We start from the raw sequence: 72089 nt of genomic DNA on the forward strand, positions 1-72089 counted from the left end.
ATAAAGATAAGTACCGACTTTTATTTAATCAGAGTGTTTGGGTTTCATCTTTCTGTTCACTGTTCCAGCGGACCGGTCGGCCCGCTATTAAAAGTGTGGCGGTGACTTCGTAAGCCGTTTCTACAGCGAATTGCTTGTCGCTACGAACACCGCCACAAAACTGGCGAAGAGGACATCCGAACTCGTATGCAGGGCTGGTTCAACTTGTTTCTGGTTATACTAATTATAGCGATAAAATTTTGGGGCTGGTTTAATTTGTGTTCACTATGTCTGCCGAATTACAACAGTTGATCTTGTTACATAGTCAGCAAATCCAAAGTCTGGTGGAAGCAATCGCCAAACAAGCGGCTAATCCACCAACACAAAAGGAACAAGCACAGGCAGCATCACGTTTCCGTGCTTTTGATGCATCACGAGAAGAATGGTGAGAATATTTCGTGCAGTTGCAGGCGCACATGACAGTCTACAAAATCACAGGTACTGAGCGGCAGCTTTATTTAATTTCCACTGCAGGCGTGGAAGTCTATCGACTCCTTTGTAAGTTGTTCCCGGAATCCCAGCCAGAAGCTATAGACTATGACGTTGTTGTTAACAAGCTTGCTGAGTATTTCGAGTCGCGAGTTCATGTGGCAGCAGCAAGATTCAAGTTCTTCAGATTAAAGAAACTGCCACATCAATCTAATAAACAGTGGTTAACAGATTTACAGGGCCTCACCCGTCAGTGCCGATTTAATTCTGTGTGTGGAGCTTCCTACAGTGATGTCATGTTACGAAACGCTATTACTCAAAACATTGCAGATTCTCGTATTCGTGCTGCTATCTTAAAGTTGCCTGACCCGTCATTAGAGACTGTGATGAACATCATTGAAGCACAAGATACTTTTGACTATGCTGAGTGTGAGTTAGATCAGCCATGTATTTCTCAAATTGCTTGTGCTAAGCAAGTTATGTCACGCCCGCGGCCCCACCGGCAGAGTCAGACTGTAAACACTAGCCGGCCGCGTCATGTTAAACACATTCGTCAGCCGCGTGTGCAAAATGATAGAGTTAAGTCTTGTCCTAAGTGTGTTCTTGCTCATCCTCGTGAACGTTGCCCGTTGAGAAACGCGGTTTGTCACTTTTGTCAAATGGTTCAAATGGTTCAAATGGCTCTGAGCACTATGGGACTCAACTGCTGAGGTCATTAGTCCCCTAGAACTTAGAACTAGTTAAACCTAACTAACCTAAGGACATCACAAACATCCATGCCCGAGGCAGGATTCGAACCTGCGACCGTAGCGGTCTTGCGGTTCCAGACTGCAGCGCCTTTAACCGCACGGCCACTTCGGCCGGCTTTTGTCAAAGGAAAGGACACATCCAGACTGTTTGTTTGCGTAAACGCAAGAACAATTCTAGTGCTGCCCAGCCCATGGATATTCATGTTCTTCAAAGCCAGCCCGCCCAGAAGGTCGCGTTTAAAGACTCTTCCACGGTTCGTGTGGGTAATAAACTTGTTCGCAATAAGCCCCCCACCCAGCCCTCTGCTATGCGACCCAGGCGTAATTCAAACGCTGTAAAAAGTAATGTACAGACTGCAAGTGAAGCGGGAGTTGTTGCTCCACCCGCCCAGCCCACGAGTTGTCGTAAGCAGCGAACACGCGCTAAACGCGCTGATTTTGTGTCTTCCGCCTCCACTGCACCGATACAGAGACAGTGTAATAAACTATTTGTGAAGCTACGCATCCAGGATAAGACCTTCGATTTTCAATTAGACACTGGTGCGTCTGTGACTCTCATAAATAGTGCTACGTATGCGGCTATCGGCCGCCCTAACCTTTCAGCGGCAAAACATTCTTTGGCTACTTATAGTGGAGAACAAATTCCTGTGTTAGGTGTATGTAGCGTGCCAGCCACATTCCGTGGCAATACAAAAACAGTTTCATTCACAGTGCTCCGCGCTACAGACAGTGTAAACATTTTCGGATTAGACTGTTTTGACTTGTTTGGCCTGTCTATCCAAGACAATGTGTTGCAAATTAATTCTGTTGTTCCGCAAGACAGCATAACCGATTTGTGTAAACGATACAGTGACATATTTAAAGACGAACTAGGTTGTGCTGCGAACTTTGCCGCTCATATTACGTTAAAAGATAGTGCTCAGCCTCGATTTTGTCGTGCTCGTCCAGTGCCTCACGCCCTCCGGGCACCTGTAGAAGATGAACTTCGTCGTTGGCTAAACAACGGTGTTATTCAATCCGTTTCAGCGAGCCAGTGGGCTTCTCCCTTAGTTATTATAAAGAAACCGTCTGGCAAGTTACGTTTGTGTGCTGATTTTAAGTCGACAGTTAATCCTCAGACTGTCATTGATTCTTTTCCTTTGCCTAGACCGGACGAGCTGATGGATAAGTTAGGGGAAGCTCGTTTCTTTTCCAAAATTGATCTCCGTGACGCATATTTGCAATTGCCCCTCGACGAGCAATCACAACAGTATTTTGTCATAAACACGTCGTTGGGGTTGTTCCGTTTTCTGCGTTTGCCTTTTGGTTGTGCGTCAGCTCCAGCTGTTTTTCAGCGTTTTTTGTTACAACTTCTGGCTAATGTGCCATCGTGTTGCAACTATTTCGACGATATTGTTGTGTCCGGTCGGACGCCTGCTGCACATTTCCGTAATTTGGAGTGTTTGTTTACCGTGTTGTCTCAGGCAGGCCTACGTTGCAACATCGATAAATGTTCATTTTTCCTTACGGAGATGGAGTATCTGGGACATGTTATAAATGCTCAAGGCATTCATTCCTCCCAGTCACATTTAGCAGCTATTCGTGATTTGCCCGCCCCTCGCAATCTGCATGAATTGCAAGCAGTTCTTGGCAAATTGACATATTATATTAGGTTTATACCTAATGCATCACAGATTGCTGCACCGTTGCATCGTCTCCGCCATAAGAATGTTCCGTTTGTGTGGTCAGCTGATTGCCAATCAGTCTTTCAGCAGCTTAAAGAGGCTTTATTGAATGATCGTTGTCTGGTCCATTACGACCCTAACAAGCCTCTGGTGTTAGCTTGTGATGCCTCTTCTTTCGGCCTCGGTGCTGTGTTGTCTCACCGAGTCGGTAACACCGAACGTCCTATTGCGTTCGCATCTAAATTGCTAAACAAAGCTCAGTGTAATTATTGCCAATTGGACAAGGAAGCGTTGGCTATTGTGTTCGGTGTCACAAAATTCCATCACTACCTCTATGGTAGACCATTCTATTTAGTAACAGATCACAAGCCCCTGACGTCACTGTTTCATCCGTCTAAACCAGTTCCTCAGCGGACAGCTCAGAGACTACAAGGTTGGGCTCTTTTGCTATCACAATACCAGTATGAGATACTGTATCGCCCTACAGCTCAGCATGCAAACGCTGACGCGCTTTCTAGATTGCCGATTGCTGCGGATGATGTCTTCGATTCCTCTGACGACTCTTGCCATCAGATTGACGCCGATGAGCATCAATCCCTCCAGGATTTTCCGATTGATTATCGTCAGGTGGCACGTGAGACAGCTACGGATCCTCATCTGAGTATATTATTACGTTTTGTTCAACGTGGTTGGCCGTCCAAGGCAAAGGACATATCGCATCCTGTGGTTCGTCGCTATTATCCGCAATGTCATCTGTTGTCTGTTTCGCACGGAGTTTTGCTGTTACGCACCGAGAATGACCAGCTTCGTGTAGTGGTTCGCCAAGTGCTCCAATCCAAGGTCCTCGACTTGTTGCATCAAGGTCATTGGGGAGTGGTCCGCACCAAGCAGCTTGCCCGCCGTCATTGTACATGGATCGGCATTGATAAGCAGATTACGCAGATGTCTACAGATTGTTCGACGTGTGCCGAACACCAGGCTCCTCCGCCTCAACGCTATTTTGAGTGGGCACGCCCTGCCGGTCCCTGGCAGCGAGTACATATTGATTTCGTTGGTCCATATTGGCATTCTCGTTGGCTCATCGTGATAGATGCATTTAGTAATTTTCCGTTTGTTGTGCCCATGCAGTCTACAACGTCTGCACAAACTATACAGGCGTTGACTTCAATTTTTTGTATTGAGGGTCTTCCAGAAGTTTTAGTGTCTGACAATGGTCCACAATTTACATCTGCTGAATTTCAAAGTTTTTGTTCTGCCAATGGCATTCGCCATGTTCTTACTCCGCCGTTCCACCCTCAATCGAATGGTGCAGCGGAACGTTTTGTACGCACATTCAAGGATCATATGGACCGCCTTCGTGCTACGCACTCTCGTCAGCAGGCCCTCATCACGTTCCTGTCGTCGTACCGGACCACGCCACGCGACGGCCCTTCGCCTACGGAGCTTCTCCACGGCCGTCGTCATCGCACCCTACTACGGTTGTTGCACCCCCCGGATCGACCCGTCGCTTCTGAGCATCGCACGGGTTTTCAGCGCAACGACGCCGTTTTTCTCAGAGTTTATCACGGTCGCCGTCGTTGGGAACGTGGTACCGTCATAAGTGTCCAGGGTCGCGGTTTTTATACTGTTCAAGGTGCTACTGGGGTGCACAGGAGGCATCAGAACCAGTTGCGCCGCGCTGGCCGCCCGGATTCTGCCGCTCGCTCTTTGTCCACAGATTTGGTCCGCGGCGGGTTCCAGCCGCGCCTTCCGACTTCGCTGCCGCCACCAGGGCAGCAGCAGCAGCCGTCGCCGCTACCACGCCGACAGCCCGTCCCGTTGATGCCTCCCGCGCAGCTTCATCCGGGAGCGCCCCAGGTGGTCGCTCCGGCGCCTGCGGTCCCTCTTCAGTCGCCACCGCCTTCGGAGCTGATGGACGCCGACCCCTCAGCCGGGCCGCCATCCCAAGCGGTGGCTGTGCAGCCTGTCCTGCAGCCGCTTTTCTTGGGCACCCCCAAGGAGTATGACACAGCAGCGCCTTGTCCGGCGCCCACTCAGCAGCCGTCGACGCAGCGTCCGGAGACGCTGCCTCTCTTCGTGGGTCCCGACGCCCCGTCGCGTCCAGTACCAGAAGCTGCGCCCGTGGTCACAGGCGTGCACCCTGACCTCGGTTTTCAGTCGGTGTTTCCCGAGGCCCCGCGCAGCCAATGCTGGGGTGCGGACCGGGGACTGCCACCGACAACAGTCTCCGCCCCGGTCTCTTCTGCTACGCCTGCGGCCAGACCCCTCCCCCGCCGTCGACGCTCGCCACGTCATTATTCAACGACGGTGCGGCGATTTGGGGGGGGGGGGGGGAGGAGTGTTATATCCTAGCCAGTAATGCCACACGAGCCCGCTGCCAAAAGTTTGGCAGCATCAAAGTCCGGACGCCGTCCGCATAAGCAGCGCTAGCGATACAGGAAATCGCCGCAAGTCTGCGCGCGCCACCGCTGGCTTCGGGCTTCTTAAGCGCTGGAGTCGCGAGCGCTAGGACAGTTCTGTATTCGCCGCTCAGTTGTATACTCGCCACCGAATTGTGTACTTGCTGGACAGTTGTGTGTTCATCGCAGCAGAGTTGTTGTCTGTCGTCAGCCGACGCTGACCTAGCCGCTCCGACTCGAACTAGACAGATTTCTGTAGACACGGAGTTCACTACTGTGTTAATAAAGATAAGTACCGACTTTTATTTAATCAGAGTGTTTGGGTTTCATCTTTCTGTTCACTGTTCCAGCGGACCGGTCGGCCCGCTATTAAAAGTGTGGCGGTGACTTCGTAAGCCGTTTCTACAGCGAATTGCTTGTCGCTACGAGCACCGCCACAAAATTAACAATAAAAGCTATCAAGGTAGACAGCGTTGTACCACGCTATATTTTAAAATTATACTTTACTATAAGCCTTACTAATTTTGAGTGTGGCTAACTCTCAAGTACATCCCTAACAGATTTGGAGACCTCTGCATTCCCACCTATTGTAGATGCACTTGAGAATGCTTCAATCTCAGAACTAGTAGTGCTTAATGAAGTGCAGTTTCAAAATACTGCCTGAAGCAACGATCTTATTTTTAAAATTTATCTAGGCTATGGTACACACTCGGAAGAAATTGGTCAATGTCACCAATGCTTAAGTGGGAATCCATGAGACTTCACATTCGTTCCTCGACAGATATTCATGATCGCGGGTTTTCGGGCTAGATTCCCGGCAGGGTTGGGGAGTTTTTTCTGCCGGGGGACTGGGTGTTTGTGTTTCCTCATCATTCCATTAATCATGAAATTGGCTAGATTGGACTGTGTACGGATTGGGAATGTGTACGGTCGCTGATGGCTGCACAGTTGAGCGCCCCACTGAACCAAACATCATCATCACAACTTCATCGACAGATACGATCCTAATGTGTTGGCAGTCTTGCACTTGAGGATAACATTATTTAAGCATTTCGAATGTAGCGTATTGGGGAAAGAGTTAAGAATTAGCTTGTCAAAAAGTTTCGAATGACATTTCCGGTGGAAAAGTGATTTAAATAACAATAAAACGTCTTTAGAAAAATAGTGGTCGAAGGAATTGTCTAAAAGTAAAAAAAAAAAATGTTAGCTAAACATTTGGTGCGCCTTTGAATGATATTCGAAACTGTTACGATTCTTTGCACGCTGTGTAGTTCGTTAGTGGATATTGGACCGAGTAACAGATACTGTTCATGACCACAGAATTCAGACATTAATTTATTCAACATCAAATATCAAATAATGAAAATAATACGTAACTTTGTAGCTGTAAGTTGCAACGTCAGTTACTAACAGTAGATTTCAATGTAGAAATATGTACAGGCACAAAAGATTTACAAATCTTTCACTCTTCACTGCAATGTCTATTCAGAAGATGTCGAGCTCTGACTACTATGAAAGTCTTTCAATGTGATTCAGTCGGCGAACATACAATAATGTGGTTCGGTGAATGGATATTCGAACTTAAGTACACCCGCCTCCAAAGTTCCGGAGAGGGGATGCTTGCATCTCATTGGCAGCGGCGTAATCGTTCGTGGGAACGCCCTCGCATATTTGAAAGTGCTGCAGACCGGATAACGGCTGATATCAGAGAAATTATGTACAGCATATGACGATAGTCAAAAGTTTATCTAAATGATTTCATTTGTTACGTTTAGACAAATCAATTATTTTAATATTCAGAGACTTTGAAACTTAGAACAATCAAATATCAATCGCTAGTCAATTTTTATTAACAGTATATAGACCAAGATAAAGCAGAGATGTAATTTGATATTGTTTTTTTCTCACCAAGAAAACGAGTTACATAATATCTAAACTAATTTTACTTTTTACGTACAAAGCGGCTAGGCCTTGAAGAGATGATATTTTGACACTGCCTTTTTCAGCTGTTCATGAAAAATTTCAATATTTCCTCAGATGAAAATGATCTTCTTATAATCCTGATTTCTTTCACGTAATTAAATCTTTTCTGCAAAACTAGATCTCAGTCGGTCAGTTTGACAACCAGTTTATCTATTTCCCACTGTTAATCTAGGTGTCAAAATTCAAACGTTTTCCCTCAAATGACAAGTTACGTTTTTCTAAATTACCGCGATTTATTTCCAGAAACTAAACCCTGTTTGTTAAATTAGATATTACACTGGCCAGTTTTACAATTTGTCCATGTGTCACTCTTCGTGTGGCTATGTAAATTCGCACTGAAATCCATTGTGTAATTTTCAGGAAGCCTTTTTTTCGCTCCGCTGAATTAGTTGGCGAAGAGGAAACAAGACTATGTACCTGTAATCTCAAATGATGTTTTAGAAACTAAAATAATACTCTGCTCCCCTTCAAAAACAAGAAGAAGATGGGAATATAAACTGAATAATCGGTACATCGGGAAATGCGGCAATTACCTTTCGTCATTGGCCCTTTTAACAGATATGTACACCAATTACAGCTAATGAATGGCTAAATGCTTAGATAGCTGCATAAACAAAGAAGGGCAGTTTGTGTAGTTAGCTACTCATCCGGAACACTGGTAATTACGTAACTGTTAATTTAGCAGAAGTGCAATATGAGCTTAAGGCCACAGTTTCGTATACGATCACTAATTAAGAGACGTGTCCTGCTGGAGCAAGCTGTAGTTCGCTGTGCTGTGAATGTATGTATTGGTGCGAGAATAACATGATCAACTTCCCCCCATAAACACAACTGTCTTTACTGAGACAACAAGAATCCATAAAAATTACTTCCACTTTTGGTTATTTTGTTCTGCCGGCATTTATCGAACTCTAACTCTATATCACAATTTAAAGTCAGCGGATAATTTCGTTTCGTTTTTGGAAGCAGGCTTTCCACATGAGGTAATTGTCTTTGGGCAATTCAGATATATCTGTTGACACATAAAATTTATTGTTGGTAATTTTCACGGTACTCCGCAATTTTATTAAACTGGTAACGGAGTTAGTTCACTGCAGTGCATTGCATTTCGAAATGACTACGAGTAGGTATGAAGCGGAACGTCTTAGCAGGTTTGGAACCAAGGTTCATTTCCTCTGGGAAATCAAAGTACATTTCCTTTGTGAAAACATTGATGTATATTCGCCACTTACATACAAGATTTTTTTTTAAATCTTGAGTTTCAACAGATCTTCATAAACGTAACTTAATCTCATATAGATACTATAGGTTCAGAAATTCGTCTGTTGAATATGGCGAGGTCTCAAGCAGAAATTATTTCACTTTATAAAGTGTTTGTTACCTGCCTGTACATTTAATTCACAACTGAGGTGGAAAACAATTTTTTATGGTTCCATGCAGTGTGCCTGTTTGTGTAACATTTGGGCTAAGTTGTACAGTGCAGATCTGTTTCCTTCCTAGCGTCGTACAACGATGGCGAAAAATAGCGAGGCCAAAATCAAACAGACGTGGAAGATATTACAGGCACCTTAAGATAAGCAACCTACCTTACATGATCCTCCCCGGGCGCTGGCGATCAGTGTTCGTTCGTATTCGACTCGCAATCGCGGGTGCGCATTCGTGTTCCGTTTGCTTTCGGTCTTTCAGCGAAGCATCAGAGGAAGTTGGCGTGCACTGCGGTTCGGCTCTTATCAGCACAGAGAGCATCGACCTACCGTTCTCTGTACGAACTACTTCTGCTCCTGACATGCGCTGCGTGAGTCACAGGGCAGTCTGAAAAGAATGTCATTGCTAAGAATATCGATATCATAGATGCTTGTAGGATCTAAGAGATCCACAGCACGAATACCAGAGAGAAAGAAATACGACTTGTAGAAAATTATTAACGCATTTAATGGCCCTACTGTAGATGTGAGGTATGGGATAAATTATGAAAATGTAGAACAGATCTGATTCTTCTCCTTGCTGGCGTTAATGGTAGGTCTGTTTGCATGGTTGACATATCCTCGTCATTATAGGTGTTTCAGATGTAATAACGGAATAAATAATTCTCCCGTGACCATGCTATTTTCTTTCTAACAAACCGTGTAACACGTTTTCAAAGTAGCCTATGTATCAGTTTGTATGGGTGTTTCAATAATCTTTTTCATATTTCATTGTTGACAGTATTTTCCTTACGCGCACATTAATAGAATCCTTGGTTTAGCATCACTGCAGATGTCAGGAACCAAGTGGGATATAGCAGTCATTGAAATGTGAAACTTTTACCACCGCATTTCCATTAGCTGTTAGCTTAAGTGCAAATACCAGGTAACATATCTTCAGGTTTCGTTGCTCGTTGGTAATTAATGGCCCGCTTTTAAATTTCCTCCTAAATTTCAGCTGAATCTAGCGAAATGCCACAGTCAACGGGTTTCAAATAATTTATGGATTAGTGCCAAGGTAGATAGCAACTGCGTTTCAATATTGAATGCACTACTTCCATTCGTTACGTGCTTACGTAAGGACTGGAAGGTTTCAGAAGTCACACCAATACAAAATAAATAAGAATGAAGTAACGCTCTCAATAAATGGAAATGCTGTATGGCTAGGGCCTCCCATTGGGTAGACCGTTCGCCCGGTGCAAGTCTTTCGATTTTACGCCACTTCGGCGACTTGCTCGTCGGTGGCGATGAAATGGTAAGTCAACACAACATCCAGTCCCTGAGCAAAGAAAATCTCCGGCCCAGCCGGGAATCAAACATGGGCCATTAGATGCGACATTCCGTCGCGCTGACCACTCAGCTAGCAGGAGCGGATATACACTCAATTACATACCCATATGATTAACGTCAAATTTTGGTGGTATTTTGAAACATTTACTCTGTTTGAACATTACAAATTACATTGTAGAAAACGATTGACTGAAAAATAATCAGCACTCATTCAATACTATCGTTCTGGTGAAACACAAGTAGCTCTTTATCCACGTGCAGCAAAAAGGACTATCGATAGGAGACCTCAAATTAATTCCATATTTCTGTATTTTCAAAATGTTTTCGCTACCATTCCTCAGAAGCGACAGCTAATCAAATTTTGTGTCTACGGAGTATCGTCTCGGTTGTGCGACTAGATCCGTGATTTCCCGTCAGAAAAGTCATAGCTCGAAGCGACTAATGGGAACGCATGGGGTCAAACAGAAGTGACATCTTGCGTTCCCCTAGGAAATGTTATACGCTGTCTACAGTTACTAATCATTACAAACAATTTAGAGGACAATCTGAGCAGGCTTCTTAGATAATTTGCTGATGATACTAACTTGTAAAGTCATCAGACAATTAAAACCAGTTGCAAAATGATTTATACAAGATATCTGGGTGGTGTGATAAATGGCACTAGACACTAAACAATGAAAAGTGTGAAGTCATCCACATGAGTACTGAGAGGAGTCCTCTAAATTTCGGTTACGCGATAAGTAACACGTATCTAAAGACTGTGTATTCAACTTAATGCTTAGGGATAACAGTTGCGAGTAGCTTAAATTAGCATAAATACATAGATAATGTCGTGATGGATGTAAATATATTGGCAAAACATTTAGAAGCTGCAACGGGTCTATTATAGATGCCTGCACAACTCTTGCCTGTGCTTTTCTAGAGTATTGCATCACATTGGCTTGACAGAGCACATCGAAGAAGTTCAGCTAACGGCAGCTCGTTTTGTACTGTCGTGAACAGGGAAGACTGTGTCACACACGGATGTAATACGCGAGATTGGGTTGGCAATAATTAAAGCAAAGGCGGTTTTCGTAGCGGCGAGTTCTTTTCACGAAATTTCAATCACCAGCTTTGTCCTCCGAATGTTAAATAATAGTTCTGTGGTCAATCTACATTGGGAGTTTTGATCATTTACATAAAATCTTTCACGGAAAGATGTAGATGTTCGTTCTGGCCGCGTGCTGTTCGAGAGTCCAAGGACACAGAAATATCTGATTCGACTAGCCCTGTGCCAGTCACTTAATTGTAACTTGCAGATGTAGAATCAAAAAGTGACAGCTCCGCAATCTAATTGAAAATGATGTTAACTAGCTAACAAAAAATTATTTTTTCGACATTTCTGTATAGATGAACAGACACTCGATGCATACAGTTAACACCTATATTGAGTGTTGTAGAAATTAGAAGTCGAAAAATTCATACTTATCTTAATTTTATAGGTGACATAGTAGACGTCTTTTCTCGTTGTCCTGCAATAAAACGGCGTAAGCTATCTGCAGAAGGCCAGACTTCGTTATCTATGCAATCCTACTGCTGTAAATTTTGTGTATTAAATATTGTTTTGTAAAATTTAAACTGTTACGCAATTTTTAATGTATCTTTTATAACTGATTTTTAATCATATTAATTTGGTAAGTTTATGTTTAACTGCTATGTTGTATAGAAAATAAGACTGATCATGTAAGATAACACAAAAAAGCGAAAACATGAAGAAACCGATTTTCAAAATATAATGGAAAAAAACTATATAATAAGTCAAATTTCAATAAAAAGACCACCAAACATCTAAAATGGGTTCTCAAACACATACGGAGATAATAAATTTTGTATATATAAAGAAATATCATTCGTTACAATAAGACTGGTATCGAGAGGTTCATATGACATATTTGTATCGCCATTTACTGTGGACAGAAAATAGAAATTCGTTTCAAGACATAGGTCACGATTCAGGCACATACATACTCCACGTTCACCATTATTTTGCTACCTTCTTGGGAAACAGCTCTCTGACCGCGCAGAATAAAGCTATCCGGAAGTCAAATCTCTGCAGTGTGGGTATGACTACTGGTATCTCAAATGAAACCTACGCGACGATTATTGCCACGAAAACGCAGTAACACAGTGGTCATATGGTTGGAACACTAGGGCTCTCCCTGTCGCGTCCTCCTGGCTTCCCTCTAATTCAGATGCGCAGTCACAGCCACAACCGAATACTAGCGAACACTGGCGAATTGTCTACGAATGTGTGTCCGCTTGTCTTCGCTTCCATTTCCTTCAGTACAAACGAGGCTTCGTATTTTAATTTCTGCAATTTTCTTCTCAGATTTTGTCTCATTTCGTCAGGTGTCAGGTAGTTGAAGTAAATATGACATATATAAATACTCAGTCCGATTCATTGTTTTCCATATTAGATCTGCTGAACGAAATATGATAAATATTATCACCGGAAATATTACGTAGGCGCAGCTTTCTCTTAGTGCTGTAACGTAATAATAATGAGAAAGGGCATGGGCTGGATGCGATGTTTGTCAGTAAGGGGCCGTGCCAGCAGCAGCAGGCAGAGTTCAGCGCCGCCAGCAGCATACTTGGCATACCTTCGCCCGTGTGACGTGTGCGGAACGCAGCAGGTGCAGCAACCTAGCGCCGGCACAGCACGCACACCAACTCGGGCCCCCAGCGCTAGGGGACGCGGCGCGGAACAGCTGAATGTCACGCGCTGCAGCCGCAGGACTGCGAGCCCGGCCAGGGGCGTTACCCCATCGCCGGCGGGCGTTCAGGGACCAACAGGCACAACAACCATGCCGGCGTGCTAAATTTTCATAAACGCCAGCTTTACTTTAGTTTCAACGGAACCAACAATATTATTTAAAAAGGCAAGAGAAAGCTGACGCGGGTTCCTCTCAATGGCAAACAGAAACTGTGCCAACATCTACAGCTAACGAACCGTTTGGTATCGAAATCTCACTCGCGCCAATCCTAGAAGGCATTAACCCAGATAGTCCTGAATTATTTTTTTTTCAAAATTGATTTATATTTAATCTACATTCATTCACAAGGTTGTAAGGAAGAAAGTAAAAACAATTTTGAGTATTTATTTTTATTTGGTATTTCCAAAAATGGGCGTCCTTCCAGAAGGACGTCAGGACAATAAGGGAACATGTTTTTAAAGTATATGACATTGCACAATTAACTTGTTTTGGTTTTTATACTTTCAAATAAACATAAATAAATTTGAATTATGGGCTAAAACAGCTAATAAATACAAGAACAAAGAAAATAACCAATACACATACTCGTATTTTATGCACTAGTATGATAAGACAAAAAGCAACAAACATGTAGTGGTTCGTCACATTTTACGCACATAGTAGTAGTTTTTTTGTGGCAACTTCGACATTTCAGCTGCTTCTTCTCTTTTGTTATCTCGTCCTTTGGTAATTCAGCAACATAATGTTTTCTTCCATCAAATCTAGAATCTAGTTTTGCCTTCTTACTAGGACGTCCTCTGCTGGTAGTGTCTCTTTTGTTACTTTCAAGATTTGCAGTGAAAATGCGACGACGAAATGTCAGATGATCTATGGGTTCTTCGTTGTGCTTGTAAAGATCCCAGGCATTTTGCTCTGCAATGTCTATAAAATGTGCAATGATCGGGAAATACCACTTTTTCCCTCTTATGGAGCATCCATGTAGGGATACATTTTGGTCAGCTCGATTTACGCCTCGCATATGAGTATTGTTGGAGTGTAATAAGTTAGGTTGAAGAACGCTAATCCTTTTCTTTTGTTCCCTGGAAAATCTTGCTACAGAGTGTGGTGGTTGCACTCTGTCAAAGTACAGTAACAACATTGTTGTCATTCCAACGTACAATGGAAATCCCGGATGCTGAGTCAGAACAAATTTCATACGATCCTCTATTTTCTTTTATCATTTCATCTACAAGTGGTAGAGTACAATTCTTAACTCTGTTTCCTCTTATTGTTTCTGTTGCTTCCACGCCCCTCTCTTTTAGGTCATGTAGCGCAGTAGCATTGAGCTGACTTGCTGGTAATTTATCTACACTTGGATTTTCTTCAGCACTCGAATCTTCATCTGTTACGTCATCAGTTGAATTTGGAGGAGGTGTAATGTTACATTCACACCAGTTTTAGGTATTTCCTCATCTTTTGATTCTAACATGTCCAAAAGTTCAATAAGTGTACATCGTTTTCTGTGAATACAAAATGACAACATATTATCCTGACGTCCTTCTGGAAGGACGGTTGAAAACATTATTGAATTACAACTGACGAAAACTTTCAATCATAATATGAACCCATAAATAATATAGGTTAATTCTTTAAGATATTATATGACAAGTTTCAGAATTATTGACGCAATATGAAAGAAAATATACATACCCATCGATGATAAGGTCAGTCAGTTCGTCCAAGGTAAAATCGGCCCTATTTTCAAGACACAGTTTCTCACTCACTATGAACGACAACGTCAAATTGACTGTCGCAGCGTGCAAATGACACTGCCTATTTCACATAACAATGTGTCACAGTCCGTTGGAAATTGCGTTATTCGCAAAAATAAATAATTTCAACAGTGAGTTGCGTCGTCCTTCCAGAAGGACGTCAGGGTTATCTGGGTTGAACCAGTGCATCAGTGCTGCAGAAATAAGGACAGCAGAGGACAGAATGGAGGATCTGTAAGCCTCCTGTGTGGATAATACACACTGACGTCACAAAAATCATGAGATAGCGTTGTCCACATATAAAAATGGCGGTAGTATCTGGTGCGTACCATATAATAGGGCATTGCATTGACGAAACTGTCTTTCACTTTCATGAGATTCATATGAGACTGTTCCCGACGTGATTATGACCACACGAAGGGAATTGACAGAATTCGAACTCGGAATACTAGTTGGAGGTAAGACACATGGGACATTCCATTTCGAAAATATTAAGAGAATTCAATATTCCGGTATCCACTGTGCCAAGAGGGTGCACAAAGTGGGAACGGTAATTTAAGTCCTCAAGCAACCAGACCACATCAACTGAGAAGATGGCTACAGGCTGCTGGTGACCTGTCTGCCAGCAATCCCACCACGACGGGTTGTGTGTGTGATCAGTGCGCAGCGGCCCATTCGACATCTGCAAAATCAGGGAGAGCCAAGAACTCTGCGTGGGTGTAGAGCTCTCGCTCGTGTGCTGATCTTTCTAGCCTAAGTGCACCCTACCCCACTACCGTGCCACGATGGCTCAGTGGGATGACGGGGGATTTCCGAATGCACCGCATCAAATGGCAATGCAGTCGCTAGTGAAAATCTGAACAGTTCGCATGTGGATTTTTCAACAACACACCCATCATAAACAAAACATATATTTTCATTCAAAGTTCATTACTTTTGGCTCGATGAAGACATAATGAATCTTATATCTGGAAGAAACTAGCGGCATATGGATAGGCGCAAACAGATTGGCAGATTTCAATCACTCAGCTTAGAACGTAACATCACAACTGAAAACAAGCATTTTCCACATATATGTTGCACAAGCGTCGGGGCACCTTCAACTGATGCGACAAATAGTCTCGAAAATAGCTCGATAACAGTTGATGACATAGTCCTGAAAACGATCAGAAATTTTTTCCTTTAATGCTTTCAACCCCACAATGAGTTCTTCATAATTCGCGTTTTCCTTAAAACAAGAGAGCTAAGCGAATTTGAAGGTATTCTTTGTAGGAAACTGCCCCTTCTACAATACGACTTTCTTTTTAAATCCATCAAGTTTTCTTTTCTAATCAGACATAAGTTGCTTCTCACCTTCGTAAGTCTTACCAATGCCGTCCAACTGTGCAGTTCTGTCCACTGATACTGTGAGTTCCACAATTAACTCCAAATAATTTTGATTCCTGATTTACTTTTTACTTCCTAAATTCCACAGTAGTGACTATTAAATAGAAAAATCGTTCCAGGCATACTCCTCAACTTAATCAACCCACTTCGCTCTAATACGAGTATATTACTTCTCCATTCACTTCGTTCAATTCCATCGAAAACTGTTCGAACTGGTAGCGTAGTAATGCAAGCAATTACCGAAAATTTACCGGTTCATGATGTGCTTCATGCCAACAAATTTAGCACAAAGTGCATTTTGAAGCCGGCCGCTGTGGCATAGCGGTTCTAGGGGCTTCAGTCCGGAACCGCTCTGCTGCTACGGTCGGTGGTTCGAATCCTGCCTCGGGCATGGATGTGTGTGATGTCGTTAGGTTAGTTTGGTGTAAGTAGTTCAAAGTCTAGGGGACTGATGACTTCAGATGTTAAGTCCCATAGTGCTTAGAGGCAATTTTTGCTTTTTGAAGTACAAAACATGGTGTTCATCGCTGCTAGTTTTTGACTGTTCAGACATTCTCCTCACATTTTATCCCATTTGCATACTGGATTTGCATGTAAGAATCTCTTTCTCAGTTACTGTCAGACTGGGTTTTCATTTGTCGAATTCTCTCTTGTTATTCCTACTGAGTACATGAATGAATAGGGGCAACTTGTAGCAATGTAAATAACAAATGGTTCAAATGGGTCTGAGCACTATGGGACTTAACAGCTGTGGTCATCAGTCCCCTAGAACGTAGAACTAATGAAACCTAACTAACCTAAGGACATCACACACATCCATGCCCGAGGCAGGATTTGAACCTGCGACCGTAGCAGTCGCGCGGTTCCGGACTGCGCGCCTAGAACCGCGAGACCACCGCGGCCGGCCTGTAAATAACACATCTCTCTGTACCCGATCTGACATATCATTCTTGTAGTAGTTTCTCTCCTTAATGTATCTGGTCTACGTGAGCTCCTCCTACCTGGGGAAAGAAGCAGGTGGAACGTTTCTCAAGTTCTTAAGGAGCTACCTGTCATTTAAAGTGCAGGTTTCACATTAGTGGACCACGCGGGCAGCGGAACAAGTGTTTCAGGGATTATTCTGGAAGTAACGCAAAGAAATGTGGGTGGAACGGTCAACTGAAGTGCTCCAAAGCATAACGGGAAACCGCTGATGGAAGGTGTGAGAACTCCATTTGTTGCCAAAACTTATCAGGATTCTCAGCTGTCTACTTGCCATAAACGCCGCCGTGCGTTGGTCGCCTCAAGCTATATATATTGTGTGGAGTCACCGCTTCATCGCTTACGCCGTAAAGGTGATCCGTTCGTCTGTACGACGGAATGCGAACGCGCCTTTCGCCAGTTGAAATCGGCGTTGTTTTCCAATACTTGCCTTACGCCATTCGATCCCCAGAAACCCCTTTTGTTGATGGTGGATGCATCGGATTTCGGGATCGGTGCTGTGCTTGCGCACAAACATGGATCGCACGATCGCCCTATTGCCTTTGCGTCCAAATTGCTCTCGTCTGCGCAAAGAAATTATTCACAGATCGAGAAAGAAGCACGGTCTCTCGTATTTGGTGTTACAAAGTTTCATGATTTCTTGTATGGTCGTCACTTTACCATCGTCACAGACCACCTTTGACATCGCTTTTTCATCCGAACAAGCCTGTACCTCCACGTACAGCGCAGAAATTCATTCGCTGGTCTATTTTCCTCTCGCAGTGCTGCTACGATATCTTGTATCGGTCCACTGCTAAGCACAGAAAGGCCGATGCGTTGTCCCGTTTGCCTGTTGCTGAGGATAGAGCATTAGATTCCTCCAAACTAGCTTGCATGTTCATTGATGCGGAAACCTGTGCCGTGGTCGAATCGTTTCCGATTGATTTTCGTCGTGTAGCTACAGCCACAGCTGCTGACCCTGTCCTTGCTACCGTTCTGCGTTTTGTTGATACGCAATGGCCCTTGTCAGAGTCACGGATCGGGGATCTGTTGGTTCGCCGATTTCTTGCTCACAAGAAGAGACTTTTTGTTCGACGTGGTGTTTTGCTGTTGCGTTCTGATAATGATCAGTCCAGGGTCGTGGTCCCACGTTCGTTACAGTCCTCTGTCTTACTGCTTCTCCACCAAGGACATTGGGATGAAGTGAGAACGAAACAACTTGCTCGTCAGCACTGTACTGGGTTCGGAATCGATGGCGCGATTACGAATATGTGCTCTTCTTGCATGGTGTGTGCCGAACAACAATCAGCCCCACCGCGGAAATTCTTTGCATGGCCAAAAGCCACTTCCCCTTGGCAACGCTTACACATCGATTTTGCTGGTCCATTCTGGAATGCTCGCTGGTTGGTTGTGGTAGATTCATTCAGTAATTTTCCTTTTGTTGTCCGAATGTCTTCCACGACGTCATCTGCCACCATCCAAGCGTTATCTGCTATCTTTTGTATTGAAGGTCTTCCACGGACTATTGTTTCCGACAATGGCCCACAATTCACCTCCGCAGAATTTCTGTCATTCTGCAAGGCCAATGGTATTCAACATCTGACGTCCGCGCCGTTTCCGCCACAGTCAAACGGTGCCGCTGAACGGTTGGTCAGACTTTCTAGTCACAGATGTTGAAGTTAAAAGAGTCGCATTCTCGGGAGGACGCGTTGTTGCTCTTTTTGTCCTCGTATCGCTCTCAGCCCCGAGATGGTCGCTCGCCGGCAGAGTTGCTCCACGGTCGTTATCATCGAACCTTGATGTCTTTGCTACATCCGCCGCATCAGGTTCCTGTGCAGCGGCAAACACCTGCGTTTGCTCCAAACGACGTTGTCTACTATTGCCACCATCGAGGTTCAAGGCGTTGGCCTCGAACGGCGCATTCTTCGCTGCCTCAGACGCGCTATGTATCTGGTTTTGGGGGCCTCTGGTGAGGTGCGCCAGCATCTCAACCAGTTGCGCCTCTGTCGTCGCATGGGATCTGCCGCTCGCCGTCTGCTTTCAGCGACGGTGCCGTCCGGTCAGCACCCTGGGGATCCATCTACTGGCTCGCCTCAGGCCCAGGTGTTACCGACGCTGCCCTCCATTTTGCCCCATGGCAACGCGCCGCCCTCACCGCCGCCGCCGCCGCCTGTTCTCCCGCCAGAGACGCCCACAGTGGACGCGTCGCTGCAACCGCCGGGCGCCTCTCTGGGTCACGTGCCGCCTGTCGCCTCCCGTGACCATTTGTCCTCCGACATGGAACCCTTGCCCGCTCCGGACCATATGCCGTCTTCGCCCCGGCCCGATGGAGGTCGACCCTTCGGCCCCTCCTGTCTTCTCTGCGGGCGCATACACCGCATGTTGGTGTGCACCCTGGAGCAGGTTTTCAGGCGTTTCCTAGCTCCCCGCGGACCGCATAGCAGGGTGCGGGTGGCACAGCCTCGCCTGTTGTTAGGCTCTCCACCTCGTCGCATACGTCAAGATGGGGTCCTCCCCACGGCGGGCGGAAGCCTTATAACACAACCGTACGCCGATTTGCGGGGGAGGAATGTGGTATCATCGCCAGACACCACACTTGCTAGGTGGTAGCCTTTAAATCGGCCGCGGTCCGTTAGTATCCGTCGGACCCGCGTGTCGCCACTACCAGTGCTAGCAGACCGAGCGCCGTCACCTGGCAGGTCTAGAGAAACTTCCTAGCACTCGGCCCAGTTGTACAGCCGACTTTGCTAGCGATGGTTCACTGACAAAATACGCTCTCATTTGCCGAGACGATAGTTAGCATAGCCTTCAACTACGTCATTTGCTACGACCTAGCAAGGCGCCATTATCAGTTGCTATTGATCTTGTGATGCATGTACCGTCAGACCGACGTTCACCATTAATGGATTAAAGTTAAGTATTCCACCAACCACGTCCGTTTTTCTAAATTCTAATTTCCTTGTACTGTTCCAGACCTCACGCCAGCCTGCGTGAGCTAAAACGCGTGCCTTTCGGCTTGCTCTATTATTAAGGTGTTGGCTCTCCTGCCAACCCACAACATATTGTGTGGAAGCACGTGGGTCTCCGCAATTATAAAACTCTACCCTTTTTGTGGGAACACTCTCCGAAGCTATACAAATTTTCCAGGATATACGACAAACAGGTATCCTTTACGTAATGCTGGGAGCTACAGAATGGACATTCAATAGTTCTCATTGGAGAAGTACTTAGGTCCTTTTCTTGACTGGCTGGGCATCTTTAAGAGGTCGTAAGGGTGCCATCAAAATTTAGTGCGGTATTCTATTTCTAATTCTCTTTCGGATGGTTCTACTGTTGCGGATTAAGTGCTTGCACACTTGTTTCTTGACTTCGAACTTCTACCTTGGTTTCTAAGATTTATTTTGAATGTACTCGGTTATCTGGAAGATGATGACATCACCAGTTTGTTTTTTAGCCACATCACATCCACCACACCAGCAACAGGTAGCAGCCATTGCAGTATGGCGCACTCGCTTGTAGTTATCTCAACTACGGTCTCTGAAAGACAGCAATTGCAATGACCATTCCTGACTTCAGAAATAGCAGCTTAATCAACGGTGGGGCGTTTGATTCCCGTTTTTCCTTTTTCAGTTTTCGTGATGTAATCTATGAGCTTCACGCACTAGTACGCATGTTTTCTGCAATCTAAGTCCTGCTTCATAGGGGTCTTTTTCGGTAAGCCCTCAAGTTTCGTTTCGCTATTGATTTAATTCATTGGAGTTAACCACCTGGTGATGATTGTTTATGTTTCTTCCTTTACTTATTGGTGTTTTGTGAGCTCTGTTTCGATTCACATCCTTCTTTTATCGAAATATTATAAAGGTCTAGAATCACAGTTGGAGATGTGTTTCGAGTGCTTGGGCACTATATCAATCATAACTGCCCAGCATCATGCTGGTTGTGACCCTGATAATCATTCATTTTTCCGATCATCGTTTTATTTTATTTATGTACAATTCATTCTCAAGTTTTTGTTATCTCAACGTCAAGCTGTTTAGGGTAAATTGCATTTTGTTTAAGTAAATCTTACGTTTGCTACATTAAACTCTGTCATTCATGAATCATTAAAGTAAATCATTAAACTGAAACAATAGTCAGCACCCCTGAAGGGTTCAGGATCTTATCATGTAACGTCTCCAATGTGAATGGCAGTTAATCTTTTTAAGTAGACTGTTTATTTCATGGGTGTAGTCTATTATTTTACACGATCTGAGGTGATAGAAAGTGGTCGCGTTCACACAATACCTAGCTTCTAGCAAACTAGATCTGTAAAATTCTTGTGTATGGTGTAGTAACGCCATTGCAAAGTAAACTTGCGTCCCTCATCGATTATGTCTTTGCGCAACAGAAAGGCCTACTGAAAACTGTCTTTGAGAAAGGACTGTGATTCCTGTTCATTTTTAAAGGCTACTGACGTCAGATTGCGAGGCTGCCACTGTTTGAGCAATGGCCACTGGACTTCTGAACTTTTTTTTTTTTTTTTGGGTCCGATGGCCCTAGTAGTCTGATCCCTTCAATCCCACAAACCAACCAACCAACTTTTTTTTACGTCACGAGCAAACAGCTAGCAATAAACAGAACTGCCGGCACAAAATGTAATGTCGCGCTGTATGGCGTAGTAGTTCCGAGAAGAATCGAACACAGCTGAGGCGGACTTAAGGAAGCCAAGATGTAACCAGTAGCGCCGAAGCAGGTCGAGCCACGGGATCGCATGCGTGCAGCTCATTAAGTAAGCGTGAAGTTTTGCACGCCGTAGCCCACGGCGTATGCACAACTGGCGTCGTTTCTCCGCTACTAACAGCAGGAAACATGGTCCCAAGAAACTTAGCGCCGATTTGTACCAACTGCCAGCAAGATGTACAAACGGCAAGCAGTCTGTCACATACCCCATCCCTCTTTCCCAACGGAACATCAACTTTACTATACGACGAGTAAAACGCAATGAACGTGACCTCGGTGATCTAGTGACACTATTAGTAATTTATTCCTTCCAAACCAAAGGTGCACTGTTATTTTATGCACACTTTTTGAAAATATTGTCAATAGTCACGTATTTTACATTTTCAAATTTTGAAAATAATATCTATGAATTTTGATGAAGTCTTCCACAAGAGCCCATTAATGTTAAGAGTTTCAGTTAAACTTACACCAAAAATTTAATCTTAGTACTAAATGAAACTTATTTTCAGGTTCAGGACCCCACTTAAACATCAGTATCTCTTTAAAGAGAACGTTATGAGTAAAAGTTAACAACAGTTATCGAAATTTCTTCTTTTAAACTTTCTTTGGTGGTCGAAAAGTACCCTCAGCCCATGCTTGGTAGTATATTAACTGAGCATAAGTAATCATCAGAGTGTATTTTTAGGTTCTCGACCCTACTTGCACATTAGTATCTTTTTAAAGAATATGCTCTCACAATAAGTCACAAACAATTAACGAATTTTATTTATTTTTAACTTTCTGGGGAGGACAGGTAGACATAAAGAACAACCCCCCACCCCCCCCCCCCTTTCCCTACAACTCCTGGGTAATACATGCATTCGCCCTACTATGTTTATAACACCTATTCCCTAGCTAATTAGCCTTTGTCGTACAAAAAGACTGTGCAACTCAGGCAAAACGTCGGTTTACTTTAGTAATTTTTCATGATGTAGCAGTAACCCCAGAAGAATTTTAATGAGGTGTGAAAACCTACTTTCAAGAACGGATTTCATGTTCTTCCTGTCGTAAAGACGCGGGCTAGGCAGCAAAGAAGAAATCTGCAAACTGCAAAACAGCTTTACTCCGTGGTGTAACTTACAGAATCTGATGTTCACAATGCTTATGGGTTGAATGTGACTAATCATCTGCCGTTATCAGTCACTGTTCACCCCCACAGTGCGGAATCTGTTTACCCAACGCGCCTGCACCTACAGTAAATCTGATGTGAAAGGCTAAGAACGTTTTCTAAGTAGTTGTGTGGCGTACATTTGAAGCAGAACGTCGGTACCAGCCCGGCATTCATCTAGTGGGATGTGGCAAACCACCTAAAAATCACACACAGGCTGGCCAACGCACCAATTCTCGTCGTTTACGTCTAAATCAGATTTGAATCATCTCAGTTTCGCCTCACAGCTTGCTGAAGAGCTTGCTGACGAGTTCCGTTATGCAGCCAGGTCCTATAGTACTTATTTATGATGAAGAAAAAAGCTGCCACTCTTGCTTCCAGAAGTACTTTCGTTGAAAAAGGAGGAAACTCCTTTTTATCAGATGCTGTCATGGTGTGCTTTCTGAAACTTTACTATTATCTCTCACCCATGCATAACTGTTATAACAAAAATGAATCTCTATGTATGCTATCAATCGAAAAATTCAAGATGGACAGCAATGATACAGAATTTTGACGACTTACTAGGGATACATTCAGTTTAAATACTTAAAACTGTTGTGAGTGCTGTACGAGTTGCCATTTAAATGTGTTTCTCAAGATATTGCCAAAATGTAGTTATTTTACATTCTATGTTCTGTCGTTGTTACTTTTTGTTACGAACGTGTCTCATATGGGAAACAAGCATTTTGATCCAGCAGATGTTATCATATTTCTTCCTATTGATGATGACTGAAGTAACAGAAACCGTTCAATATATATATATATATATATATATATATATATATATATATATATATATATATATAAGAAAACTGATTTGTGACCAGGACTTATAAATCGAATTGTATGTTGAATCGTTAATTTTTAGGCACAACGTATGCCTGAACACGAGATCAAGAATACCTATAAGTAAGGCAAAACAGAAGGTGAATTGTAGCCAGAAGTACTTTCCAGTGGTAATGAAAAAAATTGTCTTAAATATTTTTTCTGGGAAGATATTACAGCGGTAAATTCATTTATTAAATAGGTGTAGCTTTTGTAGCCAGTCCTTGTTCTTTGTTAGCACCTCTCTCGAGAACTGCAGCTAATGTTCGTTTTGTGTTCTTTCTACTTTACGCCAGAAAATAGCTCTGAACACCAATGCTCGTGAAATGAACATACGAGCGAGCTGCTGCGTTTTGTACGTGAGAGAGTGGTATAGCTACAGGTCTGGTGGCGTACATTTGGTGCCGTACACATAATGTCTCACACGGGATTGTACACATGCAACAACAAACTTTGTCAACAGTAAAAAAAGAAGACGTACATTCATTAATGATTGCTTTCTAATTTACAAAAGATATTTATGTCAAATATTGTACCTACAATCCTGCCTTATTCGTAAATTTCCACTTGTCTCTCTCCACATACACACTCGCCATCATAGGCTTATATTTCACCAAGGTAATGCCTGCCCGAAGTATGGAGAGAGTATCTACTCCTTGTCTTCGCGCTTGCCAAACTGCATGCAAGGTCACTGGATCTCTCCACAGCTGAGAACGTCTGGAGCATTATGGGCAGGGTCCTGCTACCAGTGCCGGACTTTGTAGATTTAGAGCAGTATTCGGAGTTTGACACTATATCACTCAGCAGGAAGTCCTGGAATTCTATAAAACAATGTCAAACCCAATAATGTCTTGTATAATGGCCGGTTGTGGACCAACGGGTAACTGACTTTCTCAACTGATGTAGCTCTTGCTCTTTAGTAAATTATCTAATTTTTCTGAAATTGTAATCATTTGTTTCTCAGTACATGCACATCACATTTACTGATTTTCGTCCATGCAGATAAATCCTTCGTGGTACGTCGTTTCTCCCTTTTTTTGCCTTGAGGTGTCCGATTATGTATCCCCAAAATTGAGGCTCCAGTCTCTGGTGTTCATTATAACCAGCAGTATCCATATATGTATGGTATATTTTGCACTGCAGTACACGCCAGACGATGACATTGAAACAGCCACTACCAGCATAACATGTTGCAGTCACACGCCATCCACGGACTCTATAGCCCACAGCAGCAGGTTTCTTTCTGAGCTAATAGCCGGAAGCAGCGAACTTGATGCCACCACTTTGCTGTGCAACCAGCTGAGTGAGTACTTATGCTCTTGCCCACCTCCCTGGTGGGCTGTACGGTCAAGCCGTGGCTGGCATGCTATCCAGCTACTCTCTCGGTATCAGCTGGCCTGTAAAGGTCTTCATCATAGTAGATCATTTCCTGGGCCAGATCCATGCCATGGACGTAGGTCAAGCAGGATACTACAGTTCCAACAACATCCATCGTCGTCTGTTGTGACTTCAGCCACAGAGCAGCCATGTCACAAAGTGTAGCCTTATTGGTCCCTGCACTTGTGTCAGGCTTCTCTGGCTGGGCCAATGTCAGGAGCTATGGCTTCCTGCAGGTGGCAAGGTAAAACATTGATGCCAAAACATGATGAGCTTGGGGCAACATACACGTCCAATGCCTACGAACTTCTCTCTAGCTATGCACTCATCCTTGTAGTCGATATCAATAAAGGGCTGCCTACTGTAGCCTGCGATGTTTTATTGGCAGTTCACCACATGATTTCAGTCACCATCACACCCAAAGCCGATGACCAAGTGAGGAATGAGCACTCCATGCTCATTTGACATCAGCTAAGTCACACACTATGATGTTCCAACACCTATAACAGTTACATACCATTTCTGTTACGCAAGTAACTTTTCGAGGAAAGCACATCACAGCGTAACTGTTTAAATCCATCAAAATATGAGAGCATTATTTGTGCTATTTCCATTACACAGGAAAGATAGATGCACATTTGGTAGACTGTGGGCAGTTCAATGCAGACAGCATTACCATGCATTGTAGAATGAATGAGTAGTTAGTATACTAGAAACAGTTGTACCTGCAGCCATTGTAGTTATTCTGGTTTGAATTCTAATCAAGCATATTAACATACAGCGTTTAGTATAGTCTATTAAATACACTGAAGCTACGATCATGAATATTCAAAGTTCAAATAGTGTAATGGTTTCGACTGCATGAAATGATTTACTGAAGAGTACGTAAGCTCTTGTTCGTAAAATGAAAAGAATGACATCGGTCCCGAATAAACGTAGGTTTTTCATATATGCCAATAAAACTTCAACAAGCATGGAGTTTAACAGTGATCTGCCATTTAACTGCAGTGTATCGGGAAGCTACAAATGTCAGCTGCAACTTCAACTGTAGACTTTGCTTTGAAGTCCCAGTTGTATTCCACAGCTTGAGTAATGACGATAGCCATTTCATCACTGCAAGCAAATGCAAACCAACGGAGAAGGCAGTGATAACTAAGTGAAACTAATTCCAGGCTTTGTTTTTCTCTGTCGTCAAATATGAAGAAGCTGTATTCATTTACAAAGGGAATTGCATTAAGACACATGGATCGCAGATTCAGTATAAATTCCTGATTTGAAGGTACGTTCAATTTTTTGACATGTTCCCTCAGTAACTTGAAACTGGACGAACTGAAGATTACGAAAAATATTTTCCTGTGGATCACGTGTTTAATTTAGCCTTTCAGAAAGGCTTTTATCCATCTGACTCTGTAAATAACGAGTCTGCTTTACTACATCACTTGTCTCCAATAGAAGTATTTAAAAGTTTACTAAGAGATGGAACTGTAACACAATGTGAGTACCACAGGGCGTGCGTTGTATGGTGTTTATTCAAATGCAAGATACTAGGAGAACACTCTAACCCGTATTTGAAGGTACTGGTGTGCTACTGTTATCTAAATATTGTTGACAATTTCAGAAGCATGTGATTCGCACCACGCCCATTATAATACTTTATCTGGCTCCGTGAACGGAGGACACTTTACTGAAAGCATGGAGCAACTTTCCTTTTCCGAATGAGGCGTGAGAGACCACTCATGTACTCATACTATGGCAAACAACAATCCTGGTGAAGCTTCCAATCGGTATCCTTAGGTCAAAAGCTTCTACAGTTAGGCAACGATGCAGTACTTTCCTGTCTCTGAATTTATTTGGATTATGCAGAACGTACCAAAAATGAGAGACATAACACTAGTAGCATCCTGGGAAAGTAGATACTGAGCCACTGTATTGGTTGCTAAACCTAATTTCAAAAGGAGCATTAAGAAGGAAAGGCGTTTTTATAAATTTCAGAGACTCGTCTTACTATCTTATAATGAATATATACTAAACGAGACTGCTGCAGCGCATGAGAAACTGTGTTACACCGTTGCTGATAACTTATCATACTAATACAACGAATATTTATAAGCTTATGAGAAGTGATAAACAAACATGGTCTAATACTTCAGATTTCCCACCAAGATACAGATGAAGCATCCCACCAGTAAATGCAAAGGAGGTTGGATAATTGAAAGATAAGTCAAGTGGTGAACCTGTTATTGAATTCACTGCTCTACGAACTAAAATATGTGCTTTCGAGCGTGAATTAGAATGTGTAATGAGCAGAACAAGGGCAGTAAAGCGCTAAAGAACTAACCATTGATGATAGACACTGGATTATATGCATCATAAAAGCCTTAAAATATGTATGCAAATATGCATGAAAAATGCTTGAAAATACATGAAAAGTGTCGAAGTATGCAAGACCAAATAATAAAAAAACATGGTAGTTACTGCATACATTATATTTCAAAGTCGAACAAGGAAGAATGCCGGCCTCGCCAAAAATCGGTATATTTAGAACGCTGATATCATTTCCTGAATACTTTGTGGTAAAGGTTAAGAAGGAGGCCTTACTGGGATTATTTTCTAAAAAATTGCAAAATGGGGACGCATACCGTGGTCGAAGAGTTGCTCCTTCTTTGCTACTGTTGGCGGTGACAAGCGGATGCGATGCGAGCGTGTCGCAGCGAAATTGTTTCAAATTTTTCACTTAATCTTAAGCCAGAAATTTATGTGTTACTAGTGATGTCACTTTTCACAATGAATCCCATATTCCAAATTTCTATGTTCAGACATTTACTTACACATCAATATCTCTTTAAAAAGCATGTTTCAAGTAAAAGTTAACACCCATTAATGAAACTACATTTCTTAACATATTGTTTGTGGTGGTCATAATGTCCTCCCCCCACCTTTGTACTCACGACTTCGTAGTACACATAACTGAAAATGCATAGATACTGCTACGAGCGTCCTTAAAGATATCTTCAGGTTCTGGGTCCTATTTACACATCAGTACCTCTTTCAAAGGTATTTTGTTAATACAAGTCAACAACAATTAACGAATTCTGTTCTTTTAACATTATTATGAATGGAATAATGTACCGACTCCCTTTGTAATATGTTTCATGGAAAATGTTTGGTTTTGCTAGGATTTATCAGAACAAACCGTGCACAGACAGGAGATTAAAGATTACCGTGATTAAAGAAAAGTTATTCCCAATCCGAACAGACTCTGAGTTTCCAGTCATATGCGTTAGGAATGGGGTCTCAGATAAGCCACTTACTAGCTTAATGTTTTAGATGAAGAGCCCCTGAGTTCTAAAGTGCAATACAGAATCAGGTATGTGGACGACGTACTGTGTTCGCGAACGATTTAACAGATGCATCCGACGTTTAAATTCAGTTCACTGTAAAATTAAGTCTGCAGTGAATTTGGCAGTAGACTCAATCATCTGCACAGTGCTTATGATTGACATTAGCAAGCCAAAGCAATCATTTAAGATATATGGGAGAGTAACTGCTACACAAACGTAATACCTGTGAATTCTCAGCTTCCTGTAACACGTAAACATGCAATCTTACATTGCGTGGGGATTCTACAAACCAATTTACGTTTTGAAAATGAATTAAAAATGATTGATGAAACTGCATGCAGTGTAACCCTAATTGATAACATACCTAGAAGAAAGAGGAGAGAGGGGAGAATAGCACTTTTGTATCCTTCTCAGAAGACTCTACACAAATTGACAAGTGCGACCCAATGCTTTATGTAGGTAGGGCATCATGGATACTTAGCAGTCAACTAAAATTCAAGAAATACCATTTTCGTATATGAAGAATACTGCAGTATACATACTGCTCAGCAGTAAAAACGAGATTCCATGTGCAGACGAGAGAGGAATTTTTGAGCTTTTCTCTAATTTATGTGGAAAAAAATACGTAGGTCAATCAGATACTGCTTAAACAACGAGACTCCAGAATATGAAACGTGTTAAAGACTGAAGAGAAAAGATCCCATTTTTGCTGATCACTATCTGAGTAGATGTCATTAAATGTGTTCTACATAAAGTAAATAAAGGTAGGTAACTAATACTACTTGAAATTTCTGGCTAGCAATGGTCACCTTCAACAGATATATTATTGTGGTACATCAACACTATATATTTCAGCTGCTAACATGGAATATTAAAACGAAGTCCCCTGAAAGATGAGGTCAGTAGAGCCGGCGGAACATTAACTTGGATAGAGAAGCGTGACGAAAGACATCGACCGTGTCGTTAGAAAAGGACCTATCGTTCCACTCGAGTTAACTGATTTTCTGAATGCAAGAAATTGGAAGGAAACAAGCTTAGATGCTCCCACGAAAACTGGAAACCAACCAATCTCGAACGCGAGTGCTGTGCCGTAACGGCTGGGCCGTCTCTCTCGATTATGAACTTCCTTCTTCGCACTGTATCCCCAACATGGTATTAATCCTCGCATTTTACGTGCGTTTATTACAGAAATAATACACGTCGAGCCTATGTTTGAGGTCAGTGAGCAATAAACGCCCACACATGTCAGGTGGCTACACTTGCAGTAGAAGCTATTCTGGGAATGGGGGGAGGGGTTGTGGGGGGGATAGCTGGTGGGGGGAGGTGGGGACTCGGACGCGGTGAAGTTGTTGTCATATTGTGGAAACGGAGCGATTTATCTGATATGCAAATGGGTACGATCACGGATGGAAGTATTTCCGAGGGTACTAGGTTTGTAAACTCGTCACGTGCCGTCATGGCTCACTTTCCCCTGCATAGCAAAACTGCGCTATCCAAAACGGACGCCGAGGTAACTGCAGTGCACCACGGTACATAGATGACACGAGTGAACGACGGGACCGGCCACGGTGGCCGAGCGGTTCTAGGCGCTTCAGTCCGGAACCGCACTGCTGCTACGGTCGCAGGTTCGAATCCTGCCTCGGTCATGGATGTGCGTGACGTCCTTAGGCTAGTTAGGTTTAAGTAGTTCTAATTTCTAGGGGACTGATGACCTCCGATGTTAATTCCCATAGTGCTCAGAGCCATTCGAAACATTTTTTTGAACGACTGGTGTGGAGATATGTCCGGGCGAACAGACGTCCAAAATTCAAGCAACTGATCGCCCAGGTGAATCAATGGGCTACCAACTGTGTTTCTTCAACGACTGTTTAGCGAACGTTTCTACCAGCGTTTCCTCAACGACTGTTTAGAGAACGTTCCTACCAGTGTTTCCCCAACAACTGTTTAGAGAACGTTGCTCCGTGCAGGCTTCCGCAGCAGGCACCTGCTTCATACACCTATGCTGACTGCTATTGCCCGGTGACAAAGGCTCGAATTAGCACGCAAAAACCTCAACTGGATGACTACAGAGTTTTGACAGGTCACCTTTTCAGATTAATCACGACTCAGGTTGCTAGCTGAAATCTAGATCTGCCAATAAAATTTGAAAAGGACGATAGTTGAAATCTAATGTTTACAATTTAATCACGATTTATGCAGTAGTGGATAGAAATATGTTGATAAGAACCATTTGAAATGTCGGAAAGACCGGAGGAATGAGTATTATGACTGGGGACTGTTTTCATTGCGTTCTGCGGGTGCTCTTGTCATTCTGGAAAGCACCAGTGTATCTACATGAGCGGGGTATGTACAATTGGGTACCATACACTACACAACATGCATTTTATTTTACTCAGGACAATGGCATCTATAAGCAACTTTCCACACAGCTAGCAGTATACGTGCATGGTTTGGCCACCAATCTCCACAGACTTAAACCCAATCGAGAACCTGTGGGATAACCTCGAGCGAGTTGTTCCCGCCATGGATCCTCAACCGAGAATCCTAGCGCAGCCGGCTACGGCTCTGGATTAGGCATGGCTCTACATTTCTATCGGTACCTTCCAGAACTTCGTTGACTCTCTTCCCATTCGTCTCGCGACTGATGGCTCTCGATCTTCCAACATAAGGTGGCAAATATGAGGTAGACATGGAGGTTTAAACGTGGGTTCTACTATGCCAAGAATTGCTCGGTAGCTACAACAGGAAAACACAATTAAGTAGCAGGAGTACAAAATAAGGAAGAATTTATTACTTTGCTCTAGTCCATGATCAGTTGGTTGACAATTATAGAAGACATTACTAGACTAAGCGTCTGTAGAATGAGATAATTTACAAGTCACAAATCTTGCAGTGACGAATTAATCTCTCGTAATCTTGAATGTCGAATACGGTGAATTTGAAGACTAACTCGGAACTGGGCTACAAAGAGTTGTTGGCAACACAATTAATTAGCAGGAGTACAAAATAAGGAAATATTTATTAGTTTACTGTAGTCCATGATCAGTTGGTTGACAATTATAGAAAGTGCGACTAGACTAATCGTCTGTAAAATGGCATAATTTACTAGTAACAAATCTTGCAGCGACGAATTAATCTCTCGTAATCTTGAATGTCGAATTCGGTGAATTTGAACACTAACTTGAAACGGAACTACAAAGACTTTATGGCGGCAATGACTGAGCTGCAGACGATGACTAACATTGGCGCTGGCTGACCACTGAGCGCGGCTACGAACTGTAGACTGGCACAACTGCACTACTGTCCCGCTGCACGCGAAGTGGCCTAGCGGCGAACATAAGTACTGCCACTGGCTGTGTACTCTTTGGCTAACACAGTCGTTCTTCTGTTCCGTTTAGCTAGTGACTCGCATCCGGCGGATCGATCTCTCAGGCGGCGGTGTGGTCGTATGACTGACGACATCACAGCAACGATCCGTGCTGCCAAAGGTGTTCAAATGGCTCTGAGCACTATGCGACTCAACTTCTGAGGTCATCAGTCGCCTAGAACTCAGAACTAATTAAACCTAACTAACCTAAGGACATCACACACATCCATGCCCGAGACAGGATTCGAACCTGCGACCGCAGCGGTCGCTCGGCTCCAGACTGTAGCGCCTAGAACCGCACGGCCACTTCGGCCGGCCAAAGGTGTTCCTTCTGTAGTGTAACGACGCGTATGACTCAATGATTTTTGTTTGAAATATGACCATATTCGGACATCGTCACCTACGTCGTTTACAAAACACTTCAAAAAAATTATTTAAATTCTTTTAAAGTTCTCTATAAAAGATTCTTGAAGGAAACTGTAATTAAAACACTTTCAAGAACCTTCAACATCGCAACGCGTCAGCAATCTTTGGTTAATATATTAAAAAACTAGAAACCCGCCTCGATGGCGAAAAAAGCACCTAGTGTTAACCTAGGTTTCGGCGTAGATAACTACGCCTTCTTCAGAACAACAAAACCCACAACGGCCTAAGACAAAGGTCTTCTTAGGCACTTGTGGGTTTTATTGTTTTGAAGAAGGTGTAGTTATCCACACCGAAACCTAGGTTAACACTAGGTGCTGTTTTCGCAATCGAGGCGGGTTTCTAGTTTTTTAAAACACCTTCAGTTGAGTCTTTTGTGCAAAATTATGTTACTCAGTCCAACTGGTTTGCGCAAAACTTTTGATGTCGTTTGTTTCTTCTTGGAAATTATATTCTTGCAAGTTATCTTATTTTTCCCATATTAAAATCAGTTTCAAAAATCGAAATCAAACTCTTCTGAAATTTAATATCTTGGAAACGTTCAGTAATAATTCTTCCTCAATATCACTCGTCATAAATAATTCTCGAACACGTATTTAAGCTTTAGAGCATACACTGTTTTATTATCTTCGTATATGTTACATACAGATGTGAACATCAGACACGACAAAACAGAACTGAACAAAACACAACATGAACTAAACATTCTGTGACGTCATTAGGATGGAAAATTACAAATTTTTATTTATTTGAATGTTGTAGGTTCGACGCAATAACCCGGTCACAGGATCTTCTGCTGCTCTTTGGCCGTTGACCCGCGACGTCTAGTGGCCAGCAATTTTCTTTCTGGTTCCGGCAACAAAACAAAAATACAAAACTTTATATATTTTACAAACATAACAAAATATTACAAATAAATAAACAAAACACTAAATTAAACATATTTACTTGCGAACTGAGGTGATCCTTGTGGATGGGTGACGCTTTAATTTCGCGTCCCGTTACACTTCATGCTTTTGATATATGGTCACATTAATGCGACTACTCAGTGTAACACGTCTAGAAAAAGAAACAAGATAAGAAATACATCACTGAAGGGACGGCGAAAGTACTCTAAAAGGTGCCATCTGGGTTGAACTCTATTCATCCGAACTGCGTGTAGTGAGGGGAGATAAGAAAATAGCCCCGTGTTTACGTCGAAAAAACCACGTACAAAAAATAACCTAGAAAGCGGTAACTACAAGAGGTAACCACCGACAGAGAAAGAGGCGGTGAAATCGTACAGCTCGACAGCAGCTTTTACCGTTGTAGAGTGGATCGTGTAAACTTCATTTTATTGGCCAACTCTCGCGTCGAGTGCGTCGTATTTCGTGATGCATCGCTCAGATTACCGTAGGAGGGCTCAAAGGCCACGACTCGAGGCTGCCGAGGGGCCGAACCCGGCAACTAGCGAACAATTTCTTTTATGTCCGGGTTAAGCTGCCGTTGCGCGCCGGTTAAAAGTTGCGCTACAGGTAACGACGAAAGTTGGCGGGGCTTTTAAGAAAACAGCGGCCCGTCTGCCGCCGCTGCCGCTGCCGCCGGCGCCGCCATTGCATTTTGTGTGGGCCACGGCGGATCACGCGAGCTTCCTCTGCTCAGCTCTTCCTGCTGATTTACTGCTCAGCCGAAATTAGAGCAGCCGCCGGCAGCCTAGACCAGCGCTGAGGGCGCCCGCCGCTTCCGCCCTGGCTGGGCCGCCATTTGCATAATTGCCAGTCCGACCACCCTGCCTACTGCTGCACCTGCCACTAATTTTTGGGAGCACGCTTCGATTCGCAAGTTTTTCAGTCTATAGTTTTAACATTCCTGGTAACATCGTGATGGAATGTGGTCGCAGAGCAACGATGTATTTGCTCATAGTTAAGATCTTATTCTTCATCTTCTTTCTTGTCTCTACAGCTCATGATGAGCCTTGGTCTCTTCTACAATTTCCTTACTTTTCTCTCGGTCCTTTGCCAATACCCTATAACCCATTTTCCTAAGATCTACGTTCACATACTTGGCTAAATATTCAGTCCGCATGCTAAAATTTCCACTTTTTCTCTTGCGTGAACACTTGAAGTGCGTTTGAGTCATTAAATGTATTGATCTACCTGGTTCTGTTCGTTTTTTCACATATCAGAGGCATAAATAGTTCACTCTTAAACTCGCCGTAAGTTGGCCTGTTAGGACAGAAGGCAAGCTAAAACACATTACCAGCAGAACAGGCAGACTGCTTTACTTCCCATCAAAGCCAAGCTATACTCAACACAAGAAGCCTACAGGAATCTTGCTTGTCAACCCGTCTTCCCGCTGCGTTACCCTACGTGTCCGTTTATTCTGTAAGCTTTGATTGTAGTGTCATGAATAGGGTTCCGATGTGGACGACTCTTTTTACTAAGTTACATCGAGACGAGGCTCAATGAAATATACATTCATTTCATTGTAGGCCAATGGTGGATATGAATAGTCCTTTATCCTGTTCGGCGTATTTAGGGCTTATTTATTTATTTCGGTACGAACTACTTTCTTTGTATCTCCACCCTTTCTCGACTAGTACTGGCTCTTCTGTAATACAAATTTTCTGTAGAAAACACAGGCTTCTCTAAAAGTCGAATTCTCTTGCGCCTAAAAACCTAAAAATGTGTAATATACTGAAAAACCAACAAAAGTTTTACTCAGTTATATCGGGACGAGGCTCAATGAAATATACATTCATTTCATTGTAGGCCAATGGTGGATATTAATAGTCCTTTATCCTGTCCGGCGTTGATACTGTCATGTGTGAAAGTGGCTTCAGGCAAATTCCGGGATGGTTCCTTTGCAGGGGTACGGCCGTACAGTACAGTTTCTGTAACTTTAGTGCATTTCACCCAAAAATTAATCCATTTATTCACAGCCATTGACAAATACTTCTTTTCCTGTTTCAAACAATACTTGCCCTAAATTTAGAAAGTCTGTAAACCGATAAATGTCCTCAACTCCTTAGTATTCATTTCAAAATGCTTCAAATGGCTCTAAGCACTATTGGACTTCATATCTGAGGTCTTCAGTCCTCTAGACCTAGAACTACTTAAACCTAAGTAAGCTAAGCACGTCGCACACATCCATGCCCGAGGCAGGATTCGACCTGCGACCGTAGCTGCAACGTGGTCCCGGACTGAAGCACCTAGAACCGCTTGGCTACAGTGGCCGGTAGCATTCATTCGCACAAACTTGTCAGCCACCAAGTCTTTGTTCCCTTATAAAACATTTATGGAGTAAGGAAACTGCTGGTCAAATTTACAAACATATCGCAACAATCTCGAGGTTCCCGAAAGAGTGAGTGTTCAGCAACTTTTTGCATAAACTGTATTGCAAGACACCTACAGATTTCTTTGAAGTTGTCCCAATACACATAACTATTTCCCTGTTGTATCTGTGCTCTGTTTGGTACCAGGAAAATATTCTCCAATTCCTAAATTCTCTTCGATATACTTTACGTTTGATTTATTCATTTAGTGCTTCCACCGCTGTAAGAAATGAGCTACAGTGAAACTGTCTTCTTCCTTTTTTAAAATAAATTCATCCATCTTATCCTCTGACTGGTTCTATGCGATCCGTCACGAATTCCCCTTTGGTACCAAACTCTTCATCTCAGAATCGTTCTTGCTCCGTCAGTCACGTGTTATTTTGCTATCTAGGGAGAAGGATTCCTTAACTTTATCTGCTTCGTTATTACCAATACTGAGACTAAGTTTCTCGCCATTCACATTTCTGCTACTTCTCATTACTTTCGTCTTTCTTCGATTTAACCTCAATACGTATTTTGTGCGCATTAGACTATACATTGAATTCAGTAAATCATGTAATTCTTCATTTCAATGTGGATACGAATGTCATCAGCGAATCTTATCACAGACATCCTTCCACCTTGAATTTTAGTGCCACTCATGAACCTATCTCTTATTTCCGTCGTTGCTTCTTCGATGTATAAATTGAACATTAGGGGCTGCAGCCTACATCCCTGTTCTACACTCTTTCTAATCCGAGCGCTTCTTTCATGGCCTTCCACTCTCAATGCTCCAACTTCAATCTTATACATATTGTATATCATCTCTCTATCCCAGCAACTTAACACTCTTTGTCTCAGAATATGGAACATCTTGCACCATCCGAAACGTCGAAAGGTTTCTCCAGGTCGACAAATTCTCTGGATGTCTTTCTTTAGTCTTGCATCCACTATCAACAGATTCGTCAGAACTGCCTCTCTGGTGCCTTTATCTTTCCTGAAGCCAAACTGATTGTCGTGTAACAAATCCTGAATTTGAATTTCCGTTCGCCTCTATATAAATCTTGTTAGCAACTTGGATGGATAAGCTGTCGAGATCTTTTTGAAATAATTCTCACACTAATCAGCTCCTGCAATCTTCGGAATTTTGTGGATAATTTTTTTACGAATGTCTGATGATAATTCGCCAGTCTCATACATTCTACACACCAACGTCAATAGTCAATTCGTTGGCACACTTCTCCTTGATTTCATAATTATGATGGTATATTATTTATCCTTTTTGTATTATTTGATCTTAATTCTTCCAACTCTCTTTTAAATTCTGATTCCATTACTGGATCCTCTATCTCTTCTACATCCACTCATTTTTCCTCCTCTGTCGCGTCATCAGACAAATGCTCCCCTTCACACAGGTTGTCAATGTACTATCTGGTCCCTCTTCTGGATTTCATAATGAATTCTCCATTGGACTCTGAATTTTAGCACCCTTATCTTTAATTTCAAAGGAGGTTGTTTTGACTTTCGTATACGCCGAGTCTGTCTTTCTGACAGTAATGTCTTTTTCGATTTCGTTACATTTTTCCTGCAGCCATTTTCCCTCAGCTTTCTTGGAATTCCTGTTTATTTCGTATCTAGACGGCTTATATTTCAGAATTCCTGAATTTTCTTGGACGTTTTTGTACTTCATTCTTTCGCCAATCAACTGAAGTATTTCTTCTTTTATTCATGGCTTTTTTGTCGCTGACTTCTTTGTACTCAAGGTTTTCTCTCAATTGTCTATGACTACCCTTTCCAGAAATGGCCATAACCATTAAACTGAAATGCCTTGTCTGCTATTCATTATGGTAGTATCTACGGTCTCCGAGAACTTCGGGAGTATCACTTCATTTCTCAGTCGTTCCATATAGCACTTCCTCGCACGTGGTTTCTTCCTGACTAGTCTGTTAATGTTCAGTTTATTCTTCATCCCCACTAAATGATGATCTGAGTCTATATCTGCTCCTGGATACGCACTACAAGACAATATCTGGTTTCGAAATCTTTTTCTGACCTTGGTGTAGTCTAACTGAAATATTCCCGTATCTCCCGGTCTTTTCTAAATATGCCTCCTCCTCTTCTGATTCCTATTTGCTATAACCACCTGTAATTTATTGCAGAACTCGATTACCCTTTTTCCTCTCTAATTCCTAGTACTAAGCACATATTATCCCGTAACCCTTTCTTCCATTGCTTCCCCGACAAACACATTTCAATTGCGTATGTCTGTTTGATTTTCAACTCTCTGTACGTACTGAATTACCTGTTCAGTAATCTCATATAATTTCTTTATCTTCAGCTTGCGCCGTGCGCGTGTATACTTGAAATATTATTGTTGGTGTTTGTTTGCTGTCGATTCTGATGAGAACAATCCTGATTCTAAACTGTTCACGTTAAGTCACTCCCCCTCCGGCCTTCCTATCCATAACGAACCTACTGCCGCTACAAAATTTTCTGCTGATGCTGACGTTACCCCATGCTCATCCGACGGCAAATTCTTGTGTTCTGTCCATTCCTTTTCACTGATCCCAATTATATGTAGACTGAGCCTTAGTATTTCGGTTTTCAGATTTTCTAGCTTCCCTATTAACTTCAGACTTCTGACATTCCACTCCAAGACTTGTAGAACGTTAACCTTGCATATTTATCGTGGTCACCTCCCCTTGGAAGTCGTCTCCCGGAGGTCTAGCCCAAAATCTTTTGACAATGGAGAGATTATTCTGACTTTTCTTTCGGCGACAGGCCACAAGTCCTTTCGATACACTATAAGTGTCTGTAATAAAGGTATTGTGGGTGTACCCAGGCAAACACATACCTGCCACAGCCGCATTGGACCGATAGCGCAATTTATTGTGAGGTGCTGCTGGATGAATGGGTCCTGGAATTTTACCAGGCTTGCGGGCATCAAGGGTGGCCAGTGGTTGAGCTGTTTTAATAGTTGCAGCGGAGATAGAGGCAGGTAGACCTGAAGGAGGAATTGTAGACCTCAGCCACGTATACGTTTCAACTTACGGTGAATTAAAGCATTGCCAACTACATCTCGAAAAACTGGAAATGTGGCACTGTCTATTCTCCAGATTCGTTATAAGGCCACTGTGGCGCGTAATTAACACAAGACCAGTAGCAGAAAAGAAAATGCCCAGAAACATACGCGATCTTATTACTTTTTTCCACACGTTTCGTTTCGAAAAGCGGTTGCACAATTTGTGATAGCCTTGTAACGGTACTAACAGTCACCACGCGTACGACATTTGGAACTCTTGCTGCAGGCCGAACAGTGCGTCGTTAGAGCAAACACATGGGCCGCCGTAACGAATTTGTGTGTGTGTGTGGGGGGGGGGGGGAGGGGGCTGCCACGCCGACCGGAGTCGGTCGATGCTACAGGCGTAGGAAGTTGGTGCGGCCTCCCGGTGGTCAGTGACTGACTGGTCAACATCGCCTGCAATGGCGGAGCTGAGGCAGGCCACCTGGTGTGTGGCGAGGCGGCGCCGGGTGGATGTCACCGCCTCAGCCGGCGGCCATCGAGTGCTTCTGAGTCGGTAACAATCTGAGTGCGATGGTACGAGAGAGGATTCCGAAAAAAGGTAAGAACACATCCTTGTATACTTGCCCAAAATTAGCGATGGTTTGTACGGTCGTCAGAGTGGATCGTATACAAAAGATGTTGCGTGATCTTTGATATTTCTGTTTCCTCTCCCCCTGTCGCTACTCATTGGTGACTTGACTTGTTCTGAGGTTTTCTGCGCTGTGAACCAAGGTAGCCTGTTCGTAGCAGAGATTTAAGGAGCCCAAGAGCGGTTTGCAAGGACGTGTTGTTGTTGTGGGTAGTTTAACATAAAACTTGTGCTTTGTGCACAAATGGCCGTCCGTCAGCCAGAATGGGTTCTGTGCTATTGATTGTTAGTTAGAGAGGAGCCGCTTGTTGCCAAGCACGACGTTAGATTCGGCTGTTGAAATTACCTACTTTCCGTACTGATTCGAGAGTGAGATGGTAATTTTACCTTCAAGTGCATCTTCAAGTTCCCATTGCCACTTACTGACGCTCGTAATTGAGAAGTACGGATAGCATTGATCTTACGAACATTGTTGTGAATAAGATACTTGAGTTGAGAATAATATTTTCCCACATTGTTAATTGCCACATATTGAAAACGCAGATGGAATACTGAAGGAAGGTGACAACATACGAAATAAAATCATTCATTTTGGGTCGAATGCAAATAGTAAATCAACTTCAAAGGATATAAACTGATTCTAAAGAATGTAACACACCGCATTTCATGTAGAGATGGTATCACGGAACTTGTGGGCGTCCGACACAAACATTCGCTATCTATGTACATATTTACACGCAATACGCGATGGATGCTGTTGGCTGCCTCTTACCGACGTCTCCTGCGACACACTCAGCAACGAGCTTCTTTTCCATCAAGACCGTGCGTTCTGGTAAATAACTAATTTCTACAGGGTTTGTATAAAAAATACTGTTTCAAATCACTCACAGGAATCTCTGGTGAAATCCTATACTGAAGGCCGTTCTCTGTGGCCGAACTGTTCTAGGTGCTTCATTCCTGAACCGGGCTGCTGCTACAGTCGCAGGTTTGAATCCTGCCTTGGGCATGGATGTGTGTGATGTCCTTTGGTTAGTAGGGTTTAAGTAGTTCTAAGTCTAGGGGACTGATGACGTCTGACGTTAATTCCCATAGTGCTTAGTGCCATTTGCACCATAACTGTTGACAGCACTATTTAAAGTCTAGAGTCATTCGTTACGCAAACGATTAACAGTTTCCATGCTCTAAGAACAACTGGTATCTTATCTACTGCTTATCTCGTATATTTGGAACATATACGTTATTTCGCTCTGACGTTCTCAGTTCACCGTGTGGGAGTGGCGCTCTATTTTGATTAATAGTGCATGCACAACTGTCGCAATGCATATGGATGAGTGTACTCGACAAGCAGACGAACCGAATTTTCAACCACTCGTTCTGTACTATTAGTTTGCTTACAAATGAAGTCCGTAGTGCAATACCCAGATAAATCACGTTTACTTAATTTCGAATAAAACACAAAGAACTGACCACAAATAGCAAGAAAAACTTAAGCGGTCTTGTATTTTCCCAACATTTACTTAGGCGACAAGCACACCTGTCGCATAATTAAAAATGCAACACCTGAAAGGCAACAGAACAGCAGCCAGGAAGAATAAGTTCCGTAGAAAGTACTCAGAGCACAAAGGAAGGACTTTGGTTTGGGCGTCGGCCAGATATGTTACGTAGACTCACGAGGTATCACGTGAACTCACGTGGGGAGCCGCGAGACAGTACAGTGCATTGCCGGTGACCGTATGTGGTCACACGTGACCCCTCAGGGCGGAAGCTAGAAGCGCCAATGTGGGAGAGGCGGCGTAGCCTACCGCACAGTATAAAGGTGGAGGCTGCAGGGTTCCGTAAAGATAGCGATTCAAGAGGGACGTCTGTGTGGATAACGCCCCGGGCCTGGAACTGTTGTATTCACTCTGGCTCTGCTCACACTGCGTACTCCTACATGGGATTTAGCAGTCAGGAGTAGTGGACTCTCATTCAAGTCATCACCCAATTCTTCCGCAGACGAGCAACTGAAGATTGAAGTGGCCTCAGTGCTGGCGTAGACGCCGCCGCGTGCGGAGCTCGTCCCGGTTGGGGGGGGGGGGGGGGGGGGGGTGGGGGGGGGCACGTCGTAGGCGATGTGCCGCTGTGGCTTGTGACTAAAACATAGCCATCCAGCTGTGGAAGCTCTGATTAGGAAGTCTACGTTGAAGTTTTCGTTCCCGTTCGGATATGAAATACCGAAAGTTTATGAAATCGACGACTGGTTGTTCCGAAAAGATAGGTTTTCAAGATGATGACGTTCATGTGTTGTCATATGATTTCCTTGGTAATGCAGTGTATGTTAAAGTGCGATACGTTGAAACGTGTACCCGGATTATGACAAAAACAGGCGGTTTCACGAACTTTCTTCATTTCAATGGTGAATCTCGCTCATTTGCAATCACATACGATGGTTTACGGTTGCGATCTGTGCGCGTTTCGACCTTCCATTTGAAGGAAAGTTCGATCTCATCAAACAAGCGTTAGTGGAACGGCTCAGAGGTTACTGGTGAGAAATGGACGGGCAATAAACATTTCAATGTTGACAGTGGTGTGCGAAATGTTAGAATTGATCTTCAGAAGCATATCCCATCGTATATTATGGTTCAAGGCTTCACAGCCTTAGTCGTTTATGATGGCGAACCAAGGACCTGCGTGGTATGCGGATCCACGGAACATCTTAAGGGAACCTGTCCCCGTGTCAAATTTTTACGGAGGGAAAACCGGGCACACAACTCGGCGGGCAAAGTCTGACATCAACAGAAACTGTCCTACGCCGTCACCTTGTCAGCCACATTACAGGAAACCGAGAAAGGCCGGGGCTCTACCATATGATATCAGGCAGAAAATGAAAGAAATCAGGCTTCAACTGTACGTAGCGTGCTGACAAGTGAATAGAGTTAAATGGTTACCCTGCCAAACTGTTCGAACCAGGCCTCTCCAGGAGGGACTAATTCCTAGATCTCAGACGGTAGCAAGACATATGATAAAGAAATTAAGTGCCTGTTACACATCCAGAAGTACCACTAAGTAGCAACCCCGAGGATGCTCCAGTCAACTCTGTAGGTAGTGACATGATAGTTGACGAGGACTCAAACCAAAACCACCCAAAAGTCAACGACCGTTCTGATCACCCAGTATTAAGTAAGGACAATTCAAAGAAGTCGTCCAAGCAAACGAAACGCCCCCCTAAAATACAAAGTCAGGAAGAGACCCAGGAGTTATAAAGGAAAAGATCATGCACAAGGGAAATCCTTAAGAAATCTCAGACAGGGGAAACGGCGGTGGCCGATTCTGTGAGGGTAAGGGTTCCCATTCGGAATGAAGACGTTTCGATGGATCACATGAATACAACCGTGAAAGCATCTTCCGGTCTCCCGGTCCCGAGCACCCTTTTGTCGTAAGATACGGAGCAGTAGTAAACAGTTTTATGCAGACTTACGAGGTGGCTACATTTAATGTCTCTCGGATAAGCTCGGCGGTAAAGTTACAATGTTTGACGGATTATCTTTATGCTGCCGACGTAGATGTTGCCATTATACAAGAGGTTATAACACCTAGAGTAACGGACATAACAGGTTATGAAGCTACCATAAACATCGGAAATGAAGGCGGAACAGCGGTTTTATTCAAAGAGGATGTTGCGTGTCGACCTCAAGCGATTTTAGAAACTGGTCGAGGTATAACTGTTCAACTTCAGGACCTCGTTTTAATTAACGCATAAGCGCCATCTGGGACTAATGAAATACGACACAGAGGTAACTTTTAACAGAACGGGGTAGCTGAACTGTTAAAGAACGTTGGGGTCGCCACTATGCTTGACGGAGATTTTAACTGTGTGTTGCGCCATGAAGATCAGACGCCCAGTTTTAACACTTGTTACGAGCTACAAACATTGGTGACTGAATTAGAACTGCAAGACCCCTGGACATGCTTTAATCCCCACCAGACCGGATGTACTTACGTCAGTAGCACGTCAGCAAGCAGATAGAATCTATGTTACTGTGGTGTGCATACTGAAAGACCTTCGGTACACACACCATCAGATTATTTGACTTGTCGCTCTAATGAAGTAGGCGAGTGTCAGCAATATGTCTCGTGGTCTTATCGTGGCGTGTTTATCTTCTGCCGTTAGGTCAGACGATAGAAATGCCACTTGCACGCTTAGAGTAGCAGATTGACGGTGGCCACTTTAAACAGAACTTGATTAATTTTCACACACATTTATTAAATAAAAAGCATAGAAATTACTTAACTTGATTCTGGATGCGGTTTACAATTGACAATTGAAGTTCCTTTGGTCTTGGTACGTTAATCTTATTCTCACATATCTCTGATACTTGACAAAGTGTCTATTCATTTATCTTCATGGCTATGTACAGGAATATGATAATCTTATTAGGCGCAGAATGAAACTTGACTATAGACTGGTACAGACAAATGCAGACTGGTACAGACTGGTGCAGACAAATGCCGACTGACCAATCGGAGGTCTGTACACTCGTTATAATACCTCGAGCGTTCAGGTATCACTGCGCGTGGGTGATCCGCGAGGAAAAAGGTTCTACGTTAGCAGCGATCTCATTGGCTACGTTACATATTAATACGCGGATCGGCGGAAGCAGAATTTGGTCCGTCTTTATGGCAGCGCCATCCTCGTAGAGCGGAGAAGGACGAGCGCTGCGCCTGCGCTGTTGTGCTTAGCGGGGCGCGCTCTAGTGGGAAAGTTGTGTACGCGCTGACTACGCGGAACTATGTACACAGGAGTTACTAATGAACTCATGCGGAATATTAATGATTGTGAGACATGATCTATAAACTTCTCCAACCATTGTGCATACCATATTTCATTCAGGTATATCCGACAAAAGACCTTTCGTGGCCATGGAGTATGTCACCTTAACGTCTCCCTATTGCAGGATGTTGAACATAAGTAACACATTCAGCACACTTCGCATAAATGCTTAGGTTCCCAAACGAAGTATCGGGAGCGGATCATTTGGTGGGCCGAATTCTCAAAACCCGTACTTCGTAAATGCATGATACAGTATGCAAAGGCCCGAGCATATTGGCGCAAACAAACTGTGAAATATTATTTCACTTGCTTGAGAGACTTTTACCAACAACCAGACTACCTTTCGGCTAACATAATGAAACTGAAACGCTTTAAGTCGAAAATAACTGCCGTAGCCCGGCATCGTCTGGACGGGGTGCGTACGCGAGCTGGAGGCACGGGCGATCTTGTGCAGGAACGTACGTCGTTATACCATGTGGTAAGGGAGACACGTAGAGGGAAACAAAGAATAAAATCCGCTCTGGAGGACGATGACGGAGGAGAGTACGCTACATAGACGGCCATAAAACAATATGTGGCGAAGTATTATAGGAATCTCTACGCTGGAACGGAAATTGTTAGACTGAACAGCGAAAAACTTTTAGCGGACGTTAAGAAGGGAATACGTGAGGAGGATAGTGCCCGTACATATAACTGAGGACGAAATAAAAACAATAATTAATGACGCACCGAGGAACAAGTCAGCAGGTCCCGATGGGCTCCCGGTCGAATTTTATGAACGCATGTGGGAGGGATGCAATAGGGAATGAGCTCACAGATACGTACAATGAGTTATTAACTAACCGGGCGTTTCCTCCTATATTTACGGGGGGAACGATTGCACTCACCCCAAAAAAACCAGACAGCTTCACGGTTTGAGACCACTCACCTTACCCAAAGCTGACTTTAAAATATTTACTCGTCTCTTGAACAGAAGGATGAAGTCACTCCTGCAAAATGTCGTAGGTCCTTCCCAAACGAGTGCAATAAAGGAATGATCAAAGCTAGACACCTTATGTGAGTATAGGGATGTCATAAACCTCACTTGGTTAGGTGACAATAGTCTTTCCTTATTGTTTTTAGATTTTGATAAAGACTCTGATAGGATCAATCATGGCTTCTTATTCAGCACCATGCAGAAAATGGGTTTCAATGACCATCCTATAACTGTCATACGTAAATGTATCAGTGATGTTCTTTCCTGGATTAAAGTCAATGGACAACTGACTGAAACATTTTCCAGTGCCACAATCTGTACGTCAAGGGTGTCCATTGTCTATGACATTATATGCGATCGCGGTGGAACCTTTGCTCTTGACAATGCACCAGAATTGAGAGAACTACAGATCTTCAGTATTAAGACAGTTTGTCATGGATATGCAGACGACATAAGCGTTATTCTAAGCTCGAATAGTGAGGGTCGATGAAGTACACCAGAACTCACTATCCTCTGGTGCAAAACTGAATCTTCGAAAGTCCAAAATAATGCAACTCGGTTCTTACAATTGTGCAATAGTTGCACATTGGTTAGATGTAACTGATGAGCGACTCCAACTCGGATTGTGTTTAAGGAAGAATCCCAAGCTCATTGCTACGAAAAACTGGGAGCGGAAACTTATCATCAGAGCCCTGCTGAAGGACCATAACATGGTGTCGTTAGGCCGATTGCAGAAAGTTCAGTTTATAAATACATACATACTTAGCAAAATATATCATTTCGCAGCAGTCTTGCCGATACCACTCGTCACAGCATGAAAAATACTAGCTGCAGTGTGTTGGTATTTGTGGAAGCAAAATATCTTAAAAGTATCCTTTCACTCGGCCACTCTGCAGAGGTACAACGGGGGATCTGGACTTAAAGACGTTAAATCTAGATGCGACGCACTGTTTCTAACGCACTGTTTTAAACTAAGATAGGCATTACGAAATTTCTATTTCTCTCGTTAGGTCCCATTAATGTAGCACGTATATATGTCAGTCTAGACTCCGTCCGGAAGTACTGTGCCGATTCGAGCTTTATAAGACTTAAACCAGCACAAACCAACACTAGAAACGTCTGTGATTATATTACCGGACATCGTCTTAACAACTCAATTCAGTTAAAATATCCTACTAAAAACTGGATGAATGTCTGGAAAAATATCAACAATAAAATTCTACCGACTAGAGTTAGCGCCGTGTGGTACAATGTTGTAAACGAAACCATACCCATAGCGGAACGATTATGGAAAATCAAATTTAGACCATCTCCATACTGTGACTAATGTCAGTTTGTAGAAACTGTAACGCACATGTTCTTGTGTGAAAATAGAATCAGAACTTCGAAATGGACTAGAAAGAAATTAGCACTTATCAACAGAACCGTAGAAAGTCATATTCCGATAACTGATGCTCAACAACCCGACTGGAATGTTACCCATCCGCAAAGAATAACAGTTATTCGTGGCTTCTGGGACAGTTTGTGTTTTAAATGTTAACACATAAACCTTGGAAGAGTATTTGTTTTATATAGCAGAAAAACATTTTATGTGGCACACGTATAACAAATACACTCCTGGAAATGGAAAAAAGAACACATTGACACCGGTGTGTCAGACCCACCATACTTGCTCCGGACACTGCGAGAGGGCTGTACAAGCAATGATCACACGCACGGCGTAGCGGACACACCAGGAACCGCGGTGTCGGCCGTCGAATGGCGCTAGCTGCGCAGCATTTGTGCACCGCCGCCGTCAGTGTCAGCCAGTTTGCCGTGGCATACGGAGCTCCATCGCAGTCTTTAACACTGGTAGCATGCCGCGACAGCGTGGACGTGAACCGTATGTGCAGTTGACGGACTTTGAGCGAGGGCGTATAGTGGGCATCCGGGAGGCCGGGTGGACGTACCGCCGAATTGCTCAACACGTGGGGCGTGAGGTCTCCACAGTACATCGATGTTGTCACCAGTGGTCGGCGGAAGGTGCACGTGCCCGTCGACCTGGGACCGGACCGCAGCGACGCACGGATGCACGCCAAGACTGTAGGATCCTACGCAGTGCCGTAGGGGACCGCACCGCCACTTCCCAGCAAATTAGGGACACTGTTGCTCCTGGGGTATCGGCGAGGACCATTCGCAACCGTCTCCATGAAGCTGGGCTACGGTCCCGCACACCGTTAGGCCGTCTTCCGCTCACGCCCCAACATCGTGCAGCCCGCCTCCAGTGGTGTCGCGACAGGCGTGAATGGAGGGACGAATGGAGACGTGTCGTCTTCAGCGATGAGAGTCGCTTCTGCCTTGGTGCCAATGATGGTCGTATGCGTGTTTGGCGCCGTGCAGGTGAGCGCCACAATCAGGACTGCATACGACCGAGGCACACAGGGCCAACACCCGGCATCATGGTGTAGGAAGCGATCTCCTACACTGGCCGTACACCACTGGTGATCGTCGAGGGGACACTGAATAGTGCACGGTACATCCAAACCGTCATCGAACCCATCGTTCTACCATTCCTAGACCGGCAAGGGAACTTGCTGTTCCAACAGGACAATGCACGTCCGCATGTATCCCGTGCCACCCAACGTGCTCTAGAAGGTGTAAGTCAACTACCCTGACCAGCAAGATCTCCGGATCTGTCGCCCATTGAGCATGTTTGGGACTGGATGAAGCGTCGTCTCACGCGGTCTGCACGTCCAGCACGAACGCTGGTCCAACTGAGGTGCCAGGTGGAAATGGCATGGCAAGCCGTTCCACAGGACTACATCCATCATCTCTACGATCGTCTCCATGGGAGAATAGCAGCCTGCATTGCTGCGAAAGGTGGATATACACTGTACTAGTGCCGACATTGTGCATGCTCTGTTGCCTGTGTCTATGTGCATGTGGTTCTGTCAGTGTGATCATGTGATATATCTGACCCCAGGAATGTGTCAATAAAGTTTCCCCTTCCTGGGACAATGAATTCACGGTGTTCTTATTTCAAATTCCAGGAGTGTATAAGAAATGGTTTACAAGATTTTTATTTATTGCTTTATGTGGCTACAAAGCGGTGGACAATTTTATTGATTAGAATCGGAATACTATCCTTTATCTTTTTTCTATTCCTGTAATTTTCTTTTATGTTGGTTCTAAAATACGAACGGTTCTAATTTGACAAAACCCCTTCGGCTCCGAAATTTCTTTCATTAGTTGAAAAATATATGGCTTCGTTACGGACCTCATATGCATCTAGCACACAATAACTTAAACTGTGAATATATTTCTGAGTGAATGTTTGTTATGTATTTTTAAGTCACCTTTTTACACATTACGAGTTATGTTCTACAAGAAGTACATGCCATTGTAAGCGACAATAATTTATTTTACCTTAGTTACTACTTCAGTCTTAATCTACAATTTAAAGCATATATGGAAACTAACATGAAATACATGGGAATCAAGGAGCAACTCAGGTATAGGGGAGGTATTGCGAAACAGAAGTAGTCTTCTAGGGGTAGCATCTTTGACTCATAATCCCAGGTTCGAATCCCACCACTGCTTAAATTTTGATTAATCATCGGAATTGGTGGCCGAAGACTTCCGGCTTAAGAAGTCACCCTCATTCTGCCAGCGGCCTTGTCAAAGAGGCCGGAGGAGCGGACAGAGGTTCAGTGTACACACTTGTCCTAGGGGTGGGAAACTGCCCCTAAAGGCGGAGGAATCATCAACGGCATGTGGATGCGGAAGACAATGGAGACCACTGAATTAAAAACACGTAACGTGTATCCACAGGACATGTGGCCTGTAATTGAAGAAGTGTCATGATGATCTCTCCATTGGTAAAAGTTTCCGGAATAGTCCCCCATTCGGATCTCCAGGAGGGGACTGACAAGGGTGAAGTTACCATGAGAAAAAGATTGAATAATCAATAGAGGGATAACGTTCTACGAGTCGGCGCGTGGAATGCCAGAAGCTTGAACGTGGCAAGGAAACTAAAAAATCTGAAAAGAAAGATAGAAAGCTCAGTCTGGATTTGGTAGGGAATCAGTGAAGTGAAGTGGAAAGAAGACAAAGATTTCTGGTCAGGTGAGTATAGGATAACATCAACAGCATCAGAAAGTGGTATAACAGGAGTAGGATTCGTTATGAATAAGAAGGTAGGGCAGAGATTGTGTTTCTGTGTACAAATCAATGTCAGGGTCGTTATTACCAGAATCGACAGCAAACCAACACCGACTACGATAGTTCAGATATACATGCAGGCATCGCAAGTTAAAGATGAGGAGATATGAAATTGTATGAGTTTATAGAAAGGGTAGTACAGTTTGTAAAGGGGTATGAAAATCTAATAGTGATGGGGGACTGGAGTGCAGTTGTAGGGGAAGGATTAGAAGAAAAAGTAACAGGAGATTATGGGCTTGGGACAAGGGATGAGAGAGGAGAAAGACTGACTTCTGTAACAACTATCAGCTAGTAATAGCAAATACCCTGCACAAGAATTAAAACAGAAGGAGGTATACTGGGGAAAGGCCAGGTGATACAGGAAGATTTCAGTTAGATTACATCATGGTCAGACAGAGATTCCGAAATTTAATACTGGACTGTAAGGCGTAACCTGGAGCAGATATAGACTCAGATCACAATATAGTAGTGATGAAGAGTAAGCTGAAGTTTAAGACATTAGTAAGGAAGTATCGATGCGCAAAGAAGTGCGGTAGAGAAATAATAAGGAAGACCAGATAAACTTGAAGTTCTCTAAGGCTGATACAGCAATAAGGAACAGCTTAGTAGGCAGTACAGTTGAAGAGGAATGGACATCTCTAAAAATGACCATTACAGAAGTTGGGAAGGAAAACATAGCTACAAAGAAAGTAACTGCGAAGAAACCATGGGTAAATGAAGAAATTGATTGATGAAAGGAGGAAGTACAAAAATGTTCCGGGATACTCAAGATTACAGAAATACAAGTCGCTGATTAATGAAATAAATATGAAGTACAGGGAGGCTAGGACGAAATAGCTGCAGGAAAAATGTGAAGAGACCGAAAAGAAATTATCGTCGGAAAGACAGACTCACCATACAGGAAAGTCAAAACAACCTACGGTGACCTTAATTGCAAGGGTGGTAGCATTACGACTGCAACGGGAATTCCACTGCTAAATACAGAGGGGAGAGCGGATAGGTGGTAAGAATAATGCAAAAGCCTCTATGTGGGGGAGGATTTGTCTGATGTGGTAGAAGAAGAAACAGGAGTCGATTTAGAAGAGATAGGGAATCCAGTATTAGAATCAGAATTTAAAAGTGCTTGGGAGGACTTAAGATCATATAAGGCAGAAGGGATAGATAATATTCCATCAGAATTTCTAAAGTAATTTGGGGAAGTGGCAACAAAACGACAGTTCACGTTGGTGTTTAGAATGTATGAGTTTAGCGACGTACCATCTCACTTTCAGAAAAGTATCATCCACAAAATTCCGAAGACGGCATGAGCTGAAAGAAAGTGCGAGAACTACCGCACAAGCAGCTAAACAGCTCACACATCCATGTTGCTCACAAGAATTACATACAGAAGAATTGAAAAGAAAATTGAGGATGCGCTCCGGCCGGGTAGGTCGAGCGGTTCTAGGCACTACAGTCTGGAACCGCGCGACCACTACGGTCGCAGGTTCGAATCCTGCCTTGGGCATGGATGTGTGTGATGTTCTTAGGTTAGTTAGGTTTAAGTAGTCCTAGGTTCTAGGGGTCTGATGACCTCTGAAATTAAGTCCCATAGTGCTCAGAGCCATTATTTTTCAGGATGCGCTAGATGACGATCAGTTTGGCTTTACGAAAAGTAAAGGCATGAGGGAAGTAATTCTGACGTTGCGGTTAATAATGGAAGCAAGACTAAAGAAAAATCAAGACACCTTCATTGAATTTGTCGACCTGTAAAAAGCGCTCGACAGTGTAAAATGGCGCAAGATGTTCGAAATTCTGAAAAAAATTTGGGGTAAGCTCTAGGAAGCGGCACGTCATATACAATATGTACAAAAGCCAAGAGGGCATAATAAGAGTGGACGACCAAGAACGAAGTGTTCGTATTAAAAAGGACGTAAGAAAAGGATGTAGCCATTCGCCCATGCTGTTTAATCTATACATCGAGGAAGACATGACGGAAATAAAAGGAAAGTTCAGGAATGGAATTAAAATTAAAGGTGAAAGGATATCAATGATTCGATTCGCTGATCACATTGCTATCCTGAACGAGAGTGAAAGAGAATTACATGATCTGTTGAATGGAATGAGCAGTCTAATGATTACACAGTATAGACTGAGAGTAAATCTAAGAAAGACGAAGGTGATGTAAAGTAGTAGGAACGAGAACAGCAAGAAACGGAATGAAAAAAACCTGAACACAAGAAAATCGAAGCATTTGAGATGCGGTGCTACAGATGAATGTTGAAAATTAGTTGGACTGATGAGGTAAGGAATGGGGAGGTTCTACGCAGAATCGAAGAGGAATATGTGGAAAAAACCGATGAGGAGAAGGGTCAGGATGATGGGACATCTGTTAAGGCATGAGGGAATAGCTTCTATGGTACTATAGGAAGACAGAGATTGGAATATATTCAGAAAATAATTGAGGACGTAGGTAACAAGTGCTACTCTGAGATAAGGAAGTTATCACAGGAGGCAAATTCGTGGCGTGCCGCATCATACCATTCAGAAGACTGATGACGAAATAAAAAGTCATTCAAGTATTGTCTTTGTTAGATTATTTCCCAGTCGAGTTCCATAACACTCTCAATCTTCCAGTGACCCATCTGCACGTTAGCTCACGGACGGACCTTCCACATTCTCCATTGTCACTAGCGTCTACAGTACTCCCTGGACGACCTAGAGATATCTTTGTGGTTTCCCATGGATAGCGGTGCTCATATAACACTAGTCAGAAGTAGTTTCAGTCTGTGGAAAAAAATGTTCAAATGTGTGTGACATCTTATGGGACTTAACTGCTAAGGTCATCAGTCCCTAAGCTTACACACTACTTAACCTAAATTATCCTAAGGACAAACACACACACCCATGCCCGATGAAGGACTCGAACCTTCGCCGGGATCAGCCGCACAGTCCATGAATGCAGCGCCTTTGACCACTCGGCTAATCCCAAGCAGCTCAGTCTGTGGACACCATTAAGTAATATTGAATGGCTGTTTGTTGCTTTTCTAGATGAACGCATTGCCATCATCTGTCAAGACGGAAGTCCCACAGACAGCATGCTCTGAAGCAGAGGGATGATTAAGTTTATAGGTTAATGTCGTCGGCATAGGGTCAGAAGACGATACCTTCATTTCATATTTAACAAACCTCCAATATCTGGTATGGTGATGCTTTCTCATGCAGGGGGTGGGTAGACTGTTGCCTCCACTGGAGTGCATCAGGGGATCGACTAAGGATGCCCACATCATCGGCAATAATGTAGGTGGAATAGGTTTGGTCTATGTAGCTGAGGAAGTCGGATATGGTGATTAGATTGGATGTAGATACTGGCACAGATAATGGTTAGGATTTTGAAGAACAGGGCAACGATAAGGTGCTCAATAGGAATATTGGATAAGCTTTGAGACCAAGCAGGGTTGTTATTAACTGGAATTCCAGTTCTGGCAATGGGAAGGGATTATCTACATGGTGCAGGACGCAGGGAGAGGTTTTTATGGTGTGCTAGCTTCGAGAAACGTTTCATCAAACATGAAGATATGGACATCGCATTCTACCAGAAAATGCAGTAAAAGATTTTGATGTCAAGAAGAGTTGCAGGTGGGAGGGAGGTGAGCTTGTGACATTATGTGAAGAAGTGGGAGTTTTTACAGCGAGACACTTGGGAAGAATGTTACGACTGGGAGTGATGTGGTCATTATAAACAAGGTATCCTTGGCAATGGTAGGACTGGGTGGGGAAGGGGCGGTTTGAAGGGTTCGTCTTTATGCTGGCAGTTGTGAATTGGGGCTTCATCTGTGAGGACGTGATCAATGGACAAGCTGAATCTGCAAAGGCTCACGTAAGACAGGTGGGACTAGAATCATTTTACATATTGAGGTTGCACAGATTGTGTTCGGAAACCACCTCCTTGCCATGACCTCAGGGCCAATCTTTGTTATCATGGTAATGAACGTGGGAGGACAGCCAGGAGGCTGGGCTTGTCTGAATGTGAGAGTGGTGCTAAGGAGAATGAGGAAGGCAGCCAAAGGTAGTATGTGGAATTTTGAGAAGGGGGTCAGAGAAGAAGTTAGGATTCGTGGGTTGGACGTGAAAAGAATTTTTATGGGGGATGATTTGAGATATAGGAATAGGAGTGATGTAATTTCATATTTCTAGAGTGAGGAATTTGACACTTTAGGAATTTAGCATCAGGTTCAGAGAAAAGTGGAAACAGTCAGATGAGAAGGTGCAGGGTTTGGGAGCGGTATCCACGTGATCGGTAAGGTCTAAAGTTATTGGGATTCATGGATTTGATGAGGATAGATTCTATGTGGGGAACGATTTGAATGACAGGAATTTGTGGAATGTTTTTCGTATGTCTAGAGTGAAGCATTTGGCATTCAGGAATCTGATGTTAGTTCTGGAGGGAAAGACACTGGAAACATTCGGTGGGGTGGAGAAGGTGTATTGGTGGACAGTGGTGTTTATGTATCAAGAGCGGTTTGTATTTTCTTGGTTATGGGGCTGCTAGTGTCGTCTACATTAGGGAGCTTCGGTGGTTTTTTGATGATTCTGGAATTGTGTGGGGGGATATGGAATTGGAGAAGGTAGGATATGATGCAGCGCAGGTCCATGCAGTAAGCTTGAGAAGGTTTTTACGCAATGTTCCTTCCTTTATTGTTGTTTCATCCCACCTTCCCCCACATGGGTGGGAGGGAGGTTGTGGCGACTGGCAGCGCTGTAAAAAAGTGTGGACGGACAGCACTGTTATAAACACATGAAAAACGCTTGAAGGGCACTAAACATTTTAAAATAACACTTGTAAAGTACGGAACAGGAGGAAAGATACACTAACTATTAAAAATGGAGTACCGTACACTTCCATTACAAACTCCAAAAGACGTGCTCTGGGATAGTACATAGTTGATGAAAAGAAAGAGGGAGACAGAAGAGTGATGGTGATGAGGTGGGGACTGGTACCAGTTGGTTAGGAGGGAGGGGTGACTGTGAAGGACTTGAAGAGAGGGGCAGCAGGTATTGGGATCTACGAGAGGAAAGAGGGGTGGGACCAACAGGAAATGGGAGAAGGAGGACTATGTTACGTATGGAGAGTGAAGAGGGAGCACTTATAGTGGTAAATAGGTTAGTGTGGATTCAGAGTTGGTAGCATATGTCAGGGTGGAGTTCATGGTCCAGTAGAGAGAGATGGTGAAATTTCTTTGGGAGAGGATGTAGAAGATGTGCAGATGGCGGATTGATGGTGTGTTCAGGTATAGTCACTGCAGCACATTAGGACTGGAAAGGAGAGGGGGCACAAAAGGATTATAGGAGCTCAGTTTGCGGATGAGTTACATTATTTGGAGGTGTGCAACGTAACTGAGGAGAGTTGGGAATTCCATGAGTTGGTAAAGGATCCTTGTGGGTAAAGTAAACAGGTGCAGAAAGTGAGGCAGAAAGCAAGGGGTTCAAGGATCTGGATGGACTTAAAGAACTATTTTTTATAGAAATAACCGATGCCATGCATAGTATCGATTCTTGTATAGGTGAATATTATCTCATCTGTTTAACTAAATAAATTTAATATGATTTTGTATATGATGTATTACATTTTAGGCCAAATAGATTAAAAAGTAATTAATTTGTTACACTCTTTATCTATGGTTAACATTATTCTTCTTTTACAAATATTTGAAATCACGTAATTTCATTTCTTGACTCATTTACAGAATAGTGGTGTATTTTGGCGAGGACTCTTCTTTTGTCAAGAAAATTTACGAACTCTTTTGCTTAGTAAAATCTTTGAAATATTGTGACTACCGCAGAATGTCAGCAATAATCGATATGCCTCTGATGGAGACACACGTATTTTTTGTGATCCACATTAACAATGTAATTTGGAATATTAAGGGGAAATTGCAAGAACGGTGTGATATAGAAAAAATGTGAGAAAGAATAAAATTGAAGAGTAGTACAGGCAAATCATCAGTTATTTAGTCAGCAAGAACACAAAAATCAAAATTTCAGTTGCAAGAATGTATCCCTAGATGCAAGAACTGGAGCCAACAACAAGAGAAAATGAAGATAAGTAAAAAGTTTTTCTTTTGTATGTCTTACACCTCACGAAGGTTTCAAAACTTGTGCATGGATAGAGAATTTTAATAGTGAGGTGTAGGAGGGTAAGATTACAGGCATATATCCACACAACATTTTCATGGCAGAGGGTGGGTGGGATCAGGGATCTGTATGTGTGAAGGACAGTGCAGGGGTGCAGTCCAATTGTTCAGCAAGTTTTTGGATGATCAGAAGGTGAAGTTCCTATGTTAGCTACCATTCAAAGGTTAGTCCAAGGTATTTTGGTGTGTTAGTTGGCTGGATGGGATGGTTATAAATAGTGAGATAGAAGTCATGGAGTCAGAAGGTGTGGGAGGTGCATTCTAAATTATTGCCTGTGTTTTGGATTGATCGATCTTAAGGAGCCATTGGTTACATCAGAATGTAAAATGACTGAGGTTGATTTGTAGGGATGCTTGGGATTTTGGGAGCGTAGGATAAAGAGTGAGGAAAGCATACTGTAGAAGGTGGATGGGAGGAGGTGTTTGGGGATATGGTCAGTGTATAAGAGTTCAAGCAGCGAGTAAAGAAGGTCGATTGGAGAGGAAGGCTGCAGTAAGTCAGACACAGTTGACTGGAAGTGCACAAGTGTGCAGTCTGAAAAGGAGACCAGAATGCAATATGTGATCTTAAGCTTTCTCTATGTCAAGGGAGACAAAGACGGCAGATTTACAGTTGTTCAGCTGTTAGGATAGGAGATAGGTGAGGTTCAGCAGTTGATCTTCAGCAGAGAAGCAAGGAGGGAAGGTACACTGGGCAATCAGAACCAGATGGTATTAGTGCAGATGGTAGTGGTTGCATCCGGAGAGGATAGAATCACAGACCTTGTTGAACAATGAGGCAATGTAGATTTGGTGGTATGAGGAGGTATAAAAGGTTTTTTTTTGGTTTGAGGGAAAGTAGGATTTTGGTGGTTATCCACAGTTATGGACAGTAGTCTGCGGAAAGGATAGTGGTAATCCGAGTTGCAAGTATGATGAGAAAGGAGACAGGGCGTTCTTCAAGGTGGTGATAGGTAATGTCCTTGTAACCACAGGATGTGTTGCATTTTCTCTCAAGTACTTGTTTTATGTCCTGTACTGTGTTTGGTGGGTTTAATTCTGTTTCTCGCATGTTGTTAAAGTACTGGAAGCTGGGTGTCGTGGGTACTAATTTGATATCTGTGTGGTCAAGAATAGTAGGGAATCGGAAATGATTAAAGTGAGGATTGTCAGGGATGGAGATGATGTCAGTGAGATAAGATGTTAAGTGATTGGCTTAGCTCAATTCATCAGGTAAGAGATGTTTGTTGTGAAGTATCAGGTAGTGAAGGACAGGATGGGTGCCAGTATGTCGATGGAATGTTTGCCAGAACTTTGAACAGTTAACTGAGTGTCCTGGGCATGTCTGGCTCCAGTCAAGGCGTTTTTATGTACTCTATGAATTTGTAATGTTTTGCTATATTTGCCAGTCGCGTGTGGTTGTATCTCAGCCACTAGTCCACAGATAGGAGAGATGTAAGCGATGGAATTCACATACAAGGAGAGCAGCTTGTGGTGAGAGAGTGGAGTGACAAGTATATATGGATTTAGTGGGGATCTGGCCGAAGATAGCATCCAGTAAGGTTTGCTGCAGCATGGCTTTGGCATGGGTAATAGCAGTGGGGTGCTGGAAGGTTGTGGCTTCCTATCCAGATATCTATGGATTCCCAGTGGGCTTGCCAGTTGGCATGACCTAGTAATTGGATGGAGTGTATGACGGGATCCGTGGGGATGGGGTAGTATGTAGGATAAGGTCAGGACGACAGGTAAGAGGTCACTTCCAATTAGATCGAGGATATCTGCAGTGAGGCATCCAAGGAGGTTGGGCGATGCTAGAATGACGTCTGAGGTGATGTTGCTTTCAAGATTGGTGTGCTGTTGGATAGGGCCACTATTACTTTGGAGGGAGTCTGCAGGAGATGTATTATGGATGTTGAGGTCAGTGGCAATACTGTAGGAGGAAAAGGTATGGTCGACATGGGTGTGGAAATTATAGGGGATATCAGGTTACCTTCCATTGGTAAAGTGGGTGCACTCAGCGACTGGTATGTGATTCATAAATTATAGAGCGCAGCAACTAGTAGCCCTTTTCTTGTAGGTTTTATTACGCAAACCCAGATTTCGGCTAGTGCCTAGCCATTATCAATGCAACATTTGCAAATCCCAATGCATGGTAATTCCCTAATATTCAGTAGTATTCAAAGAACTGTTACTGACGCGCGAACGACAGGGAACTCACACTTATCGAGATTAGAAAATGTTGCATTGATAATGGCTTGGCACTAGCCAGAACCTGGATTTGCGTAGTAAGACCTACAAAGAAAGGACGACTGATTGCGCCGCTCTATAATTTATAAATCATAGGGGATATGATTATTATTTTGTATGTAGATAGTGGCAGAGGTAACAGGCTTTCGAAGAAACGGCTAAAGAGAATGTATGGATTACTGGGTAAGTGTCAAGGCCAAAAGGGGGTGTTCCTGTGATGACCAACTCTTACTCTAACTCTGAACGAGGGGGTGGGGGGGGGAGGTTATGAGTATAGTGGATGACATAAAGAAAGGTGAGGATAGTCTGGTGTGGTTTGGGAAATGTTTTATTCAGGATGACGGCGTCAATGTTGAAACGCGACAGGGTATGCTTAAAAATAGCTTGTGGGGAATAGGGAGTGGATGATGCTATATAGGATGCCGTAGTGCTGTCGCACCCCAATGAGAGGTTACGAAGTGTGTTGTTGGGATTAGAAGTGGAGAGGTTTACATAAGGGGGTCAGGGTGGGTGAAGACAAAGTAGCCCTGGTTTCAGGTGTATGAGGAAACTTGGATGCTGAGGAGGAAGACTCAGCCAGCAGCAAGGGAATTTGCAGGAAGGTGTATGGTGACAGAAGGGGTGGATATTTGGAAGATGATGGTAAGTAAATGGATAATGTCTTTAGCACCAGGAGTGGGTATATGGAGTTGTTGTGATAGAAGGGATGATCAGCAGGGCAGACAGGCACAAGTAATTCGACTTTGATGGATAGGGGTTTGGCCTTGCAGTTGATAGAGTAGGTAGGATAAAGGTCATTGCAGGTGTTGCAGGTAAGGGGGAGGGGAGGCCAGATTGGGACATTTCTGAAGGCAGTGGGATTGCTTACAGTGGGACAGGCAGGAGGATTCTTACAATCAGTAGTAAGTTGGTCATTGTACATTATACAGTATGGCTGCTAATTGATGGTGTTGTGGTGTCTGGTGTAGTGAGGATGGTGAGGCAAGATGTAACTGGTGCATGTATTGCACGTTCAGTGGTGATTGTGGGAAAGGTTGAGAACGTGTCATAGGGAGGAAAGAGTAGGCAGCTGGAGGTGAAGAAACTGTGGATAATGGGAGTGGGCATGTGCTCCACGTAATGATGATGGGAGAAGGGGAGGAGGAGGTGTAAATAGTGGAGGTGGTTGAGGTGTCCGTTGTGGGTTGAAATGTCGGGTATAAGGTTGATACACACCAGTTGTTGGGCATCGATAGGGAAATACAGGATACGCTCTGTGATGTTTAGTAGGCTGTGAAGGCGGCAGATTAGGAGTGGAGGCGGTGGAGACAAAGACGAGTAGATGGAAGCCGCAGGGAGGATGTGACGGCAGAGGCCTCAGTGGCAACAGCGTCTTCGATGAACACTAGGACGTAAATGGACGCTGGAAGGCGGCTGTGGTGATGGCGGTGACAAGCAATGGCAGTTGTGCAGCAGCACGAAGGCGACGACGGGGAAAGTACGATATGCAAGGAGATCGTGGTGCACACACACAGGCACACACGCACACGCACACAAACACACAAACACACACACACACACACACACACACACACACACACACACAGAAGAAAGTTTCGAAGACACAAGCAAAATTATACAGATGGAGAGATACGGACGCAGAGCATTCGGGAACGGCTTCTACCAGTTCATGCGAAACCAAACAGCGGCAAAAAACTGCTAGTCGGTTGGTGTTATTCGAGTATGCAAGGAACACGTGCGAACTCATAAGCAATGATCTGTGCACATTGATTTTCGTATTGGACACAGTTATTCCACTAACATAATGATTCGCAATCATAGTAACGCTGCAAATATAGCAAACAAAATGGTACAGTATGTGAATAATAGTCTGTCACCTGGTTGCACGACACATTTTTTTTCGAAAGGAAAAGAGCACAATCACCAGCACCCAGGAATTAAGCAAGTTGGTGAACCAAAACTGAAAGTGAGGCCTGTAGCCACAGCGCTAATGGCGATTCATGGGGAACTTGCCCAGTCTGAAGGCACGTACTGTCACAGTCGGGCCTGCTGCACCTCATCGACAGGCTATTGAGACCTAATACCACCATGAAGAATGCAGCAGCGCTACAGCCACCCATCGCAACTCCCCACGAAGTCTCCGAGTTTATCCAGAGCCACAACCACTATTCGGGAGAACGTTTTTCATGTGTCATAAAAACCAAGCAGTTCCTTTTTCACAAAATGTTTCTGTTCGCCAACATGCATCGTTTGGCCACCATCGGGCCTGAATGTGTAAATGTGGTAATAGCACAAGACACAGACTTCAAATAGGTAGCATAAGTAGAAAATGTACATGTAGGTATGACGTGGTTGTTCATTCAAATAGAGTAGAAATAGTTGTGCAGCAAATTGCTGTGTATCGAGAGTGAGTTGACAAAAGAGACTGCTGGCCGCGCCACCTCAACGTTCATGTTTTCAGCCGGCAATACGCGCTTAACTCCGGCATAAAAATTATTATATTTCTTTGAGAAATGAAGTGACATAGACGTATACAGTTCATGCTTCACTAAAGAAGAGGAACAAAATATTCGAGAATTCCAATCAAAACCAGCTACCAATATAAGAAGCTTAGAAGTTGGTATCTTCTGTGTAGCGTAGCATTTAAATCAAATTAATGAGAAGACTTATGTACCACCTGGGTTCCTTTCATAGTATTCAGATATAACAGCTCCATATTTAGCAAAAATGTAAAACCGCTGGCTCGACAATACATCTGTTAATAAAGGCTGGAAAGATGCACAGGTCACAGCAATGCTAAAGAAAGGAAGTAGCAGTATTCTACTGAATTAAAGACCTACATGAGTAATGTCGATTAGCTATAAGATTTTGGGACATATCATACGTTCAAACATTATTAAGCACCTTAAAGAAAACGATCTACAGAAATATATTCACCAGTAAGTAATGAGTACTATCTATGGGTAATCTCAAATTGCTTCCTATTTCTAGAATTCCAGGAGGCTTTTGAAACAGTTCCTAACCAGCAGCTTCTAATTAAACTATCTATGGAACATCGTGAGACTGGAATCGTGATTTCTTGTCAGAAAGGTAGTTTTCATGGAAAGTCAAAGTAATCCGCACGACTACTAAATGGAATCAACTCAATTTAGGTTACGCAATAATGTTACAGAAGTGTACAGGCTTTCACTTCAAATAAACACTTAGGGAGCGCAATTACGAGCAACAAAATTTTTGGGGAAGGCGTATTAAAGACTGTGTTTTGCTGGCAGAACCCTTAAAAGATGCATCAGAGCAACTAAAGAGACTGTCTGTACAACGCTTATGCATTCTGTGCCGCACAATATGGGAACCTCAACAGATGGTATTGACAAGCGGTATCAACAAAGCTGAAAGAACGGCAGCTGTTTTGTATAATGGTAAAATAATATGAGTGTATCAGGGATATGACACGCAAGTTGGGCTGAGATTTTTAAAATAACTGTGTATTTCGTTAAATTTCTCGAAGTCTCATACACTAACTTTAGCCTTTGTTGACGCTCAACTACATTGGGCGGAACGATCATTGTACTACACTGAAGAGCCTAAGAAATTGGTACTTGTGCTTAATATCGTGTAGGGCCCCCGCGAGCACGCAGAAGTACCGGTTTACGATGTAGCTTGGACTAGCCTAACACCTGTAGGCAATTGGCACGATGACTCCTGCAGGGCTGTCCATAAATCCGTAAGAGTACGAAAGGGTGGCATTATAATCTGAACAGCACGTTGCCAGGACGCCCAAATATGCTCAATAATATAAACGCGTAGGCTTCCGCGGCAAGAGTCAGTCGACATAAAAGTTTTCTGGGTATGGTACCGCGTCATAATGTAAAAAACTACTGCCGCTGGAGAAAAATCAACGTTTTGGCCACGGTTGCAGCGGCCTTCTTCTGGGTCTAATGGTGCGCTTTAGCTAAGCAGAGTCCTTTATTTTTTGTTGTTAGTATTCACTGCGCATGCCATTACGACATAATATTAAAAAGGTAGTTAGTTTCGTTGGTCACTTAAGGAAGAAGGAGAGGGTATTTTATTTTAATAGGTTATTGCGGTGGAGGGAGAACGTAACCTCTGTTGTCTATTGGCTCTTGTGTTATGTGCCATGACTGGTGGTCGAATGAGAAGTTAGCTGCTACTTACCAACTGCTGGACGTCGGCCACGCGGCGGCAGTTACTCGCCGGTAGTGCCCGTGCCTCGTGTTGACAGTGCGGTCTGTTGGGCTCTGATTGCTGGCAGCCAAGATGGGGAATAGTTCATGTTATTAGGGTGTTTAAGTATTTCGATGGCCTCTCTGATTTAGCGTTTCGTCATAACTGGCGGCTTGGCCAACACACAGGCTTCGCTGAATTTTATTTCTCTTCCGCAGTCTTGCTGATGTTCTACCACTGCAGATTTGCTGTGTTGCCCTAGACGAATAAAGCAGTCGTGTTCACGAATGAGCGTTCCTATTGGCCTACCAGTCTTGCCGATGTATGCCTCTCCACATTTGTATTCCACCTTGTAAACGCCTGCAGTGTGTAATGCATCGTCCTTAGTGGAGCCTAGCACATCCTGGATCCTACCACCCCTATGAAAGACGGGCTGCTTCCCAACGCGGCGAAGGTATTTGATATTCGGTCGGCCGGCCGAAGTGGCCGTGCGGTTAAAGGCGCTGCAGTCTGGAACCGCAAGACCGCTACGGTCGCAGGTTCGAATCCTGCTTCGGGCATGGATGTTTGTGATGTCCTTAGGTTAGTTAGGTTTAACTAGTTCTAAGTTCTAGGGGACTAATGACCTCAGCAGTTGAGTCCCATAGTGCTCAGAGCCATTTGAACCATTTTTGATATTCGGTCAGTATCATTTTTCGCTTAAGGTAAGCTCACTGTTGGCTGCAGTTTGTCTGTTTCTTGTTTATCTTTCTTACTTGTGTTTGTCGACAGGGCTGTGTGCATCGACTTACGGCTGTAGCCATAGGTTAGAAAAGTTGTGCGTAGCCTTTTAAGCTCGAGTGTGTTTTGAGCATCACTAGGCACTGCGCACGGATTGCCAAAGAACGGATGAACGAGTTCTTCTGCGCTGGGTGGTGGTAGACTTGGGCGTGCAGATACCTGTCTGTACGTGTAGTCTTGCGATATACTCTGTGCTCCAGTGTGCCCTCCGTTCTCCTATATACTTCGACGTCTAGAAATGGAACTGCACGATTCTTTTCTACTTCGAGCGTGAACTGTATCTTCAATATTCCTGAAACATCTGTAGCTCCGTTTCACCATGAGGCCATACAGCGAACGTGTATTCCACGTATCTGAACCAGCAACGTGGGCGTAAATGAGCTGAACCGAGGGCAATTTCTGCAAACGATTCCATAAATATGTCGGCTGCCAGCAGAGATAGGGGAGACCCCATTGCTACGCCGTCTGCCTGCTCGTAGTATTTTCATTGCCATTTGAAGTACGTTGAAGTCGGACACAACTCAGCCAGGTCGCATATCTCTGGCGGGACATGTTCCTGATGGACTTATGACCACAGCAGTTGCGTCCCATAGTGCTCAGAGCCATTTGAACCAGTGCGAACAAGTTTCGACGAACTTTTGTTTTCTATAGAATGTAGTGAAGCCACTGTAATGCCATTCTGGACTTGTATTAATTCGCCACTCAATAATCATGGCTCATTTAATGTGTTATGAACTACAAGACCATGAGTGCAGTTCCATAGCTACAGCGGAGCCTGAACAGCAAAGATAAGTTTTGTTGTGTTAATAAAGTTTTATTTATTCAGAGTGTTCTAATTGACTGTATTATTTTAGCGACACTAGTGTCCAAGAAGTTGGACACAACTCTCTGACCTACAGGAGCACACTAAAATGCCGGCAAGCCCTATGGACCAAAAGATTACGAGCTCCCTATCCTCTCCGATTCATCCTTTATAACTCACTCTACTTTGCATGTCTCTTTATTCAAGGTCTGAGCGTCATGGTGAGGAGGCTCATCGCTGTTTTAAACAAATAAGTAAGTTATAGTTAGGAAATAATAGGTGATATAGAAAAGTAATTAACAGTTTAATATGAACATTTTCTTTTTAACAGTTTATTATTTACGATCTTTGTGGCTATTTTCCTTTCTACTAATCTATTGATTACACGAAGTGCATTATTATTTACAATTATTTGTTCCCATTGAAATTTTTTATCTATGATCATTTATTATTCACACAGTGTTTTCTTTACAGAGCTATATTTTTGTATGAAATAATTATTAAAATTTTTACCGGTGTGTTTAAACATACACACACACACACACACACACACACACACACACACACACTCACACTCACACACACACACACACACACACACACACACACACACACACACACACGCACACGCACATGTATATATACAAACACACCGCCTGCTTTCATGTGCCTACGTCCGTACTGCTTACCTTCCAATCTTGTTCTGCTGCGCTATTAAGTTTACGGTGTCCTTGTCTGTGTACTGAAACGATTTATGACTCTGTGAGGTCACTGTGAGCGCGCGCAGCTTTTACACGCTCATTTGCGTCGAGCGTAAGTACTGTTTAGTCCTAACTGGATATCTGCAACAACCAAAAATGGTTCAAATGGCTCTGAGCACTATTGGACTCAACTGCTGAGGTCATTAGTCCCCTAGAACTTAGAACTAGTTAAACCTAACTAACATAAGGACATCACAAACATCCATGCCCGAGGCAGGATTCGAACCTGCGACCGTAGCGGTCTTGCGGTTCCAGACTGCAGCGCCTTTAACCGCACGGCCACTTCGGCCGGCCTGCAACAACCAAATTCGGCACATTTTGAGGAAGCACAATTTCGATATGAGCAGCATCCAGCGTCATGTTCTACGCCTGTGAAGGCTGAAGAAAGGCCTTCTAGAAGGCCATGATTTCTCCAGTAGTATTTTTTTTTTTTTTTTTTTTTTTTTTGTGATGCGCAACCCAGAGAACTTTGCTCTATTAACTGCGGCCTCGGAAGCCTACGCTATTACAGTATTGCCCATTGTCTTGATTTAATTAATGCTTTGTTTTGAGTGTGACTATTCTGAGTAATTCATTTGGTGTGTTTTTTCACTGATATTTTCAACTGTATTCGTGCAACAATAACTGCACACCAGCGCAAGTTCATGTATTATATTCTGTGTGCAGAGTAAACTTTCCCATCGACATCCGGCACTCACTGTTGACAAGAAAGGTACATTTCCTCTTGTCTGTTTGCCCCATATTGTAGACACACTGAGGTGTGACGTTTCAGGTGTAGAAGAACAAAAGGCAGAAGGTAGCATGCTGTAATGCAACACACCGATATCGTTTATGGAAGCACATTTTAACGTCTTTAAGCGTTCTGTCGTGCGCCTCTGTAGATTGTGTCCCTACAGTATTTAAACGTCTCCCATACTAGACTGTGACACTTCACTTTGCTTTAGAAGTTTTCAGTGTGACTGACTGGACATCAACAGCCCCACCAATAATTACAGACAATTTTCTCGTACTTCGTTGTGACAACTGAAATTTTTTATGCAGTTTTATTGATTGCAGAAACTCAAGCTCACTTCACCTACCAGGACTTTTTTTGTTTCACAGAGAGCCACTGGGGTCATATATACCCCAAGTAATTTACACAGAAAATTTTGTCAGTATTTTAATACATTGACGTGAAAACAATCTTTACAGTCATTCAGCGTAACAGTCACCATTCTGCTATCATAAATACTACATTAAAGAAACAAAACAAGGTTGAATTAGGTTAGGTAGATCCCAATGGCACTCAGCACAGAAACCATGAACAAATTATAATGTTTTTAAATATACAAATGAACGAAACATCATGGGATATAATAACTGAGGGGGGAAAAGTAGCTTATTTTGAAAGTAATAAGATTGAAAGGAAGGGATGTAAACATTTCCAATATACTTACGAGGTCATATTAACGACTTTGGTTGTAGAAGGGTTAAATGCTTTACAACATCGATGTTATTTGGAAACTATTACGAACCAAACAATCTTGCTTTTGCTTTTACTAACGCAGATAACAATCACAACTTTTAGTCATATTATAAACGGTGTCAGTCATCTTCGTGTTTAATGTCGAGACGTAAAAAGATCCGTAGATCGTATGACAATACACCCGCTTCGCCTGCTTAAAGGCTCCAAAATCTGCATCAGTTTCAGCATATCATGACTGAAATGGTGAAACTTGCCATTGTGTGACTTTAACGTCCGAGTGTCGTCATTGTAAGTAAAAGGACTTTGTAATGATTTTTTTAATTCCAATTTTCGTCAGTAGAATGACTGATTCAGATGACATGATTGGAATATTGTCGAAGAGACAATTATATTGCGACAGTTATGTTGAATTTAACAAATAAAGGTACTGTGGGTATGCAACATAGGCTCAGTGGGGAGAAAAAGCGACCAAGATAATATTGTATTAATGCGCTTTATTTGCACTGTCATCCGGCACTGTGATTAAAGAGATTAAAAGAAAAGTTTGTCTCGCATCAAGGTTCCGCCACTTGAAATCTTGCATCAAGGTGTTCCGTTACTTGAAATTCATCCATTATTATAGACCGTGGACAAAGTAAAACAGGCCTGATTATGTGTCACGCACATTAAGATAGGCAATCCAACTGAGAAACATCAGCAACAAATGTGATGATGTAAGTTCCCTGTCGTAAGATGCAAGAAGTACAATGACAGGAAATAAAATCACAACACCAAGGAGTTGTGCGACATTAATGAAAGTTGGTACGCATGTTTCTACACCTGGATGATGATGTCAATGTAGATTTCCTACCAATCCCATAAGAGTGGTGCTATTAGTGCCACTATGAGGATGCGAAACAGATTTTCTATAGGCTAAGTACAAACTGTAACGGTCGTGAGAGTTAGTTACCTTTGAGTTGGGAGTGGTGAGTTGATGTTAGTCAAGAATGCCTTTAAGGCGAAAAGACGCTATTATCAACACACCACTGAGTTTCCACGATGTCCTGTAACAAGGCTGTGAGGAACTGGATATTCCTTGTATGACATTCCAGAAAGACTTGGCAGGATTGTAGCCACTGTACATGATTGCTGGCAGCGGTGATCACCAAAATGTACGATTGCAAGAACACCAGGCTACGGACGGTCATGTGACACTGCCAAGAGGGAACACCATCGTGTAGGGCGTATGGCTCTGCCGCGTCGTACTGCGTCTGTAGTGGCAATTTGAGCAGCAGTTTGCACCACAATGACACAACCGGATACTTCAAGGACGGCACCGAGCCAAACGCCCTGCGGCGAGCATTCCTCTGACTGCTAACCCGTTTGCCGCTTCAGTGGTGTCAAAAGAGAACTCTTTGGAAGGCAGCGTGGAGGCCGGTTGTGCTTTCAGGTGACAGCCGGTTCTATCTCCATGCTAGTAATGGCCGTATATTGCTTAGAAGAGGCCGTTGAGGGCCTGTAGCCAACTTGTCTGCCTGCTAGGTACACCGGACTTCCATATGAAGTTATGGTCTGGGGTGCAGTTTCGTATGACAGCACACTGATTGAAAATCTGTACGTCAGTCTGCTGATTTAACCTGTTGTGCTACCATTCATGGACAGCATTCCACAATGTGTTTTCCAAGAGGCTAACGCTCGCCAACATACCGCTGTAGTAACCCAACATGCGCTTCAGAGAGCCGACACGTTGCTTTCTCCTGCATAATCGCCAGATCTGTCTGGAGCCGAGCACATAAGGAATATCATCGTATGACCACCCAACGTAGTCGTCTGCAGTTCTTCGTTTGGATGGCTGGCGCTGCTTATATCTACATCTATATCTACATCCATACTCATCAAGCCACCTGACAGTGTGTGGCGGAGAGTACCTTGAGTACCTCTATCGTTTCTCCCATCTATTCCAGTCTAGTATTGTTCGTGGAAAGAAAGTTTGTCGGTAAGCCTTTGTGTGGACTCTAATCTCTCTGATTTTATCCTCATGGTCTCTTTGCGAGATATACATAGGAGGGAGCAATATACTGCTTGACTCCTCGGTGAAGGTATGTTCTCGAAACTTCAACAAAAGCCCCTTCCGAGCCCCTTCCGAGTTACTGAACGTCTCTCATGCAGAGTCTTCCACTGAAGTTTATCTATCATCTCCGTAACGCTTTCGCGATTACTAAATGATTCTGTAACGAAGCGCGCTGCTCTCCGTTTGATCTTCTCTATCTCTTCTATCAAGCCTATCTGGTACGGATCCCACAAAGGTGTGTAGTATTCAAGCAGTGGGCGAACAAGTGTACTTTAACCTACTTCCTTTGTTTTCGGACTGCATTTCCTTAGGATTCTTTCAATGAATCTCAGTCTGGAATCCGCTTTATAATTTTATATGGTCATACCATTTTAGATCACTCCTAATGCCTAGCCTCAGATAATTTATGGAATGAACTGCTTCCAGTTGCTGACCTGCTATATTGTAGCAAAATGATAAAGGATCGTTCTTTCTATGTATTCGCAGCACATTAACACTTATCTACATTGAGATTCATTTGCGATTCCCTGCACCATGCGTCAATTCGTTGCAGATCCTCCTGCATTTCAGTACAATCTTCCATAGTTACAGCCACTCGATATACTACGGCATCATCCTCAAAAAGCCTCAGTGAACTTCCGATGTTGTCCACAAGGTCATTTATATATATTGTGAATAGTAACGGTCCTACCACACTCCCTTGCGGCATGCCTGAAATCACTCTTACTTCGGAAGATTTCTCTCCATTGAGAATGACAGCCGGCCGAAGTGGCCGTGCGGTTAAAGGCGCTGCAGTCTGGAACCGCAAGACCGCTAGGTCGCAGGTTCGAATCCTGCCTCGGGCATGGATGTTTGTGATGTCCTTAGGTTAGTTAGGTTTAACTAGTTCTAAGTTCTAGGGGACCAATGACCTCAGCAGTTGAGTCCCATAGTGCTCAGAGCCATTTTGTGAATGACATGCTGCGTTCTGTTGTCGAGAAACTCTTCAATCACACAAATGGTGTGATAGTCCATACGCTCTTAAAAATGGCTCTGAGCACTATGGGACTTAACATCTGTGGTCATCAGTCTCCTAGAACCTAGAACTACTTAAACCTAACTAACCTAAGGACATCACACACATCCATGCCCGAGGCAGGATTCGAACCTGCGACCGTAGAAGTCGCGCGGTTCCGGACTGAGCGCCTAGAACCGCTATACCACCGCGGCCGGCTCCATACGCTCTTACTTTGTTCATTAAACGACTGCGGGGAACTGTACCCAAAGCCTCGCGGGAGAAACACGGCATCTACCTGGAACCCCTGTCTATGGCCCTCTTAGTTTCGTGGACGAACAGCGCGAGCTTGGTTTCACATGATCGTCTTTTTCGAAACCCATGCTGATTCCTACTGAGTGGTCTCCAGAAAAGTCACTATACTCGAACATAATAAGTATTCTTAAATTCTACAACTGATCGACGTTAGAGATAAAGGCCTATAGTTCTGCACATCTCTTCGACGTCTCTTCTTGAAAATGGGGGTGACCTGTGCCCTTTTCCAATCTTTTGGAACGTTACGCTTTTCTAGAGACCTACTATGGGTCACGGGGTCCCAAGTTCGATTGCCGTCCGGGTTGGGGATTTTCTCCACCCAGGGGACTGGATGTTTGTGTTGTCCTCATTTCATCATCATTCGGGAATTTGGTGAGACCGGACAGTGACAAGGTTGGGTATATGTACTGGCGCTAATATCCACGCAATTGATTGTCCCACAAACGATCATCATCATCGTCCAATGTCATCCTGGAATATCATTAACCGTTCCTATATTGACCGGCAAAGTCCAACACTTATGGAACTCCATCCCACGAACTAACATCCGGCACCTCTACATAGAATTCATGCCCGGTCGCAGTCAACAATGTGGCAGTTGCACCGGTTATCAATTTATCAGCATTTCACATTTTCGATGGTTCACCTTGGACTTAACCAGTGATCTTGCAATGTTAATCACTTATATGTGTTACCTAGGCAAATGTATTCCAGAAATCTCACTACTCTACGTGAATGATGATTTGTATTGCGTTTTCTTCCCTCCAGCGTACTTTCCTGATCAGTTTTAATTTTCCCAACATGTAAAGGAAACCAAAGTGGCCTGTAGAAATTCAAATCTTACAAGAAATATAAAAACTGTCCTTTCACATTAGAATTTACTGTGGCGATTCAGGTCTGATACGCTATATGTTGAGTGTTCTTAAGAGTAGGTTATTCTGACAAACGGGCAAGAGACATTTCCTAAACAAATTAGACGAGAGCTGCAGAATCCAGGCCATGAACTGAGGAGCGAAAATGGCACATCAGAGGGCAGAAAAAAAAATATTCTGCGGTAGATGCAGAGATTTGATGCCAAAGGGAGAGACTAAGTGTTCCCCTGCACGCCGCTGCGAAATTAGCTTTACCACGGGAGAGGAGAAACGGCCGCACCCGCCTTTTGGTGGATCGCGGAACTAACGAATCTGAGTGCCGAGCTTCGCCTGAGGGCGGGCATTGCATCTCGGCGGAGCTGAGTGCTGCGTGACGTACACCGTGCGTGTGTGTGTGTCAGTGAGTGAAAGAGAGTGAAGGTTGGGGGGGGGGGGGGGCAGAAGTCTGCGCATGCGCGCGTCACAGCGCCGCGGGCCGCCTCGTCCAGGGCCGCGGTCGGCACGACTGAGCTGTTGCGGCCGCAGCCGGGTGGGGATTCATCAGGTGGCTGATTTCCCCGGGGCCTTCATTAGCGGCGCAGCGAGACGCCGCCGGCATGGTGGCGCGTGGGTGGTGTGTAAGCGACGCCAATCCCCGGCACCCCCTCACCCCTCACCTCCCGTGATGTATCTCACTCAACGCAGCCCCCCCCCCCCCCCCCAGCACCTTCCCTCAAGCTACCAGAGCCTTAAACAAATACTACCAAGAATAGCGGCCACTGAAAGCAATCCTGCCGGCCGCGGTGGTATCGCGGTTCTAGGCGCTCACTCAGGAACCGCGTGATTGCTACGGTCGCAGGTTCGAATCCTGCCTCGGGCATGGATGTGTGTGATATCCTTAGGTTTTTTTTTTTGCCATCAGTCTACTGACTGGTTTGATGCGGCCCGCCACGAATTCCTTTCCTGTGCTAACCTCTTCATCTCAGAGTAGCACTTGCAACCTACGTCCTCAATTATTTGCTTGACGTATTGCCATCTCTGTCTTCCTCTACAGTTTTTGCCCTCTACAGCTCCCTCTAGTACCATGGAAGTCATTCCCTCATGTCTTAGCAGATGTCCTATCATCCTGTCCCTTCTCCTTATCAGTGTTTTCCACATATTCCTTTCCTCTCCGATTCTGCGTAGAACCTCCTCATTCCTGACCTTATCAGTCAACCTAATTTTCAACATTCGTCTGTAGCACCACATCTCAAATGCTTCGATTCTCTTCTGTTTCGGTTTTCCCTCAGTCCATGTTTCACTACCATACAATGCTGTACTCCAGATGTACATCCACAGAAATATCTTCCTCAAATTAAGGCCGGTATTTGATATTAGTAGACTTCTCTTGGCCAGAAATGCCTTTTTTGCCATAGCGAGTCTGCTTTTGATGTCCTCCTTGCTCCGTCCGTCATTGGTTATTTTACTGTCTAGATAGCAGAATTCCTTAACTTCATTGACCTCGTGACCATCAATCCTGATGTTAAGTTTCTGGCTGTTCTCATTTCTACTACTTCTCATTACCTTCGTCTTTCTCCGATTTACTCTCAAACCATACTGTGTACTCATTAGACTGTTCATTCCGTTCGGCAGATCATTTAATTCTTCTTCACTTTCACTCAGGATAGCAATGTCATCAGCGAATCGTATCATTGACATCCTTTCACCTTGTATTTTAATTCCACTCCTGAACCTTTCTTTTATTTCCATCATTGCTTCCTCGATGTACAGATTGAAGAGTAGGGGCGAAAGGCTACAGCCTTGTCTTACACCCTTCTTAATACGAGCACTTCGTTCTTGATCGTCCACTCTTATTATTCCCTCTTGGTTGTTGTACATTCTGTATATGACCCGTCTCTCCCTATAGCTTACCCCTACTTTTTTCAGAATCTCGAACTGTCGAACGCTTTTTCCAGGTCGACAAATCCTATGAAAGTGTCCTGATTTTTCGTTAGCCTTGCTTCCATTATTAGCCGTAACGTCAGAATTGCCTCTCTCGTCCCTTTACTTTTCCTAAAGCGAAACTGATCGTCACCTAGCGCATTCTCAATTTTCTTTTCCATTCTTCTGTATATTATTCTAGTAAGCAGCTTCGATGCATGAGCTGTTAAGCTGATTGTGCGATAATTCTCGCACTTGTCAGCCCTTGCCGTCTTCGGAATTGTGTGGATGATGCTTTTCCGAAAGTCAGATGGTATGTCGCCAGACTCATATATTCCACACACGAACGTGAATAGTCGTTTTGTTGCCACTTCCCCCAATGATTTTAGAAATTCTGATGGAATGTTATCTATCCCTTCTGCCTTATTTCACCGTAAGTTCTCCAAAGCTCTTTTAAATTCCGATTCTAATTTCTGGATCCCCTATCTCTTCTAAATCGACTCCTGTTTCTTCTTCTATCACATCAGACAAA

General features: G+C 43.6%; 1 protein-coding gene across 1 annotated transcript; it reads left to right on the forward strand.

The window, feature by feature from the left end:
- Window positions 1-1408: 1408 nt before the first annotated feature.
- On the forward strand, window positions 1409-12669 carry LOC126482220 (proline-rich protein HaeIII subfamily 1-like). The gene is made up of 3 exons (XM_050106199.1): window positions 1409-1622; window positions 4599-4881; window positions 12594-12669. The coding sequence occupies exons 1-3, from the start codon at window positions 1409-1411 to the stop codon at window positions 12667-12669; spliced, it is 573 nt and encodes a 190-aa protein (XP_049962156.1).
- The last annotated feature ends 59420 nt before the right edge of the window (window positions 12670-72089 follow it).

The sequence above is a fragment of the Schistocerca serialis genome, chromosome 5, assembly GCF_023864345.2.
Source record: "Schistocerca serialis cubense isolate TAMUIC-IGC-003099 chromosome 5, iqSchSeri2.2, whole genome shotgun sequence".
In the NCBI taxonomy this organism is placed as follows: domain Eukaryota; kingdom Metazoa; phylum Arthropoda; class Insecta; order Orthoptera; family Acrididae; genus Schistocerca; species Schistocerca serialis.

What these genes read in the sequence shown, in the direction of transcription:
- LOC126482220 (XM_050106199.1), top strand. Translation starts at nt 1,409, where the DNA reads ATGGATATTCATGTTCTTCAAAGCCAGCCCGCCCAGAAGGTCGCGTTT. An exon ending in CGCCCAGCCCACGAGTTGTC is followed by an intron (nt 1,623 to 4,598) that starts GTAAGCAGCGAA and finishes CTTTGTCCACAG; the next exon opens with ATTTGGTCCGCGGCGGGTTC. An exon ending in TTCTTGGGCACCCCCAAGGA is followed by an intron (nt 4,882 to 12,593) that starts GTATGACACAGC and finishes GATGTTTGTCAG; the next exon opens with TAAGGGGCCGTGCCAGCAGC.